Raw genomic sequence first — 72,089 nt, 5'->3', positions numbered from 1 at the left:
TAGTAAATCTGGATATATTAAAAGATTACCAGTTAACCTAAATACTAAAGCTATGTTGTTTTTACACCTAAATCTTTCTGTTCCTCTACTAACTGAGTAACTTAACAAAGAGCTGAAACAAAAGACAGTGTTTTTCTACGAAAAGGCTAATAATGTGTACCTTTGGAGGTCTGCCCCTTGCTTTCTTTACTTTCTTAACTGGAGAGCCCCGTGGGACTCCTTTTGGCCACCCTTGGCGAGAGTGACGCTGTTTTGGGGTTGGAACTTTTTCTTCTTCCTCATCCTCTTCTGGAACAGACTCGAGATGATTATCTGATTGACCATTCATCTTTTCTCTTGGCAGGTGGCTTTTGTAGGAGAATTCCATAGCACTATCAGACAAGCTCACTGCATCTATACCTACAGAACAGTACAAAGGCAAGATTTGATGAAAATTGAATTTGAAATAAAGATGAGGAATATGAACCAACAGAGATCCCAGAGTGATCTCTGTGCCCATCATATTTCAGTCGAAGAAATGGAAGATGACTTTTCCACTTTTCTCTTTTTACCCTCTTCCTTTTAAATACATGCCTCAAGGGCAGAAAGTTTGCATCGCAGTAAAACACTTAATTTGTCAATATCAATATGGCCATAATCAGCGAAGCAGAGGTTGAATTCCCTCAAAAATAGATGTGCTAAAAACGAACAAAACAGATCCTACAAAGAAAATTTGAGAAAGACCTCTTGGGGACTTTCTGATAAATAGAGAAAACCAATAAGTTTCAAAAAATGCAATATGCATCACTAAGCACCATGGAAAATTTGATCACTATAGCACTTGTTGACAAATAGCGATTACAAATTTGTCAAAATCAAAATCAGATTAGACCCAAAATGCAATAAACACACAACTAGGGGACAAGGGAAACATGTACATATTTTCAGAAATAGCAATAAGAATTATTAACGGACATGTATTTCAATCTAAAACACCTGTCATTTGTAAGCATACTACATATCATCTAAAACTTACCATCTGTCTGTCTTTCACCACGACTGCTTTCTCTGCTCTCTCTCCGACATTTCTTACTGCTACTTGTGTTGCTGCTATCGGTGTCAAGTAGTTTACGCTTCTTACTCGGTGGTCTGCCAGGCTAAAAATAAATCAACAACACCACTATTGGTAAGCCTCTCAAGTAGTGTATAGCAGTATAGAAATATGTTTAAGAAATTTTTAGATGCCCTATCTTACAAATGAAATATAACCTAATCTCACTTCTGATCATGGATATTGCTTCTAAATGTTTCATGCTTTTTATTTCCTGTAACTATAATAACAGGGTTCATGGAATGAATAGTATGCATGAGTATCTTTAAAATAACATGGAGTGCGAGAATGGGGGAGGTTGTTTTTGTGAAATAGTCCATATCATTAGCAGATCAACAATGCAATGGATAATTGAAGTTGGAACAAAACATGACACTTACCAACCTGTAAGGGCAAGAACATCAGTATGCACTACATTTATTCTGCTATTGGTGACAGAAGTCCAATTACTTGTGCTGACCCTTACCCCTAGTGCTGACCCTAACCCCTAGTGCTGACCCTAACCCCTAGTGCTGATCCTAACCCCTAGTGCTGACCCTAACCCCTAGTGCTGACCCTCCCCTAGTGCTGACCCTAACCCCTAGTGCTGACCCTAACCCCTAGTGCTGATCCTAACCCCTAGTGCTGATCCTAACCCCTAGTGCTGATCCTAACCCCTAGTGCTGACCCTAACCCCTAGTGCTGACCCTAACCCCTAGTGCTGACCCTAACCCCTAGTGCTGACCAAACCCCTAGTGCTGACCCTAACCCCTAGTGCTGATCCTAACCCCTAGTGCTGATCCTAACCCCTAGTGCTAATCCTAACCCCTAGTGTTGAATCCTAACCCCTAGTGCTGACCCTTACCCCTAGTAACGATCCTAGTGCTGATCCTAACCCTAGTGCTAATCCTAACCCCTAGTGCTGATCCTAACCCCTAGTGCTGACCCTTACCCCTAGTGCTGATCCTAACCCCTAGTGCTGATCCTAACCCCTAGTGCTGACCCTAACCCCTAGTGCTGACCCTTACCCCTAGTACTGACCTAACCCCTTGTGCTGATCCTAACCCCTAGTGCTATCCTAACCCCTAGTGCTGATCCTAACCCCTAGTGCTGATCCTAACCCCTAGTGCTGACCTAACCCCTAGTGCTGACCCTAACCCTAGTGCTACCTAACCCCTAGTGCTGACATGCCTAACCCCTAGTGCTGAACCTAACCCCTAGTGCTGATCCTAACCCCTAGTGCTGATCCTAACCCCTAGTGCTGACCCTAACCCCTAGTGCTGACCCTAACCCCTAGTGCTGACCCTAACCCCTAGTGCTGACCCTAACCCCTAGTGCTGATCCTAACCCCTAGTGCTGATCCTAACCCCTAGTGCTGATCCTAACCCTAGCACTACCCTATGCTATCCTAACCCCTAGTGCTGACCCTAACCCTATGCTGATCCTAACCCCTAGTGCTGATCCTAACCCCTAGTGCTAACCCTAGTGCTAACCCCCTAGTGCTGACCCTAACCCCTAGTGCTGACCCTAACCCCTAGTGCTGATCCTAACCCCTAGTGCTAATCCTAACCCTAGTGCTAGTCCCTAACCCCTAGTGCTGATCCTAACCCCTAGTGCTGAATCCTAACCCCTAGTGCTGATCCTAACCCCTAGTGCTGACCCTTAACCCCTAGTGCTGACCCTACCCTATGCTGACCTACCCCTAGTGCTGATCCTAACCCCTAGTGCTGATCCTAACCCTAGTGCTACCTAACCCTGTGCTGATCCTAACCCCTAGTGCTGATCCTAACCCTAGTGTGACCTAACCCCTAGGCTAACCTAACCCTAGTGCTGACCCTAACCCCTAGTGCTGACTCCCTAACCCCCTTACCTCTCTTGGGGCGTGACTTATCCTAACCCCTATGGTATCTGTGTCTTTCTTTTAAGTTTATTGTCTTTTTTATCTTGATCCTAACCCCTAGTGCTGACCCTAACCCCAAGTGCTGATCCTAACCCCTAGTGCTGATCCTAACCCCTAGTGCTAATCCTAACCGCTAGACACTTACCCCTAGTGCTGATCCTAACCCCTAGTGCTGACCCTAACCCCTAGTGCTGACCCTAACCCCTAGTGCTGATGCTAACCCCTAGTGCTGGCCCTTACCCCTAGTGCTGATCCTAACCCCTAGTGCTAATCCTAACCCCTAGTGCTGGCCCTTACCCCTAGTGCTGATCCTAACCCCTAGTGCTAATCCTAACCGCTAGACACTTACCCCTAGTGCTGATCCTAACCCCTAGTGCTGATCCTAACCCCTAGTGCTAATCCTAACCCCTAGTGCTGACCCTAACCCCTAGTGCTGATCCTAACCCCTAGTGCTGACCTAACCCCTGTAACCCCCTAGTGCTGACTAACCTCCCTAACCCCTAGTGACCTACCCTATCCCCTAGTGCTGATCCTAACCCCTAGTGCTGATCCTAACCCCTAGTGCTGATCCTAACCCCTAGTGCTGACCTTACCCCTAGTGCTGATCCTAACCCCTAGTGCTAATCCTAACCCCTTGTGCTGACCCTAACCCCTAGTGCTGATCCTAACCCCTAGTGCTGATCCTAACCCCTAGAGCTAATCCTAATCCCTAGTGCTGACCCTAACCCCTAGTGCTGACCCTAACCCCTAGTGCTAATCCTAACCGCTAGACACTTACCCTTCTCTTGGGGGCGGGACTATCATCACTTGGGCTGTCGTCTTTTCTTTTAAGTTTATTGTCTTTTTTATCTGCATATTGCTCAATTAAATGCTCTACGCTTTCATCCTGAGAGGTTTCATCTTCCTTTTTCGGAGAAGGCTGGGGTGTTGATTCACGACTTGAGAAAGGAGTTCCATCCTGTGGAATTTTCACCGGATTATCAATACTTTTCCTAGGAGAGAGCTCCATTCTACGGGGACTAATTTCTAATTTGTACGGAGAGTCTCTCTTTTTTGGTGACGATGATTCACATTTTCTGGGACTAACAGACTGCATCCATTCTCTATCTTCAGCTATAGTGTTGACCATTTTGGACATTTCTCTCAACTGGAATATAATTCAAGCCTCATATAAGTTTGTGTATGTTGATATCAAATCCATTTTCAATCCACCTAAATAACACTTTCATTTTGAATCTCTAATAACTGTAAATGATGTTGCAAGATTTTCATGGAACATTAAATTTACAGATATGTAGCTAATTAATACTGATAATTATATAAAACACCAATGGAGAAATATTTGGTGATTTTTCATTAGACTAGATTTCTGACATAAAGTCAATGGCTTGTTGACATAATACATGAAAATTTGTTACCCACACATTTGAAATATTAATGACAAACAGTGAGGTCTGTATACAGCTTACCTCGGTCTCTGCTCGACGCTCCTCCTCGTTAATACAATGACTAGATATGAGGGGTGTCCAACGCAGACTGTCCGGGTCAAGTTCTATTCGCTGGTGACGTTTTGCTTCCAGCCTTTCCATATGTTCTTTTACCAACTGTTTGTTGACCGCTATCACAATTCTGCAACGCAGACAACAGCTTCATTGTAAAAACGAGAGATGGTATGAAAAATAAAGCATCTAGGTTGTATAAAATTTTCATTGTGACCAAGTTCCATAAATGTAGTAATTTAATGCACAAACTGGGAATTATTAATATAAGAGGCCCAAGAGGCCTTGACGGTCACCTGAGTGCTGCTACAGAAAGAGCATTGCAAAGTTGGTTCAAATCTAAAAAAATTATTTACGAATTAAAATAAACAATAAAGTTGAACTTTAGCATTAGAATTTTTATTTTTTATTTTTCATTTTGATGGTTAGTGTATTATGTTACCAGACCTTATGCTTAAAATTCCAATTTGCTTTGCTAACGTTTAACAACAAAACCAAACTAGCAATTTGCTTTGCTAACGTTTAACAACAAAACCAAACTAGCAATTTGCTTTGCTAACGTTTAACAACAAAACCAAACTAGAAGTCAGTGTCAGTGATTTTATAAATTTCACTTTTTAATCTATGGAGATTATTTGGTTCCATCAAATCTTTGAATTCAGAAGAAGATTTTTGAAGTTTTAGCCTATTTGAACCTTTTTGGCCCCGCCCCAAAGGCCCCTGGGGGTCGGCCAGGACCAATATGGATATGACGATAAAATGCTATCTCAGACTAATAATTCTAACCCAGTTTAACTAATTTCCTATGAAAAATAAGCAAATAACATTCATAAATGTGTATTTCCTATATCAACTATAGTAAATTTGACCCCCTCCCCAGGGGAAAATCTGAGATCCCAGGGCCATGAAATTCACAATTTTTGTAAAGGGCCTTAAGACCTTCCAATCTATGAAGAGTATTTTGTTCCATCAAATCTGTGAATACAGAAGAAGATTTTTGAAGTTTTAGCCTATTTGACCCTTTTTGGCCCCACCCCTAAGCCCCTGGGGGTCGCCCCAATCTCGGGGCTATCTCAGACTAATAATTCTAACCATTTGACCCTATGAAAAATGAGCAAATAACATCATAAATGTGTTTTTCCTATATAAACTATATAAACTTGACCCCCTCCCAGGGGGAAACACGAGACCCAAGGTCATATATTCACAATTTTTGTAAAGGACTTTAAGACCTTTCCATCTATGAAGACCCCTAAGGCCCCTGGGGGTCGGCCAGGACCAATCTCGAAATGACGATAAAATGCTATCTCAGACTAATAATTCTAAACCAGTTTGACTAATTTCCTATGAAAAATGAGCAAATAACATTCATAAATGTGTTTTTCCTATATAAACTATAGTAAACTTGACCCCCTCCCCAGGGGGAAACACGAGACCCCAGGGTCATATAATTCACAATTTTTGTAAAGGACTTTAAGACCTTTCCATCTATGAAGAGTATTTGATTCTACCAGTTCCAGAATTTCAGAAGAAGATTTTTGAAGTTTAAGCTTATTTGACCCCTTTTGGCCCCATCCCTAAGGCCCCTGGGAATCAGTCATAGAAAATTTGTTAATTGGACTCAATGGCCATTTCATAGGGGTAATTCTAACAACATTTGACTCATTTCCTTTTAAAAATGACCAAATAATGCTCAAAAATGTGTTTTCACTATATTAACTATAGTAAACTTAACCCCCTCCCCAAGGGGAAACCTGAGACCCCAGGGTCATATAATTCACAATTTTTGTAAAGGACCTTTAGACCTTTCTATCTATGAAGAGTATTTGATTCCATCACATCTGTGAGTGGAGAAGACAATTTTTGAAGTTATAGTCAATTTTACCCCTTTTGGCCCCTCCCACAGCCCCAAGGGGGGTGGGGACCATATAATTCACAATTTTGATTGGCCTTATGCCTCAGAAGGTTTGTGCAAAATTTCATTGAAATTGCTTCAGCGGTTTTTGAGAAGAAGTCGAAAATATAAATTGTTTACGAACACATGACGGACGACGGACAAAAGGCGATTAGAATAGGTCACTCGAGACTTTATCTCAGGTGACCTAAAAACAAAACAAATATTCTTCAAATTGCATCAACATTCATTTGACTAGTATTTCTTTATTTTAGATATTTTAACAAATCTTCATATTTCTAGTAAAATTGCATATGAAACTCCTTATAGATCTAGGATGCTTATTACGTGCAGGCCGTGTGCAAAAAGTCAAAACAGTTTAACACACATTGGATTTATAAAATGAGTCCTACACTGTCCTATATTTAGGATTTTCAATAAGTGGTTTGTAATATTATTACAGCAAAACTGACAAGCTACAAGGTTAGTGGCATTTTTAACCATACTGTTATATATAATTAGCCATCAGCTTGGATCTGGTGCTTTACAGGTAGTGAGTTTACTCACAGTGTGATTATTGGAAGCCAACGTAACTGCTATCCTTTTGCTCTTTAAAGTTTGTTAATGATCTCAAACACACTTATAACTTATTGTGGCAATTCAAAGTAACTAGATTATAATATTTTCAAAAAAATTCTGATAACTATTCATGTGTAATATTTCCAGACATTGACATGTGTACGGAGTACGGCTGACTGCCAATGTGACATGTTCTGCAAGATATACTATATTAAAGTGTTTCAGTTACGGTGGCCAATAAAAGAAAACAAACACAGTGCAATTATATTATGTTATTTCTTCTAAATACAACACTTCTTTCTGCAAGTTGTCAACCATTTATTGTGAATGTTTTGCAATGGAACTAACACCTTTATAACATAGAATTTGTGGTTCCCCAGACATCGTTTTCCCCAAAAAGTTTGAATGCGAAAAATACACCAATAGTAGATTTTTTTCAGCATTTTCAGCCCTAAAAAAAAAATACATGTGCAAAGTACACTGGTGTGTAAGTTATACAAGTTTTTACGGTATTTGTAACAATAACGATTGTGTTTGGTACAGCTAATGTAGCCAGAGCGCCCACGATTTACCTTTGGATTGGCGACAGTACCCGAGTCTATAAATAACTAGCTACACTCATTCAATACATCGATACAAGTCAGCGGCAGAGCGGTAGGGGTTTATATACATGCGTTGCTCTCAATTGGGGTAGCACGGCTGTAAATGATAATAATGTTATAAATCACACTAATCAATATCTGACTTTACTTACTTGCTGTCTTTGTGAGCCACCATGTTAAGCTGATGTAATGTCTGACCAACATCGTGTGGACACACACCGGTTGTACGACTAATGGCTGAAAGGTAAACATCATAGTTAACAAATTGTTACCTACATATTCCAGAAATGTTATCTTATTAACAATGTTCATGAACTCTGACTGGAGATGCATACAGATATCAGGACTGATGACTTTTTTCACCCAATTTAAGAACAAAATCTGCCTTCTATATCATGTCATATAATGACCTTCGACTCTAAAACAAGTTCATGGTATGAAACATTTGACACATCCCGTGGCCTGAAATACTTACATTTAATAGAGACTTTTGCGTCCTCATTCTTGTGAAGGTATTCAAGGATAATGCTTTTCCAATAGGCCTGGTAACTGACTTTGCCAAGATCAGAGAGAGGTTTTTCTGGTGACCCTGGCTGTCCCTCAATCCGCGATAACAAATAACTGAAGTCTATGAGGAAACGGCCATAGCCTTTACGCTGATACTGGGGCATCGTCATTATACACGACACATTGTATTTCTGTTGACAGTGCTTCTCCTAAAATACACACATTGTTATCATTACAAATCACATACCACCAGCTTAAATTAATAGTTAACAAGTCCTAAATTTATATTTTCTATTTACAGATGCACAAATTTAAGGCTTTAGTTTTTGTGACAATTCATACACTATCAACTCTCGTGGTTAGTTAATACTGAATGGCTTCTGTATGAATATTGTTACATGCAATAACTGTAAACTAACATATTTTAGTTTATAATTAGCACTTATTTGTGCTTGGTATTAAAATCATTTTTTGTATAGGTCATTAAGTTGTGAAAGTCCATATTCATAATATGGCTCACTTGTTTTTCATAAAGATTTTATTGTACTAAAGTAACTATTCTTGGAAACTTTTGGCCACTAGAATCGACGCACACATCCTTCTGATCCACAAGAATTTGATTACAGTAAAAATTATACATCTCTTAACCAACAGCAGATTTTTTGGCAAGAAATTTAAATAACTTTACCTTACTTTCCTTTCAAGCAGAGCGATAGGAACAAAATACAGATTTGAATGCAAAGCTGTATTAAAACTATTGTTTAAAAATAATTTCAAATTATTTGGAAATTGGTCAAAATCTTGCTTACATCTGGTAATAATGCATGAGTCAGCCACTGAAACAGGTGCTTACCTTGGAGAAGTAGCCAATGACATGGCAGCCAAGTTCATCATTTGTGGTAACAACATAGAACAGAAAAGGCTCCACATCATAGTACAAGGTTTTATGGTCAAGGAAAAGCTTAGCGAGAAGGCACAGATTTTGACAGTAGATCTTGCTGGCATTACCATCCACCTCAAACACAGATATTCCATCTTTACGGTAGATCTCATTAGCTGGGGGATGGTGCAAGTCACATTTATTCTGTAAAGCAAAGCATAAAATCTCTTAATATAATATCAAAATTTATTTGTTTCACTTTCAGTGACTATTCATCACAAATCTAGTGTAACAACATAAGTAATTTGTGACTTTTAATATATGTATAAATATGTACAAAGACAGACTACGTTTATAAATATGAATTATAAATCTAATAAACTTTTAGTTTTTGATAAAAAAAAATAGATTTCACTTGGAAATAATTCAACTAACATTAAAAAAAATACAAAATCAAGCTACTTCAGACAGCATTAAGCCTTATGGTATTTGAAATATTGATATACTGAGTACCATCAACAATTATAACAGAGATGATAAGATTCTGCTGAATAGTTTACCATATGACGTTGAAGAATGTTTCTGCTCTTCATGTACTTCAGGCAGTACTCACAGATATACAGTCTTGGCAGTCTGAAATAACACAATACATCTAGTGTGATAACATTACATCACCTGCAGCACACATGACCCATACAAGTGTTGACGATTGGTAAAGATCAATTGAGACAACAGACTTGATTATTTTCAGTACTCTATGTTTCTAACCAAAATCATTTACTTCTGTCAGAAAATTAACCTTTAAAGTGTATTACAGAGATATCTTAAGCATTGATGTGTTACATGAATTATCTGTACCTACTAATTTCATTTTTGAAGTTAGTCCTTTTTAAGTATTTAAGAATTTCATGAGTAGAAATATCTGTGGCTGGCCTATGAAACAGTGTTTCCAATTATGTATGAATAAAACATATTTCGTGATTCTTATTCCCAAAGCTCCCACAAAAACAATGAAACTATCTACACAACCAATACATGTATTTTATTACACAATATGACCACATTTTGTGAAGAACGTTTAAGAATGGAGAAAACTAGCAAAACCATCATACCGTTGTTGTGATGCTTTACTCATGCTTTGTAAGATTATAATCATCTAATTACTGGTAAAGGTAGCATTTTTAACACTTTTCAAACTTTGGAGTCCTTCCTGCTTTGATAATATAGAATCATTTTTGATACTATATTAAAATAACATAATTAACTGCATTTAGTTTCAGTCAATGTTCAAGCTGGTCTGCTATTATAAGCAGAATTGTGCACAATTAAAAAGAATTTTGTCAATGCTAGTATTCTGTATTTGCATATTACAGAGTTATCTGCCCCTGCAGGTAGGTATTGATTGTGATGTCCTGTGTTTGCGAGCTTAACATCAATACCCACCCGCAAGGGAGGTTACTCTGTAATATGCAAAGACGTAATTCGACCCGTTATATCTAATAACATCAAACATCTGTACAAATTAATCTGAAACAAACTGCAAACAAAAAGAGTCATTGATTTCTTCCTCAAGATATCTGCCAATCGGTGGTGCCATCCAAATATACTCTGAAACCTTTCTAAACTTCAAATGGCAGTCAACTTGAATTTAATGTTTATTATTAGTTTAACATCCAACAGCCAAGGTCATGTAAGGACGTGCCAGGTTTGTTGGTGGAGGAAAGCCGGAGTACATGGGGAAAAACCATCGACCAGCGATCAGTCCCTGGCAACTGCCCCACATGGGATTCCAACCCGCATCCCAGAGGTGGAGGGCTTGTGGTAATATGTCGGGACATCTAAACTCGGCCACTGCGGCCCCTAAATTTAATGTAGTTAGAGCATATGTTAAGGCTACCAATTTCTACTGAATTTAGACTATAAACCTTAGACTACCAATTTCTACTGAATTTAGACTATAAACCTTAGACTACCAATTTCTACTGAATTTAGACTATAAACCTTAGACTACCAATTTCTACTGAATTTAGACTATAAACCTTAGACTACCAATTTCTACTGAATTTAGACTATAAACCTTAGACTACCAATTTCTACTGAATTTAGACTATAAACCTTAGACTACCAATTTCTACTGAATTTAGACTATAAACCTTAGACTACCAATTTCTACTGAATTTAGACTATAAACCTTAGACTACCAATTTCTACTGAATTTAGACTATAAACCTTAGACTACCAATTTCTACTGAATTTAGACTATAAACCTTAGACTACCAATTTCTACTGAATTTAAACTATAAACCTTAGACTACCAATTTCTACTGAATTTAGACTATAAACCTTAGACTACCAATTTCTACTGAATTTAAACTATAAACCTTAGACTACCAATTTCTACTGAATTTAACTATAAACCTTAGACTACCAATTTCTACTGAATTTAGACTATAAACCTTAGACTACCAATTTCTACTGAATTTAAACTATAAACCTTAGACAACCAATTTCTACACTGAATTTAGACTACTTAGAATTTTCTACTGAATTTAGACTTTAATTCTTAGACTACCAATTTCTACTGAATTTAAACTATAAACCTTACATATATTAAATCATATAGACATTCCCTATGGACAAAATTTTGAAACTTGATCAGCTTTGAAATGATGCGATGAAGTTTTGCAATGTATTTAAATACAGTGCTCAAATCAGTAACAGCATGCAGTGAGAAAACAGTGAAGACAAATGCAATGCAAAAAACATAATCCCATAACAAATGCAACTTGTTGGGAAAAAGTAAATGGTGTTTGTACCTAATTAATTCAAACACAGGACCCTATTTAATTTGTATTTCAATGGTCCTGATCAAACTTTCTAATAATAGACATTTAAATACACTTGAATAGTTACATAACTGAAGTGTTATCATAGTATCATCAGAATTAACAAGGTCTGACCATATCTTGGATCTCAAAATTCACATGTGCATTTTGGATAGCCATCAAATTATGATTTACCTCTAACACACCCTATCCATCTAGTGACCATTGTTTCTTTTCCTTAGTGAACAACCACAAAGCACAGTGTTAAACAGAGTCGAGTGCAAACTTACCTAGCATACTCCTGGGGATAGGGTGATGAATACCACGTCTGTATTTCATACTTCCCAAATTCAATGCAGGGTGGGAAGCGTCCCTGAACCGGTGTAGGGGCTGGAGCTTCCGAGATCTCACTGCTGCAGTTGCTGGCTGCATCCTGCAAATCAATATCATACTGTAACCCAAAAAAATTGGGATTAATGGGATGTTCAAATTGGCAAAAATGGCACGAAATTGTAATGTGATGTGACGACAGCAGCAGAAAAGTATCAAATCATAAAGTGCAAAGAAGTAATGAATCAAATAGTGAACTTAATGCATTGCAGTAAATAAAATGGACAAGAACCACGCTAATAACATAGCAATCCAATGACATTACACATGGCTAGTTATGATCACACATGCATGTTCTATGGAGAAATGGTTATCAAACAGTAGTCTTGGTGCCCAATGTCACAATAATTCTCACTAATGGAGTTAACATAATCTTAATCCTTTTTCCAAAATATCATCAAAAATCAGCGAATAAATTTCAGGTATGTAATATGATAGCACTGATGAAATATGCTACTTTTTTTCCCCATTTTTTTTCTTCTTCTTTTTACCAGTAGTCCAAAAATGTAAAAAGCAAATTGAGCAACAAAAGAAATTATTGAAAAATGCAACAGCTAAATGATCTCAATACTATTTCACTGTACATTAATATACTAATTTTAGGTATATTTCGTTTTAAAATAACTCCATTGTTTAGACTTTTTGGAAGGACAAAGATTAATGAGATTTGGAGACCACTATCTGATACTATCTTCAATAATACTGACAGTGAACTCTGGAGTAATGAGGTTAAATGTAATGATAGATTAACAGAAAAGCATTATCATAACAAAGCTAACCTTTCTTTATATATTTACTTTTTTTGCCACAAACATTTCTAGCTTCTTGCATTTTTTAAGAAATCAATTCAAAAATTATGATAATGCTTTCAGTATATGACTAATGGCATAGACATGCAAAGTGTGAGGACAAAATGCTTAATCCATATTTAACTACTTTCAACATATCCATAAACTTTAATCACAGAACATTCAGATGATGAATAGAAATATAAAACCTTGCAACAATCAGCAATATGAATTCCAGTATTTCGTTTCAAAAAATCTCAAAAATATTGAGGGGATTCAGTATTAAATGTGCCTTAAGCTTTCATTAGAACTAACGAATAAATAGGCAATGTGATTTATCCAAACAGTATATACTGTGTAATGCATATATGTGTATATATTCCCATTCTCATGATCCAACACCTTTGTTATATAAAAGCACAGGCAGGTTATCTCCCTTAAAATGTCAGCCAAGTCAAAACAGCAGCCAGTTTATCACTTTGTTCAGTTTTAATCTATATCTTTTCAACGCAAAAACCAAAACATTCCAGCTAAATGGAAGGAAACAGCAGATTTAGCTATGTAAAGCACTTGTCAAGCATTAGAAATATTAAAGTGAAACCACAAAAGTATTTATGATATCTGTGAAATAAAATTTACAAACTTCAATTTCAATATGTGTATTTCAAATGGTTTCTTTCTTATCATATCTATATACATGATCCATCATATACTACAAATTTTAACCAGACATCAACTTTTACCAACATCTTGTGAGGGTTACTGTGGACCATTTTGTCAGTTAGTTTTAATAATGTAAAATAAATTTTAGTAAAGGCTTAAATCTTGTATAGATGTATAGATAATATGAATGGGCGATAAACAGTCAAAAGCATCTATGTTGAAACTGAACTTGTTTAAAAGAAAAATTTAATGAGGTGACATCAACTATAACAAAAAATATGTAAAAATAAACAAAATAAGAAGAATATGCTGCTATCAACTACACAAAAATTGAAAAGCTACAATCAACCACAACTTATAGGCCATGATCAGCTACAAAAACCAAAAGAAAAATAAAGAAAAATAGGACACAAGTAAAAACACAAAAAGACTGTTGCAAACGCCCACATAAAATCAAAGGCCACAATCAGCCACACAAGGCACAAACAACCACGTGAACAAAAAGAGTATGCCAACACAAACCAAATACGCTGCAAAAGCAAGACCAGCAGTTTGTGGAACATCGTCACATCACTTTAGAAGTTGGAGCCCCAGTTTGTCACCTTGGTTTGGTATAGAAGATGTATTTTGGGTGTAAACCTACCTGGTTCAGTGCTTCCTGTGCCCTTTCCTGCGCCAGTTTGAAGAGATCCACATCATCATCAGTGACGTGTGGTGGAAGTCCATTGTTGTCAAGTTCAACTTTCTCGTCATCTGTATCAAAAATGCGAAATACAAACATAAATACACTTGCGAAATACTAACATAAATACATTATCTTTCAAAGACAATTTTTTTTTTACACTTTAAAAGTTGAAATGAATTAAATTTACTAACATGAAAAAATATCTTTATTTGCTCATCAAAAACTTTGACACATTGTATGTACTCCAGGTGAAATATGAAAATTACAATGATATATTTACAAATATAAATCATATTGAATTAACTATTAATTCTATATTTGAACATATTGATTGAAGTCAATTTTTAATTCTGAATTTATTCAAGTAAAACTTAACATAAACTGTAATTTGGTGGCACATGTATTCTTAAGATACCTCCTAATCAAAAGATATATATCAAAACTTGAAGTCATGTAACTTGGCTTATGATAATTTACAAGTTTCATTTTATTGGAATTTAAAGACCAGATTTTTGATCAATTGCTTTATTACCACCTTCCATTTCCAGGCTAATAAATCAACAAAAATAACCAGTGTCCTTGATTTTATCTTAAAGTATTTCTCCTCCTCGACAGCAAATATGACAGGGAAAAATAAAGACTTGCATGTATATACCAAGTTAGGAAAATGGTATGTAAGGTTAAGGAAAATACAATATTGTATATTTGCTGGGAAGAAACTTTGAACATATCTTTATTGCTTCTGCATAGTATGCAACTAGTCTCTTACATGTTTGAGATTTAGACACCTCAAAATGACCATGCTTATTCAAACAAATAATTTAAAAAAAAATATTTAATATCATAATCAGAAATATAATCATTAAGGATTCCAAGAAATAAGGACCAGTGTGATAAGCAGAAAGACTTTGGTCACCATCAGTTCAGGCAAGTCTCAACATCTCTATTGGCAATCGCTAAATCTAACAGAATTAGAAAATATCTAAGTTTCAGAATGTGTTTATCTAAGTGTAAGTCTATACTAGTAATAAACCCTGAATTTAATACAATAGAAGACAATGGTCTAACTGACCATGAGAACAAAGTGTTTTAGATACCACCATCACCATTCTTTAGTCCAACAACACTACCACCATTATTCTAGAAGCCCATAACCATTTGGTATAGTTATTGTACAGTCAAACCCACTGACCTTGTTTAATCACAAATTACTACCAAAATTAACTTAAGATTGAACTTCATAACATAAATTTCTCTTTTTGCAGAGATTTTCAACAATCACAATACAGGAACAGATTTTGGGAATGTAATTTAGTAAAGGTACATGTAACAGAATTCATGATGAATTCTGTGTACATTATAACTGATAAAGTTCAAAAGTAGTTTGACTGTACAGTACTGTGTATATAATAATATTAATGAACATTAAACAATGAGAACAGAACACATGCAATTAAATAAAGGCAAACTTCGCAGGAAGATTTGTTTTCCTTTTCAAAAACAACAATCTTTATTTGTGAACAGAATGCAGATTTGAAAGGAAACAATAGAACACATAAGCAGAAAACTGTAGGAACAACCCATGCACAGTCTGTTGTTGTGAAAGCATTAAGTAGTGCTACATTTTACTAACACAAAGCAAGTAACAATACAATTGACAGATTCAAACTACAAAGAGTAAATCTTCACAAAACACACTGCCAAGTAAACAATATAGGGCAGCCAACAAAATCTTATATACTTCTTCCCGACAAATCTGCAATCTGTTCAGAGAAGCATGAGTGACACCTTTGAACCATTTTTGCGTAAAGTGTAATTTTTGAATTTTCATTTTCATTTTGATCGGAAGACACCAAATCCTTTCAATTTCTTTTTACAGATTTATATTTTTACTGACGCAGACAAAAAAAAAATTGATGGATGCAAAAGTAGGCAGGGCAGCATGTCATGCCTCTCATGCTGAAGAGGTCAAGGTCATAGTCAACCAGGAAACAAGGCCAAGGCTACCAACCACATCATGCACTACTGCCCTAGCTAGCGAAGGTACAGGTGTGGGAGCGGACCCTCCGGGTGTGGGACACAGCAACTCAAGCAATGGTGAGGAGCAAGGGATCGGGTGCTACACGGGGTCACTACCTTTTGACAGGAGTTATAGAGCTGTGTAAACGTGACTTGAGTCTTACCCCTGTGTCTGGAAAGAATGACAGAGTCCTCCTCCTCATCATCATCATCATCATCATCGTCAGCATCATCATCATCACTGTCGTCACTATCATCCTCATCCTCACTGCTTGATGACGGGGCCACAGGGGTGGGGGTTCCATGACTGCCACCTCTACCACGCCCCCGGCCCCTCGGTGTATGCACCACTGGAGAGTGGATTATGGGCGTAGATGTGAGTTTGGAATGTGCTCCTCTAGCAGGTCGTTCAAACACTGGTGATGAAACTAATGATAGGTCTTTGGGCACAAACAGATTGCTTACAAGTTCCTTGTTTGCACCTCGTCCTCGTCCACGACCTCGGCCTGTACCTCGACCAACTCCACGACTAACTCCTCTGCCAGCACTCATTCCTCGACCAGGGGAAAGATTTCTGCTGAATGGTCTTCCAAGTTTTACTCTCCCGCGGCTAAATGGCCTACCTCCACTGAAGGGTCTACCACGACCTGAGGACCTGCCTCTACCGAATGGTCTACCTACACTATACGGTCTGCCACTGCCAAATGACTCTTTACTTGGAGAATGTCCTCTCTTACTATAAGGCCTCCCAACACGGCCAAATCCCCTGCCCCTTGTACTAAATGGTCTCCCTCTGCCGAAGGGCCTTCCCTTTTTCACAAAAGGTTGACCTCTACTCTGCCCTCTCCCTCGAACAGAATTCATTGTACTGCTTGCTCGGGCCCTTCCCCGACCTCGACCCCTACCTCTACCTCGGCCTCGCCCCCGGGTCAAAGGTAATTCAGATGTAGCTAGAGGAAAGTCACTGGACGGTTCAACTAAAGTTGCTGACTGGTCATGCTCTTCCCCAATAGAAGAGGGTGAAAGGGGTTGTACAACTGGCTTTTCTAGAATGTCACTGATATTGTTATTAGTATAAATAGGGCTACATTTGCTAAAATAATCTGATATCTTCATTCGTCGCCGGCCGCGTACTACTGGATTATAGTCTGGGACCAGTTTCTTCCTCTCCCCTTGAGCAGTAAACAAATGGGACAGTCCATCAAACAGCCCCTTTAATTGCCCACTGCCCGGAGGCCCTGTGTACCTTTTGGCCGCCTGTAACAATCGAGAGCGTTTAAGTATCCTACTGGCAGCCTGCTGCGAGTTGCTTTGCTTTATACCATTGTTTACAGAACAGGCTTTATTGGACAGCGCTGTAAAATCACCAGAATTCAAAGACACCCTAGAAGTTCTTTTGTTTGATGGCGTGAAAAACCGTGATAAGCCATCTACTAAGCCCTTGGGTTTGGTCAAGGCAAAAAACGGCTCAAAGGTCCCCTCATCGCTCTCTGAGTGATCACCGCCGGGAGAAGTGGTGTCCTTTGTGTGTTTAGTAGATGCTACTTTACCAGATGACGACCCCTCCTCAGAGTCTGAACCAGACTGACTCCCATGAATGCCATTTTTGACCCCAAATTTTTTCTGTATGCGGAAGATTCTTCTTTGTTGTGGTGTCAATAGCGGACAAAATATTTGCCTGGAAACCAAATATTGATTATACTTTTTCATATTCAACATCTTCTATACATATTAGGTAGTGAAAATGCTCTAAGAACAAGATCTAATATACACAAGATGTGGACCTTTTATCAAATGCTGCAAATTTACAAGGTTAAGATAGGAATAGCCATCATTCAAACGAATGTATACATTTTAGAATCTTTAATTTCAAGACTTAAAGGCAACAGAGTTCTGCAAATACATGTAAATAGCTGTAACCAATACAGATGCATTTAGGTGATCTATATGTGAATATTATCCGCAGTTTGTAAGTGACTTGCATTGAATATGACAATCATAGATTTTTAGTTGCTGGCATTTTTTCCTGTAAAATGAAATGCTGACTAGGCCTTTGCCAATATTTAACTGTTAATCTCAAATATATCAAAGAATCTAATTACAAATTCAAATAAACCAAAAGTTAACAGTAAATTCTCTTCAACACAATTCCAAACTGGATTGAACAATTAAACCGAGTCAGTACTCTATTACTCACGTGCGATGAACTGCTGACTTGCCATTAACATTACCAGCTCCATCACAGCCTGGTGTAGCACATCTACAAAACAGGAAACTCTCCTCATGTTCTACACATAATCTGGGACCTCTATATAAATCTGTAGGTATCTAACTATTGAATATCATAAATGACACATACAATATCACTTCTCGAGTTTTCAAAACTCATGATTGCCAAAAAAGAAATACCTGAAACATGATCAAAATGTGTGTTTCTACAATATAGCAATAAATTTTGCATATATAGTATATATTTAATTAATCTCTACACACTTTTGACATGGTTCAAATTAAGGAAATGTTAATGTCTTAATATTAAGTTTTGGACTGACTATTTGTTAAAATTTCAACATTTTTTCAGTCTAATGATCTTACTTTGCGACTGGGGGTTTCTCCTTTGGTGTCCGTACACTCTTTGTTGCTGTACTGAACTTTTTCTTCATTTTAGCTGCCAATTCCAAATATCTTTTCCCCTTTTTGCTGCCTCTATTGGGATCACAAATATTACACTTCCATTTTCCTGTCAAATTAAAGGAAAAATATTATCATGAGTGCAAGTCATTCTCCCAGCTTTTGAAGGGTAGTATTTTTTCAGTGATTTCATACACCATTACATTAGAGTCATATAGATAGTTCATATTCAAATTAATTCAGCCAATCATTTATATTTTAACAGATTTTTTTTCTTTTCAATACAACCTGACTTTGTTTCACCAGTCTGTGAAAACATTAATGTACAACTACTAATCATAAATTGCCTTAACATACCGTCTGTATGTAAATACTGTCTGTATGTAGCACAAGTTGTTTATTATCATTCTACTGTACTGCAGTTCTGGTTATTTGTACAGAACCAGATCTGTGCAATTTAAGTTCAAAATATTTCCATAAGCACATTCTTACTGCTACTGTAATCAGTTACACATTCAGGTGACAGTACTACAAACCAAAACAGTTCATCGATTATCAAGATTGCAAGATTGTGTACCAAAGAATCATTTGTACACAATTGATTTTAATATACACATATTACAAGCATCTTTTTCTATTCCTTACTTCACACTGTGTGATACTAGCTATATGTAGATTCCATATCTAAAGATCAGCTAGCAATATACCATACCTTTTGGGGCTTTATTTAATGGTGGGTCACAACATCCCATATGGAAACCACGATCACAGCAATCACAGAAAAGCATGTTATCCTGCAAAAGATATAAGTCATTCAACTTATGCACCAATTTAGAATTCATATACTTTACTGAGATTTTATAAAATATGACAGCTCTATTTAATTTACAATTGCAAAGATACTTGTCTTCTCATTTTATAAGAGTATAGCTAAATATTGTCTTTTCATTTTATAAGAAATTATAAATTATCGACTGAAATTACCATACATGTATTTATATATTTACAAAACTTTTAACTTATAGTTTCCAAAAATTTCACCTCAGACTGGTCTTCCTAAATCAAAAGCTATATAGCGAGTCAGTGACTTCTAGTCATACATACCTCCCTTCCAGATTTTTGACAAAAAGAACATTTTTTACAGTCAATACACTGCCATCTTAATGCCTTCACCACCTCCGTTAACTCAGCAGAAAACTTCAGGCAAGATGGGTGACCTAAAACCAACGGTTTAAATAATTACAACAAAACCCATGGGTTAAGGCCTAAAACACAACCATAGAAAAAGAATTAATACACTGCACTGCATTAATATTTCTAATGATTTTTTTTTGTATATCAAATGTCAGTTAGGTGTCTCAATGTCTGCTTTTTAATTTGAAATACAAATTATTAATGTCTACCACAATGTAACTACACTTGTTTTCTGTGCTAGCTGTGCCACTACTCACCACTGTTGCCACAATCAGCACAGGATATCAGATCCTCATATTCACCATTACGGTTCTTGTTCTCATCCCCCAAGCAGAAACAGCAGATTGGAATAGGTTTGGCACATTTCTGTAAACAAAATAACAAATTTTCTGATGTTAACTGATATTTTCAAATTGGACCAGGCAAAACGCTGTTGTAATAATATCATAGCTGAAAAAGGCAAAAATTCATTTTTGGCAAGTTTAGTTAAATACCAAGGATAACCCGATAATTACGGTATATTTTTCCTATCTGACAACAGTTTATTTATCCTTAATACCAGGTATATAATAAGAAGACTATTTTTCTTCAATAACATATTTCTTGGCAAATCTACCGAGGGTCTTGAGAACAACCAAATATATACACGTAGTCATAAGTTGAAATGTGAGTATAAGCTCTTGGTTTTTGGACCCTAACTGCTAAACTAGTAGTCAGTATACAGTAATGCATATGATTTGGAGGATTTGTTCATACAATTACTATTGATAATCCAACATGGTAGATAATTGTCTGACGTTTTACATTAGCAGAATTAGCACTATGATGATCTGTCTGATGATGTGAAATGGAGTCAAAACAAGCAATTATTGGATGTAGGTCAAAGGTCAAACAGAATATATATATAGGTCGCATTGACCTTTAAGACCTACTTCCAGACTTAGTATATCATTATGATACATCACTTCATTATTAAGTCTTAGGTGAAGTAATTAGAACCAATACCAAAGTTTTAAAGAATACAATACAGTTTAATTACTTTTATATGTATTTGATTATTTAAATAAGAGAGATCTTGATAGCTGGACAGGTTACATTTATATATAGGTCACTGTAAACTTTAAGTTACACATAGCCCCAACCAGTCATGCCTATGATATGGTATTGGACAAGAATTGAAATATCATATAAGAGCCCTGATACTAATATAAGGAAGAATGGACAAATCTATATATTACATGTACATAAATTACAATTTAAAATCTCCCCCTCTCGATCCCCCATCCTTGTGACAACAATTACTAGTGTAGCTATATCTTTCCTCAAGTGTCTCAATCCTGTCATCGTTTTGATCTGAGCTGCTACCTTTAGCTATTGGCTACAGAAGAGCTAATCAATTAATCTGTAGGAATGCTGTTATACAACAGTATATTGATTTTGTTATGGTAGCAGCCAGACAGGCCAGTTGCTGCTATAACTGTTGGGTGCTGTGTGAGCCCTATTAGATGTCTCATTAGGCTGGATAAATACACACAAGGTGCTATTTCTCTATATGATCACTGGTTCACCTGTCTCCCTATAGCTGCTAGCAGATTGTTTAGCTAAAAAAAAGCTTGTCATTTATCATATATTTAGAGTATACTACTTTATTTACTAACCCTATATGGGAGTTTTGAGATACATTAACAACATGGGTAAGGTATGATTTACCACCAGTCAGACATGCCTTCTGGTGATTGTAATGTCACAAATTGAAAGTTGGCATCAAAATGTTACATCAAAATCATTGGAAGGTGGAACTTATCAACAATAAATCCTACTTTACTCATATCTTTTTTTATCTCAAAACGGACATATTTACTTACTTCAGTGATTATTAGTTTTTCACTCACGTAGCTCTATAACTATCAATCATATATGACAATAGTTACTGACTTAAGAGGAGAACTAGTGCAAACTTGATAAGCTTGTCTTTTTTTAATTTCTAAATAATTGAACATTCCCATACAGCATTAGTTATTGTTTTAGAATAACTATATTTTTAAAATTCAACCTAATTATTGCTTAAGACTTGATAAAACTTTCACTAAAGTTGCATGAGAAAGTACATAAATAATTGGTTCTTAGCTTTTACGTGCAAAATGCAAGTCAGATTATAACAATATGTCAATTGTTTAATAATTTTTTTAATACCAATACCATAATAGGGTAAATATGGGTAATTTGATATTTGGGCGAATTTTTTCCAGATAATTACCAAATTCTGCTCAAAGGAAAATGATTGATCACTCCCGGAATCTTCATCAAAAGACCCAGAATGACTACTGCTTCCTGCCGAGTCTGATTCGTGACTTTTCTCTCCAAGTTTGACAATGCGTCCATCTTTAACCAGCAATCCTGAAGATTCTCCTTTCTTTAACGAATCCTTCAGCTGATACATCAAGTCGATCCCATCATGTAGTTCTACATTGTAACTGTTTTGAATGTGTTTTTCAATCTTTGACAAGGAGGAGCCTTCCATCTCCCCCAATGCCCTAATTGATCGGACAATGATCTTGCACAAATCTGTTGATTTATCCACATGTAAAACTTTTGGCTTAAGATGGGCATTTGCATCTGCATCTTTGTACGAAACCAAGCCTTTATTGTATACTTGCAATACAGTGCCATCCTTGATTGCAAGATTAAGTTGTTCTTCGATGGACTCTTTAGTAACTTTGTGATACTGTTGAATTGCATGGCAGATTCTATCAAAACTAGGTCGCTGTTTTTGACATTTTACTTTTCCTATTGCCTCTAAAATCCATTTCAAATATGTTGGATTAGCAAGACCTTCCCGTTCTCCCTCTTTCACCATTTCTATTCCAAAAATGGGTATTGATAAGGAGTTAAAATTGTTACAATCACATATTTTCTGTACAGTCTACAATCACATATTTTCTGTACAGTCTACATTTTAAAAGTATAACCAAAATTGGAAACAATTATCCTCCAAAAGCCATGAATGGTTATATTTTACTTGGCTCCAATATTAATCACAACCATTCGCTTCGGACGCATCTTAAATACCCTTAAAAACTTCATCATGCGTTCATTAATCTGAAATATAAAACAAATTATTTCATTTATCCTGTTAGCCAAATTAAAATAAAATTTAATACTAATATGATCATATTAACTTTAAATTCTAGTATTGGTCTTAATGATACTAAATAATCTGTCGCAAATTAAGTCTTGAAACCTTTGGAAAAACATCAAAATTACATTAGGCGTCACGGCTTTCTGATTTGTAAACAAAAAATGTTGCATTTTTCATGTACAAAATCACATTTCAAATTTATAACCCAATCATATTTTTTGTAGTGGGCTACTTATAACATAAAACGCACCATCTGTCAAGCTATAAATTCAAAATATATATAACATTGTTTCATTAAACTTATTTCAGATTTTTTTTCAAAATGAAAACAACAGCTGTTATTTTCTTTTAATTCTTTTTTTCCTCAATATTTAATTATTGGGAAAAAAAAACAAATCTATGGATAAATAATTATGAGACGTCAAAATATGATACTGGTAACAATAAATTTATTTATGATTTAAAATAGTACACGCAATATTTATTCTTAACTTTGTCGAAAGGGCAATTTATGAAAAAAATAATAAGGTGTGAAAATGAGAAAACATCGCAGTATAATTTTTATAGTTATTTATACATACACGATTAAAATAGTTTTTTTACCTAAAATATGTCGAATGAACATTTTGAATCCAATCTAAATCTGACTGAGAGTGTCAATACTGATTATGATGTTGGTATGACGACAATTTTCGTCATAAAATCTGTGATTCTTTACAAAAATCGAAATATTTCTTGTAAAACAAATCGACCGATCTTGGTATCCCGTGAAACCCGTTATCAACGTTAATAGACAAGTTATGAAGAAACCACATCTAAAACCAAAACGACATGTTTCTAAATTACAAGATTTACACAATCCGCTTTGCACGGCTTTCCCAAACTGAGAATAAAACGTAAAATGGCGACTAAAGGGTACATCGAAACAGCAGCCATGATAATAATGGCGGCAACTCCGTGTTGACGATCATTTACACTCGAATTTTAACATATTGAAGATGTTTTTACAACCAATAGTCTTGGTATAGCATCGCTAATGCCTTCAAGTTAAACATATCACAAAAAATTATCAAGATATTTATTTTAAATTTGACAAATCACAAGAAATGTTTTGCATCGTCATATTGGACTGTCAACAATGATTTCAAAATTTTAACCGTGCAAACGAACATCAAATATCGGCAAACTCACCGTCTGATTTCCTTTAAAATATTTCAATCCGACAGTTAAAAGTATCTCTTTAAGTACGACATGCACAATTTGTTTTGTCTTGGGCGCTAAACGCCAAGAAAAATGTAAAATCACAAGCCTCTAGGTCTCCTCGGTTCGACTAGCCGTCCGCCATTGAAAATATGGCTACCGATGAACTACGGACGCCCGTGGATGGTTGGGAGAATTTAGACAATGAGGTCAATCTTACTTCTCCTCTCGCATTTTTTACAACAAAATCTTGTCATTTTTATGCTTGAATTATAAATCAATACAATAAGAATATATTTTCCTACCTTATGAAAATATTTTAGGGCAAAGAATTATTCGTTTCGTGTCATTAAAGTATTTTTGTAAGGCCCAACCTAGTCTAATTCTCCCTCCATTTTGGTTTGTTGAAACAATTTGTCCCGTTCTTTACAATAACGAATTCTGATTGGTCAATAGTGATAAGTGATATGCTTTGATTCTTATGAGCACATATCTATACTGAATGAATACCTAAATAGATATTATCCAATTAGTTACACTGTTTAAACCATACAAATAAATAAAATAAACATCCTGCAACAGTAATGGCTTATGAAATTCGTTAATTATAAATGTTGAACACAAGGTTTCTGATCAATATACATTCTAGAAAACCAAGTCTGAAGTATAATTAGAAAACAATATCCATATTGGACACAAGTTTATTTATAAATATGCAGAGAATCAGTTCTAAATATAGAACAATAATTGACAATCAATTAAGAAACTAAAAAAGATGTAGTCGACGAATTTTGTCTGTAATCTCATTGCTTTCCACGGATATTTCTTTCATTTTGTTCAGGGACACACATGTATAGAAATAGCTTATGCAGCTTGAATACACATTTGTCAATAAAAGGAAGAGGAAGCACGTGTAACCGATGTTTGTAAACAAATGATATGAGATTTCCGTGTTGAGAACGTGACAGAAATAAATATCAGGTCAGGTGAGTATCGCATAGGAATATTGTAGGTTTTGTTGTCATAATTTAAAGATGCTCCACCGCCGACAGAGTATAATGGTATTCATCATTTGAACAATAATTGGTGTTTATTAATCGTGTATATATATGTCTAGTTAACACAAAAAATTAATATAAAATAATTTGTTTTGCATTTGGTGCATGCGTAATCAGTACTTCATTCCATTTAGGATATAGTGCCACGGATTTTTTTCGGGATGCAATTAATTATTTTTCATATTTTTAACTCATAGTAAATCTCTATTTGCAATAATTGTAGAATGCAAAGCACACCATCACGACAACCTAAAGAGATCACATTTATCATTTATAATTTACTCTCCTTAAATCAGAAACATATATGATTACAAGGTTGAAACTAAATAATTAACCACTCGAAAGTAGTACGAGCAATACTCATTACTTAATTAGTTGATTTGGGAGTAATAGTGATGTAGAGAAGACAAATTGGCATCACATCTCTGTAAACAATATAGACAAAAAGGTCAAGTATATGTATCTAACGTTCCTCGTCACAGTCAGGGGAACTGACAACCCCGAAAAAGAAGATGATTTCTTTGAGACATACAAAAGAACCAGAGGACACAGACTCAATATTAAGAAACCCCAAAGCAGATTTAACAACATTGGAGTGATTAATAATTGGGACAACATATCTGAGGAAGTGATAGACACGTAGTGAGACTATAGGCCTAGACCAAAAACACACTAAGTCTAAATAAATTCCAACCAACATATAACTAAAATGAAAAGCGAGGGCTGTGAAATAATTTTGTACAAAGACAATCTAAAGAAATGCATACAATATGTAACATATACATTAGTGGATAGTATAAATAGATAGAATCCATAGAACCAAAATAAAGAAATCAAGAATAGCTTAATTAAGGCAAAGACGCAACTAAATACAAAGGTGTTCAGAGACGGGAACATCCAGGCTCCGATATCTCGAAACAAAACGTTAACTTTAGACTTTAAGTCAGTTTTGGACTTCAGTTTGTTTCGAGAAATCGGCACCTGAATAGGATGTAAAATTGAAATGCATGTAAAGAATTATGTTAACATTTACATTAATGAACATTTTTAATACATGTTACTGATAGTTTCTGTAATGTTTTTAATGGGATTTTTAAGTTAATGAATTCCTAAGATCTTTAAGATATGTTGATGCGCCAATTATTGGCTGGATCAAAGAATCTTGACAATTCCATACTAGCAAATACACCTAGATAGGAACTTCAATGACATCCAGCAATAATGGTATTAAACTTGCTCTTGGACGCTCTGTATGTAAAAATCTTAAGTTACAGAAACTCGATTTATTGAATAAAAAATACCTGCACATAATATCTAAATAAAATTGGAACACTAATAAAGTTATATTTATGGATGTTACTGCGTATTACCATGATGTTGGTGCACATATAACTTATTTTAACTTTCCTAACATTTACATATCCAAGGATTTATAAGTGAGACGTCCTTGACATATGCAATGTAATTATATTGTTACACAACCGGTGAGAATTTGATAAGTGACGTTCCTATGACTAGAGATGTAAAAGTGTACGGACTTTCTTGAAATTATGAAAATTGAAGTTCTGCTGAATATTTATATATACTTTTACATTATTATGCTACATCATCCTAATGGGCCGAAATGACACCATATCGCTACTCTTGCGAGAATCTGTGTGGCCCATCCTCGATACACCAGGGGTTCAGTAGGGCTATCTAAAGGCAGTAAAATTAACCCCTGGAGTATCGAGGATAGTTTGCCCCTCGTCAAGATGGCTTCCTTATCTATTATTTGAAGAGATTCCCTTCCCTCTTTAGGCGGCTATAACTATCTCTTCCCAGTAAGGGTCTGGTGAAACTATGTCGTGACGGCAACAATAACGGGTGTAAGGGAGAGAGTCTGGTGTTACTGTCGTGATAGCTACGATAACAGATGTAAAGGATTGTCTGGTGTAACTGTGTCGTGACGGCTACAATAGCGGGTGTCAGGGAGGGTCTGGTGTTACTATGTCGTGACAGTCTGGTGTTACTATGTCGTGAGAGTCTGGTGTTACTATGTCGTGACAGCTACAATAACAGATGTAAGGGATGGTCTGGTGTAACTGTGTCATGACGGCTACAATAGCGGGTGTCAGGGGAGGGTCTGGTGTAACTTTTGTGACGGCTACAATAACGGTTGTCAGGGAGGGTGTGGTGTAACTATGTCGTGACGGCTACAATAAAGGGTGTCAGGGAGGGTCTGGTGTAACTGTGTCATGACGGCTACAATAACGGGTGTCAGGGAGGGTCTGGTGTAACTGTGTCATGACGGCTACAATAGCGGGTGTCAGGGAGGGTCTGGTGTAACTTTTGTGACGGCTACAATAACGGGTGTCAGGGAGGGTCTGGTGTAACTGTCGTGACGGCTACAATAACGGGTGTCAGGGAGGGTCTGGTGTAACTGTCGTAACGGCTACAATAACGGGTGTCACAGGGAGGGTCTGGTGTAACTGTCGTGACGGCTACAATAACGGGTGTCAGGGAGGGTCTGGTGTAACTTTTGTGACGGCTACAATAACGGGTGTCAGGGAGGGTCTGGTGTAACTGTCGTGACGGCTACAATAACGAGTGTCAGGGAGGGTCTGGTGTAACTATGTCTTGACGGCTACAATAGCGGGTGTCAGGGAGGGTCTGGTGTGTAACTTTTGTGACGGCTACAATAACGGGTGTCAGGGAGGGTCTGGTGTAACTATATCCTGACGGCTACAATAACGGGTGTCAGGGAGGGTCTGGTGTAACTGTCGTGACGGCTACAATAACGGGTGTCAGGGAGGGTCTGGTGTAACTGTCGTGACGGCTACAATAACGGGTGTCAGGGAGGGTCTGGTGTAACTTTTGTGACGGCTACAATAACGGGTGTCAGGGAGGGTCTGGTGTAACTGTCGTAACGGCTACAATAACGGGTGTCAGGGAGGGTCTGGTGTAACTGTCGTGACGGCTACAATAACGGGTGTCAGGGAGGGTCTGGTGTAACTTTTGTGACGGCTACAATAACGGGTGTCAGGGAGGGTCTGGTGTAACTGTCGTGACGGCTACAATAACGGGTGTCAGGGAGGGTCTGGTGTAACTGTCGTAACGGCTACAATAACGAGTGACAGGGAGGGTCTGGTGTAACTTTTGTGATGGCTACAATAAAGGGTGTCAGGGAGGATCTGATGTAACTGTCGTGACGGCTACAATAACGGGTGTCAGGGAGGGTCTGATGTAACTGTCGTGACGGCTACAATAACGGGTGTCAGGGAGGGTTGGTGAAACTGTCGTGACGGCTACAATAACGGTGTCAGGGAGGTTCTGGTGTAACTGTCGCGACGGCTACAATTACGAGTGACAGGGAGGGTCTGATGTAACTGTGTCTTGACGGCTACAATAACAGGTGTCAGGGAGGGTCTGATATAACTGTCTTGACAGCTATAATAGCGGGTGTCAGGGAGGGTCTGGTGTAACTGTCGTGACGGCTACAATAACGGGTGTCAGGGAGGGTCTGGTGTAACTGTCGTGACGGCTACAATAGCGAGTGTCAGGGAGGGTCTGGTGCAACTGTGTCTTGACGGCTACAATATCGGGTGTCAGGGAGGGTCTGATGTAACTGTCTTGACGGCTACAATAGCGAGTGTCAGGGAGGGTCTGGTGTAACTGTGTCGTGACGACTACAATATCGGGTGTCAGGGAGGGTCTGGTGTAACTATGTCGTGACGACTACAATAGCGGGTGTCAGGGAGGGTCTGATATAACTGTCTTGACAGCTACAATAGCGGGTGTCAGACAGGGTCTGATGTAACTGTCATGACGGTTACAATAGCGGGTGTCAGGGAGGGTCTGGTGCAACTGTGTCTTGACGGCTACAATAGCGAGTGTCAGGGAGGGTCTGGTGCAACTGTGTCTTGACGACTACAATATCGGGTGTCAGGGAGGGTCTGGTGCAACTATGTCTTGACGACTACAATATCGGGTGTCAGGGAGGGTCTGATATAACTGTCTTGACAGCTACAATAGCGAGTGTCAGGGAGGGTCTGGTGTAACTGTCGTGACGGCTACAATAACGGGTGTCAGGGAGGGTCTGGTGTAACTGTGTCTTGACGGCTACAATAGCGGGTGTCAGGGAGGGTCTGATATAACTGTCTTGACAGCTACAATAGCGGGTGTCAGGGAGGGTCTGATGTAACTGTCGTGACGGCTACAATAACGGGTGTCAGGGAGGGTCTGGTGCAACTGTGTCTTGACGGCTACAATAGCGAGTGTCAGGGAGGGTCTGGTGCAACTGTGTCTTGACGACTACAATATCGGGTGTCAGGGAGGGTCTGATATAACTGTCTTGACAGCTACAATAGCGAGTGTCAGGCAGGGTCTGGTGTAACTATGTCGTGACGACTACAATATCGGGTGTCAGGGAGGGTCTGGTGTAACTATGTCGTGACGACTACAATAGCGGGTGTCAGGGAGGGTCTGATATAACTGTCTTGACAGCTACAATAGCGGGTGTCAGACAGGGTCTGATGTAACTGTCATGACGGTTACAATAGCGGGTGTCAGGGAGGGTCTGGTGCAACTGTGTCTTGACGGCTACAATAACAGGTGTCAGGGAGGGCCTGGTGTAACTGTCGTGACAGCTACAATAACGAGTGTCCGGGAGGGTCTGGTATAACTGTCGTGAAGGCTACAATAACGGGAGTCAGGGAGGGTCTGGTGCAACTGTGTCTTGGCGGCTACAATAACTGGTGTCAGGGAGGGCCTGGTGTAACTATGTCGTGACGGCTACAATAACGGGTGTCAGGGAGGGTCTGGTATAACTGTCGTGACGGCTACAATAACGGGTGTCAGGGAGGGTCTGGTATAACTGTCGTGACAGCTACAATTACGGGTGTCAGGCAGGGTCTTGTGTAACTGTCGTAAAAGCTACAATAACGGGTGTCAGGGAGGGTCTGATGTAACTGTCGTGACGACTACAATAACTGGTGTCAGGGAGGGTCTGATGTAACTATGTCGTTACGGCTACAATAGCGGGTGTCAGGGAGGGTCTTGTGCAACTGTGTTACGGCTACAATAGCGGGTGTCAGGGAGGGTCTTGTGCAACTGTGACGACTACAATAATGGGTGACAGGGAGTGTCCGGTGCAATGTCGTTATGGCTACAATAAAAGCTGTCAGGGAGTGTCTGATGTAACTTTTGTGACGGCTACAATAACGGGTGTCAGGGAGGGTCTGGTGTAACTATATCCTGACGGCTACAGTAACGGGTGTCAGGGATGGTCAGGTGTAACTGTCGTCACGGCTACAATAACGAGTGTCAGGAAGGGTCTGGTGTAACTATGTCGTGACGGCTACAATAACAGATGTTAGGAATGGTCTGTTGTAACTATGTTGTAAAGGCTACAGAAACGGGTGTCAGGGAGGGTCTGGTGTAACTATTGTGACGGCTACAATAACGGGTGTCAGGGAGGGTCTGGTGTAACTGTCGTGACGGCTACAATAACGGGTGTCAGGGAGGGTCTGGTGTAACTGTCGTGACGGCTACAATAACGGGTGTCAGGGAGGGTCTGGTGTAACTGTCGCGACGGCTACAATAACGAGTGACAGGGAGGGTCTGGTGTAACTGTCGTGACGGCTACAATAACGGGTGTCAGGGAGGGTCTGGTGTAACTGTCGTGACGGCTACAATAACGAGTGACAGGGAGGGTCTGGTGTTACTGTCGTGATGGCTACAATAACGAGTGTCAGGGAGGGTCTGGTATAATTATGTCGTGAAAAATCTACAATAACAGATGTAAGGGATGGTCTGGTGTAACTGTGTCGTTACGGCTACAATAGCGGATGTCAGGGAGGGTCTGCGGTAACTGTGTCGTGACGGCTACAATAGCGGGTGTCAGGGAGGGTCTGGTGTTACTATGTCGTGACAGCTACAATAACAGATGTAAGGGATGGTCTGGTGTAACTATGTCGTGACGGCTTAAATAGCGGTTGTCAGGAATGGTCTGGTGTAACTGTCGTGACGGCTACAATAACAGGTGTCAGGGAGGGTCTGGTGTAACTATGTCGTGACAGCTTCAATCATGGATGTCAGGGAGGGTCTGGTGTAACTATGTCGTGACGGCAACAATAACTGGTGTTAGGGAGGGTCTGGTGTAACTATGTCGTGATGGCTAAATTAGCGGGTGTCAGGGAAAGTCAGGTGTAACTGTCCTGACGGCTAAAATAGCGGGTGTCAGGGAGGGTATTGTGTAACTGTCATGGCTACAATAATGGGTGTCAGGGAGTGTCTCAGGTGTAACTGTCGTCACGGCTACAATAACGAGTGTCAGGAAGGGTCTGGTGTAACTATGTCGTGACGGCTACAATAACAGATGTTAGGAATGGTCTGTTGTAACTATGTTGTAAAGGCTACAAAAACGGGTGTCAGGGAGGGTCTGGTGTAATTATGTCGTGACGGCTACAATAACGGGTGTCAGGGAGGGTCTGATGTAACTGTCGTGACGGCTACAATAACGGGTGTCAGGGAGGGTCTGGTGTAACTGTCGTGACGGCTACAATAACGGGTGTCAGGGAGGGTCTGGTGTAACTGTCGCGACGGCTACAATAACGAGTGACAGGGAGGGTCTGGTGTAACTTTTGTGACGGCTACAATAACGGGTGTCCTGGAGTTTCTGGTGTAACTGTCGTGACGGCTACAATAACGAGTAATAGGGAGGGTCTGGTGTTACTGTCGTGATGGCTACAATAACGAGTGTCAGGGAGGGTCTGGTATAATTATGTCGTGAAAGCTACAATAACAGATGTAAGGGATGGTCTGGTGTAACTGTGTCGTTACGGCTACAATAGCGGGTGTCAGGGAGGGTCTGGTGTAACTGTGTCGTGACGGCTACAATAGCGGGTAACAGGGAGGGTCTGGTGTAACTATGTCGTGACGGCTACAATAACTGGTGTCAGGAAGGGTCTGGTGTAACTATGTCGTGACGGCTTAAATAGCGGTTGTCAGGGATGGTCTGGTGTAACTGTCGTGACGGCTACAATAACGGGTGTCAGGGAGGGTCTGGTGTAACTATGTCGTGACAGCTTCATTCATGGATGTCAGGGAGGGTCTGGTGTAACTATGTCGTGACGGCAACAATAGCTGGTGTTAGGGAGGGTCTGGTGTAACTATGTCGTGATGGCTAAATTAGCGGGTGTCAGGGAAAGTCAGATGTAACTGTCCTGACGGCTACAATAAAGGGTGTCAGGGAGGATCTGATGTAACTGTCGTGACGGCTACAATACCGGGTGTCAGGGAGGGTCTGGTGTAATTTTTGTGACGGCTACAATATCAGGTGTCAGGGAGGGTCTATTGTAACAATGTCTTGACGGCAACAATATCAGGTGTCAGGGAGGGTCTAATGTAACTATCGTGACGGCTAAAATAGCGGGTGTCAGGGAGGGTCTGGTGTAACTGTGACGGCTACAATAACGGGTGTCAAGGAGGGTCTGGTGTAACCATGTCGTGATGGCTACAATAGCGGGTGTCAGGGAGGGTCTGGTGTAATTATGTCGTGACGGCTACAATAACGGGTGTCAGGGAGGGTCTGGTGTAACTGTCGTGACGGCTACAATAACGAGAGTCAGGGAGGGTCTGGTGTAACTGTGACGGCTACAATAACGGGTGACAGGGATTGTCTGGTGTAACTATGTCATGACGGCTACAATAGCGGGTGTCAGGGAGGGCCTGGTGTACCTGCCATGACGGCTACAATAATGGGTACCAAGGAGGGTCTGGTGCAACTATGTTGTCACGGCTACAATAACGGGTATAAGGAATCGAGGGTCCATCCTCGATACCCCAGGGGTTCCTATCACTGTGGTAATAGCCATCTCTGGCTTAAAAGAGATGCACGCTGATAATACGTGTAAAACGAAGGTTGATCGGTAAAATACGCTTTGGATGGATAAAGTGCTTGGTGACCGTTTGTAAAATGATGTGCGGTGGGATAATGTGCGTTTCGGATGGACACATACTCTGCGGATGACTGTTAAAGAGAATGTGGACGTCATTAACATTATACCTATTTCATTGCTTTATAAACTTTTAATGCATTGATCTTTTGAAAGTAACACTTTTAAATTATACCCATTATTGTAGCCGTAAAGAGTTTAACCAGAACCTCCTTGACACCCGCCATAGAACAGGGGCGCAATGTAAGGTCGATGTCAGTTTGTCACCCATAGTATATGAGGTCTAGGAATAATATTAATTCATCCATTAATTCATCGTCAGTTACCCACGTAACCAGTCCATATTAAATTGCGGTCAGAGCGTAGCGGATTTTAGACACTGGTTTCCGAGGGTGCCATTATTAGCTGATGAGTGTCAACCAAAACCGAGACACATTATTCTGTCTCTGGGTGTAAGTCAGGGTTACATTAGTCTATCGCTGGTACCCTACATCAGCTCCTGTCCTCATCGAGCCCCCCGTCAGAGTATCCGCGACAGCTAGGGTTGTGCCCAGTTGAGCCATCCGTCATGAGCGTACTACACTTGACCCTTCCTGGCATGAGCGTACTACACTTGACCCTTCCTGGCACCCCTCAAAGTATCCGTCACGACGTCTGATGTAGGTCCATGTATGGCCTTATACTCTGTCGACATGGGTATTAATCAGTGCTATTTAGGTCGAACACATATCACCAGTGCTCAGCTATACTAGATAGATCAGCAAGGTGTCTAATAATCATAATACACCGAGAGGTGACCTCGTGCAGTCCGTATACAAAGAAGAGCAGACGACTATTAAAAGCGCGGGAGAAAGCAGACGACGTGGATTGGCCACATGTGACATCGGACCTGCAGCTGTCGGCCTTCCAAACCACCCCAATGACAGATGGAAATCTGAGAAATGACATTTAATTTAACACATATTGAAAGAGGTTTATCTTTCTCCAAACAATTATTGATCTTTTCACTCAACCCGACCAGCGTAGGTTTACCGATTGACGGGCCTGTAAGACAAACATTTACTTGTGTACGGTTGTACTGCCCTAGGACCAACTCGATGATACATATTATAGCACATTATTCTATTGTATATTGCCATATTAAACAATAAACATGAAGTCTGGAGATTACTGGCAGGGCATAGATCACACGTCAAAGCGGTGGCCTACACAGGATAAATCGATACAGCGTCGAAGACAACAAGTGTTAGCCTGACTCCAGCCACTGGATGTCAAAATACCGACAACTGTTTAATTTCAGGATGTGCCAGGTGTGGCGAGATGACAAAACCCGGAGTAGTCAGAGCAAAAAACTAAGACCTAAGGAAATATTTATGATGATATATAGATTCTATTATAATTTTTTACTCGCAACTAAGATGTGGATGAAGGTCTAAGTTGGTAGTGTTTTGGTTGCGAGTTCCAATTGTGGGTTAGTTGCCAGGTACCTCTGTTGAACCGTGGTTTTCCTCCGGGTACTCCGAACGCTGGCTCTTAAAAGGACGTCAATTAAACTAGACTAAAAAAACAAATCTTGCATCCCCGTTCCCTCTAGATCTCGACCCGGTATTATTTAAAGTCTTGTTATCTGTCATCCTCGATATTCCAGGGGTTCCAATCACTTTCGATCTCTAGATCTAAAGATCGATCGATATTCAAGGGGTTCCGATCTAGAGATCGAAAGTGATCGGAACCCCTGGAATATCGAGGATGATCATCTGTATATAATTCTTCAAGCAATTTTTCTTCACTATTGGACTGGGTAACCGTCTTAAGCGTCCTAGATAATCACCATAGGCCTAGTATGCAAGTTCATCGGGTCCAGAATACGCTAATACGCCATAGATCTAGCGCATGGGAAACACAAGGATCTGAGACCAACCAGAGAGCACATACACCATATTTAGACATTTTATGTGTCTAGATAAAAAAAAATCAATGTGATGTATAGTGCTATGTAAAAATGGTCTATGGGCAATGGTGAATTCTCAGATCCCTGTGTTAGTTTACTATTATTTATCAAACCTGTCCACAATGACGCAAATATTTTAGATAGACACCGCGAGGATTTTTGTATGGATTAGTGAAAGTATAAACTGATTTACAGTTAATTCAATAAATACACTAGCTTTGAAGTTATGCACTGATATATAGTTTTATATCATTCATTAGTGTCCAAAGACTACCGATTCATCGGATGGTATAGAAGTTTTCTCTCAACAATATTCTGATAGCTGGTATATAGATATCTGTGTTTATCTCGAATATTTTCCTATCAGTTTATTTTACTTATTTTGATTTATTTTCTACCGTTAACGCTACACTTATCTTATTATTCGTTATCTCAATTAAATATATATTTTTATATTCCGGATGCTTAGGTAGAACTCTCCGGTTTGGATTTTATAGTTCCATCAGTCACTTCCTTATTGATTTCAAACAAAATGCGGAAAGAGGGAAGTAAAATAAGTCTGGTGAAGCATCAGCGGCGCGGGACACCTGTTTGAATTGGATGCTCTCGGTAAGACCCAGCTTTACACGCTTGCTTTTTAAGATAAACTTTTAAATAGTTAAATACAACAGAATAACTTTGATATGTTATAAAAGTTCAGTAATTTTCATATGGTTTGATACTCCAACAATGAGGTAAGATTATAGCTCATAGTATTTGTACAATATTCCGATATTTTGTTTTCAAAATATGTATTTTTTTTGTGCACTACTTACACTTGACTTATGAAGTCATTTCCTTCTTTGTTTTTACCAAAATGGCAACGAAAAAGTATTGCGTGGTAATGAAATACGGTTTTCTCAAAAAGTGCATAAAGGAAAATTATTTAAATATTGTTAGCTGAAAGTGTAGATAATTCTCTACAAGTATGCCAAAATTGGGTAAAATAAAAATTACGAAGACTTTTGGCACACGACTATAGATGTAAAAGGAGCGGGTCATTGTGGTTTGTACATAGTGTTAAATACGGTCTCTTTCACTCAGCTGACGGAGCATGCTTCTTTGGCTCAGTTGGTAGAGCCGTAGATTTCCATGCCGGAGACCCTGGTTCGATTCCTGGTCGGGGTACTCGACAGGAACGTGTATTATGCCTGTTCTTCTACTTAAACAAAATGCACTCCCGGTTTTGTATGTCTGATTTTCGAAAAAAAATAAAAAAGTTGAAATTGCATGTTTTCATGCTTTCAAAAATTATAAAAATAACATCGGGAAAACTGATCACATCAAACCATGATATAATCAATTTTTGTGTTAATGCAAAAATATTAGTCAAGGGAAAATGCCTGAAAACCGAAGGTCCCTCTTGCCTGTCAACAAAGACAATGAAGGAATAAGCTTATGTATATAATATGTTTCTTCTGCTCCTATATGACTGGTTACAGACACATTTAATTGTGTAAGAATTTCATTCTCCTACATGACTGGGTACAGACATAATGTGATTGGGTTAGGATTGTCTCCCCCTTCATAACTTTGTACTGACATATTGTAATGGAGTAATGGTTGTCTCCCCTTACACATTACTCATTGACTGGATACAGACATATCGTGCTAAGTGGATGATTTACCCCCCCCCCCCCCCTTAAATATCTATTTTGATAGGGAAAGAGTTGTTTCCCCCTAGTGCATGACTGGGTACTGACATCATAGATTATTGTTATATTGAGTAAGAATTATCTCCCCCTATATAACTGGCCCACGGGTACTGAGATATTGTGGTTGGATTAGGGTTGTCTCCCCCTACATGGCTGGGTACAGACATCTTGAGGTAGAGGAAGGTATTATACCTTGATGAAAAATTCACCCTAACCTTCTCACATTTGCTGGTTTTTAATTGAAATATAGAGTTAATGCAATTTCTCTTGCCCCAAAGGAAAATTGCCTCAAAGGAAAAAAAATCATGTTGGCCTTGACATGAATAAATTTCAGTTTGTATCAAAATTATATTCAAAGTGTGTGTGTGATGTGGTCATGTTAAATATAACCTGATGATATTAGTTGATTCAGAATATAGTAAGGTATCTTGTTGATTTATCTGACAGATAGAAATCCTACAAGTATGATGGAGATGTAGACCATCCTCAATCAATACCAGGCTTGGTGTTGTCTGACCACACGGTGGTAAGTAGTCTATCACAGACACACACATTACAGTATAATGTGGCACAGGAATATTGTGCTGTATTTGGTGACCATTTAACACAGATATCACTGGTATTATAACAGGAATATCTGATTTTATTTGGTGAGCATTTTAACACAAATCTTACAGTACACTTGTTACAGCAATAATGTGTTATATTGAGCATTGTAAGAGGACGATTGTGTTGTGTATCTTCAAGTGGTAAACTTCTTCAAAGAGAAATGACATACATGCTTTTTGTTTAAGAAATAATGTAGGAATTAACAGGATTGGTCTGTAGTTGAACAGGAAGTGATAAGATGTTCATAAGTACAGTTTAGTTTGTTTCCAGTTAGATATCATACAGGGAAAGGAGGATTAGTTTCTGACTTGATTTTACAGCAGGGTTATTTGAAGGAGAGGGTGTAAAAGCTGAGAGTATCATTACCAGTATTACATTTTAACTGAATTATTTATGTATTTTTATATCTTATGAGGTTTTATTTCTCACAGTGACACACACACAGCCATGGCACAGCCTAACAACCTGAGACACAGGGGAAGGACCAAGGTGAGATACTCAGAGAGCAAAAATGTCCCTGAACAGTCAGACAAGCAAGAAACTCTCAAACAGTCAGCCGTCCCAGGCCAATCTGGTGAGAATGAAGGAATGTTTGCAGCAGTGTTTGGATTTAACTTATATGAACTGTCATCCTTTTTCTCCATAGTGAAACTCTTGTGTCGACCAACAGATTCTGCAAGTTTAGGAGTTACGAGATTTATGTTTGGTAAGTAAGTTCAAATATATCAACATAGTTTTCATCGTCAGAGACCCAGGGATGATCACACTATGCTATGCTACACTTATAACTGTAGTACGATCACCCATGTAAGTGTAGTGCGAACACCCATGTAAGTGTTGTGCTATCATCCATGTAAGTGTAGTACGATCACCCATGTAAGTGTTGTGCGATCACCCATGTAAGTGTTTTGCAATCACCCATGTAAGTGTTGTGCGATCACCCATGTAAGTGTTGTGAGATCACCCATGTAAGTGTAGTACGATCACCCATATAAGTGTTGTGCGAACACCCATGTAAGTGTTGTGCGATCACCCATGTAAGTGCAGTACGATCACCCATGTAAGTGTTGTGCGATCACCCATGTAAGTGTTGTGCGATCACCCATGTAAGTGTTGTGCGATCACCCATGTAAGTGTTGTGCGATCACCCATGTAAGTGTTGTGCAATCACCCATGTAAGTGTTGTGCGATCACCCATGTAAGTGTTGTGAGATCACCCATGTAAGTGTAGTACGATCACCCATATAAGTGTTGTGCGAACACCCATGTAAGTGTTGTGCGATCACCCATGTAAGTGCAGTACGATCACCCATGTAAGTGTTGTGCGATCACCCATGTAAGTGTTGTGCGATCACCCATGTAAGTGTTGTGCGATCACCCATGTAAGTGTTGTGCGATCACCCATGTAATTGTAGTATGATCACCAATGTAAGTGTTGTGCGATCACCAATGTAAGTGTAGTACTATCACCCATGTAAGTGTAGTACGATCACCCATGTAAGTGTTGTGCGATCACCCATGTAAGTGTAGTACGATCACCCATGTAAGTGTTGTGCGATCACCCATGTAAGTGTTGTGCGATCACCCATGTAAGTTTGTGTGATCATTTATGTAAGTGTTGTGCGATCACCCATGTAAGTGTAGTGCGATCACCCATGTAAGTGTTGTGCGATCACCCATGTAAGTGTGTGTGATCATTTATGTAAGTGTTGTGCGATCACCCATGTAAGTGTAGTGCGATCACCAATGGGTCTCTGACGATGCATAACTATTAACTCTAAAAATTCTACATATTTGGAGCCACACTGACTAGTGCCATTTGTAAATGTTTCCAAAATGTCTATCAGCTTCTGATGTAAATAAATCTTATTTAAGGAATCAAATTCAGTCTATACCTTAGTGTCCTATTTATTGACCAACTGCATGTTTTGTCTTGTGTTTTTGATAGGTCTATTGATGATGATCGACATCCCACAGGAGAGAGGTATGGCCGTGGTGGATAATCGATGGGGAGACAACTCTACCTGTTATTTCCCTTTGTTTGACTGGCTTCACCCTCTCCCCATTGAATGGATGTACTTCATCTACTTCATCATGTTGTTGGGTGTGTAGGCATTGTTTTAAATGTCATCATATTTTTATGCCTCAACCACAAAAGGGAGAGGAGAGGATATAAAGTGTTACTGATATCCGTAAATGTAAAAGCAAAGGCAGCCATTTCATAAATTTGTATGGATGACAGGAGCATACCATATTCGACCCAATAAGTGCCCACGTCCCTATAAGCGTCCCTCTCCCCTTTTTGAGGCCTTGATTTCAGTTGCCCAGGCACAGATAATAACCAATAGTACACAAAAAGGTATGGATTTGTAATAATTTCGTCTTATTAGAACCTTTTCATTTCAGCAGATGTTGTGGGGATCATGCCTCAGTTTCCTAAGGAATTAACTTTATGTTTATAATGTTCCTGGTGACATTTCAGGTGCCGTGGGGATCATGCTCGGATTTCTGTACAGAATCAGCTGTGTGATGTTCCTCATGACTTACTGGTACATATTCCTGTTGGACAAGACGAGCTGGAATAATCACTCCTATCTCTACGGTCTCATGGCATTCATACTGCTGCTTTGTGACGGCAACAGATACAGGTGTTATACTAGTGTCACTCATTTCTCTGTTAGTTCATTTTGCCCCTATCACGTTGACTTTATGTTCTACTGCAGTATTATACAAATCTATGAGGACTCAGAAATTTTAATGATTATTATTTATTATACATGTATAAATACACTATTTTGTGGCCACAACATTATTTACATCAATTTAGCCAAGACATTTTAGGGGTGTGCGCCATTACTAGAATCTTACATGGGTCTGTTAGTGGACAGGGATACCTCAACCTGAGTGTAAGATTTTGATTGACAAACATAAGGCTTACTGAAATCCATCACAAGGACTGAGATAACACTGTCCACCTGACAGACCTATGTATTCTTTTCTCCCATACGCAAACAAATAAAAATGATGAAATTTCAGTTGTTTAGAAAAAAATATCATAGTGTCACCACAGCTACGTTATAAGGCATTAAACTAAATGACTCCATCAACAATGGGCACTGCATGTCTAGTGCGTGTGAACGGTCTTTTTCCTACCTTAGTTAAAGCATCTTTTCCTTTACAAGCACAGAATAACCCTGTCAAGTATGGAAGAAAAAGTCAGTCACTCTGCGCTATTTTGAACCATTGTACATACCGGTAGCATGTCAATGAAACTTCATATTTGTGTTACGGGCATTAATGCTATCTGGTTACAGATTCTATGGCAGAACATTAACGGTTTTATTATAATTCTAACAAGGCTATACTTTAGTGTCAGTTCTCTGAATTGTAAGTTGTTGTTTTGTGGGCTCAGATCACTGGACGGACTTCTGAGGCCTAAGATAAGGAACAGTCATGTGCCTCTGTGGAACTATACCCTACTCAGGTGTCAGGTACGTACTAATATAACAGTAGTGATGAAAAGTAATCAATAGGGTTGGATACTGTTAAACTGTACGATACCATACCTATGAAACAATACTGTTATTTTTTAACGATGCTGACACTGATACTTTTGAAGAAATATACTGTAATACTGGTTGTCTAAAATACTACATATCAATTTCATTTGATTTAACATTGCTAATGCACAAGATGTTGTGCAGACTTTACATTTTAGAACAGAATTCCAAGACTTGAATAACATGTTCTTACACACAGTGCCTGTCTCCTTTATTTAGTCATTTTTACATGTTGTATTATTTCCAAATACCGATACTTTTTAAAGCTGGAAGGTACCAGTATCAGTATCGGGTACCGATATCCAACCCTTGTAATCAAATGTTGATAAGTTGACAAGATGGTTTCAGAATTGCATGTGTCAATATTCTGTTGCAAAAATTGACTCATGCATTTTCGTATTCAATTCATGTAATGTTGAAATTAACTGCCAGATATTTTAATTTTCAATTTTAAATATTGTAAATCTTACTTGTGTATCAAACTGCCCTAATTGAGAATCTGTTTGTTTTATACAGGTATTCCTGGTGTATTTTATTGCTGGCCTAACTGAAAATCTGTTTATTTTATACAGGTATTTCTGGTGTATTTTATTGCGGGCCTAAAGAAACTGGACATGGATTGGATGATGGGATACTCAATGCAGAACCTGTCCAATCAATGGGTCTTTGATCCTTTCAGGTAAGAACTATGTTCTTGATACAACCTTTCAAAACAATGATCATACATGTTCATTATGACAGTATTCCCACATAGCATTTTTATTTTGCCAATGCTTAAAAGTATTGTTGTAGGTCATCTTTTAATAGTTACTAACAAGCTCAAAGCCCTGATGAGATTCTACTGTAAGACTATAGAGAGTAAGTGCCCCTGATAAGATATTTTGTTGTAGATTGTGTACTCAGAGTTACTGATGAGGTATTCTGATGTGGGCTGTTTACTCAGAGTTACTGCCCCTGATGAGGTATTCTGATGTGGGCTGTTTACTCAGAGTTACTGCCCCTGATGAGGTATTCTGATGTGGGCTGATTACTCAGAGTTACTGCCCCTGATGAGGTATTCTGATGTGGGCTGTTTACTCAGAGTTACTGCCCTAAATGATCTATTTTTGGGTTAGCTGCATTCAAGCAGATGCTTGATATTACACTACCAAGAGTCAAGTCAAATGTTATGTATTCGAATAAATACAGCTAGACAACATTCTTCTGATAAGGTTTCAGATCAAATGAAAGGTTGAAGCTTAGCAAAAAGCTGAAAGGGTGCAGCCGTATTTAACAGTTTCTGTGTACCGTTAACCAAGTATAAGCTTAACCAGAATCTAAGTAAGCATCAATCTACATTCACAAAACAATATGAAGAGTTGGACCAGATTTTGTTAGAAGTGGCACAAGAAGTCAAGAAGAGTCTGCTTTAATAGGCCTATTTTGTGCTTGGTGTCCACTCTTACTGCCCCTGTCCAGCTATATTTTGTTGGAGGCTATACTAACAGAGTTACTGCCCTTGATCAGCTATATTTTATTTTAAGTTGTCCAACAGAGTTACTTCCCCTGACCAGCTTTATTATCCCCCGCCCAACGAAGTTGGCGGGGGATATACAAATGGGTTCCGTCTGTCCGTCCGTCTGTCCGTCCATCTGTCAGTCCATCTGTCCGTCCGTACGAATGGTTTCCAGAGCGTAACTCTAAAACCAGTAGAGATATTTCCACGAAACTTCATACACACATTGGTCTTATGGTCTAGTAGTGCCTTTTGCTATTTTTAGGTTTTCATTTTATGCATTTTTTCCGTAACCATGGAAACATTGCTGAAAATATCATATTTTTGTACCAGGTTCATTCCGGAGCATAACTCTAAAACCAGAGGAGATATTTCCACGAAACTTCATAGACACATTGGTCTTATGGTCTTGTAATGCCTTTTGCTATTTTAAGGTTTTCACTTTTTGTACTTTTTTCTGTAACCATGGAAACATTGCTGAAAATGGCAGATTTTTGTGTAAGAATCGTTTCCGGACCACAACTCTAAAACCAGCAGAGATATTTCCATGAAACTTCATAGACACATTTTATGTAGGACTTCTTATTTTGTATTATGCTTTACTTTTTATTTAATATGCATGCAGTAAAACTCAGATATATCAAACTCAATTACTATGAACATTCACTTAATTCCTATGTAACTCGTCGCTGTTTAAAACAAATCAAAAATCGCACTGTTAGCTGCTGAACTTTGTTAAAGCTAAGATCAATTCTGGTATTTTTCAAAGAAGCAAATGTTTTCAAAGTTGGTTTCACTTTGTTAAAAAAAGCATAAATATGTTTTATATATATTCGTCAATTGCAGTTGGGTTTTAAAATACTTTCCCTATACTCTTACTAGCATATAAAATTAATGCATTAATTGATTTAGCTCTCTATTGGCGGGGGATCTGAATGACTATGTCCTTGTTTTGTTGTAGGTTGTCCTAACAGAGTTACTGCCCCTTACCAGCTTGATTTTGTTGTAGGTTGTCCTAACAGAGTTACTGCCCTTGATCAGCTATATTTTGTTGTAGGTTGCTGTTGACAAATGAACAGATAGACCTGTATATAGTGCACATTGGTGGTCTGACACTGGATATGTTTGTTGGCTTCCTACTTTTCCTCGACAAAACAAGACCAGCAGCTTTATTCTTCGCTGGCTCTTTTCATTTGATGAACTCCCAGATGTTTCATATAGGTTGGTACATTGTTTAGATACACTTGGTTTACAATATCCATGAATTTAGTTAAATTAGTTAACTTGTTGAATTTTTTTACCCCAGGTGGGAGGGGGGGCCAGGAGAGGGCAGATGGCGGGCCCAATAAGGGAAATAGAAGGTAAAATCCTTTAAAATCGCTACTTTGTCATAGAGTTCTTACCATGGATTGATAACCAAATTTGGCCACCAAACAACCCTAGTGGAGGAAGGGAACCGGAACATGTATAAAATTTTGTGCACTGACACCACCCCGGGCAGTAGAGGGCGGGGGCTGGGCCAATTGGGGAACTATAGGTTAAAGTCCTTAAAATCAGTCTACTTGTCCATAGAGTTCTGAATGGAAATGTAACAAAATTAGTCCACAAACATCCTATGGAGGAAGGGGAACAGAACTTGTATAAAAATTTGGCTCTGACACTCCGGGGGCAGGAGAATGCGGGGCCCAATAAGGGAAATATAGGTACAATTCCTTTAAATCCGGCGTACAAGATCATAGAGTTTCTGAAATGGAATTTAACAAAATTTGGTCCACAAACCATCCATGGGGTACAGGTGGGACCAGAACTTGTATAAATATAGCTGCTCTGAACCCCCCGGGTGGCAAGGAGGGGCGGGGCCCAATAAGGGGAAAATAGAGGTAAATCCATTTTAAAATCGCTACTTGTCCATAGAGTATCTACATGATTTGTAACCAAAAATTGGGGGCACACAAACATCCTTAGGGGGAGATGGGGAACAGAACTTGTATAAATTTTTGGCACTGACACCCCGCGGGGGCCAGGAGGCGGCGGGGACCGCAAAAGGGGAACTAGAGGTAAATCCTGTATATTCTGCTACTTGGTCAACAGAGTTCTCTACAAGATTGTAAACCAAATTTGGCCACAAACATCCTTGGGGGAAGGGGAACAGAACTTTTATAAATATTTGCGTCTACACCGCCGGGGCGGGAGGGCGGGGCCCAAGTCGGGAATATAGGTAGTAATTCCTTAAATCGCTACTTGTCCATAGAGTTCTGAATGGAAATTGTAACAAAATTGGGCCACAAACAACCTTTGGGAAGGGGAAACAATAACGTAGTATAAATTTTGAGCTCTAGACACCCCCTGGGGGCAGTGAAAGAAGCGTGGCCCGAATAGGGGTAATAGAGAGGAACTCCGTTTAAAAAATCGCTAACGAGTCCCTATTAGAGGTTTCTACATGGATAGTAACAAAATATTGCCACAAACATCCCTTGTGCGAGGAAGGGGAATCAGACACTTTGTAAAAATTGTAGGTCTCTGACCCCCCCTGGTGCCAGGAGTGGTAGGAGGCCCAATAGAGGGGAAATAATAGGTAAATCCTTTAAAACGCAACTTGTCATCAAGAGGTCTACATGGAATTAAACCAAATTTAGGGCCAGAAACCGTCATATGGTGTAAGGGGAAACGAACTGTTTTGTAATAAAATTTAGTCCTCAAAGCCCCCCGTGGGCAGGAGGGTGTGGGGCCTCACTAGGGGAAGAAAAGGAAAAATCTTCTTAATTCGCTACGAATCATAGAGTTCTGCATGAAAGTAACCAAATAAGGGCCAGAAATAATCCGTGGGAAGATAAAAGACTGAGATTTTGATAATAAATTGTTAGGCTCTGGTCACCCACGGGGACAGGAGGGACGTGGGCTCCCAATAGGGAAATTATAGGTAATATAATCCCTATTAAATTGCTACTCTAGATTGTCTAGAGTTCTTGTATGGATTGTAACTAACTGTTGGCCACAAACATCCCTTGGTCCAAGGTGGGAAGCAGAACTGTGTATAAGATTTTGGCTTCTGGACTCTCAGGGTGCAGTAGGAAGCGGGGGCCCAATAGGGGAAAATAGAGTTAAATTCTATCATAATCGCCTACCTAGTCTTAGAGTATCAAACATGGATTTGTATCAAAAATTGGTCCACAAAACATCGCCTTGGGGGAAGAGGAATCATGAACTTGTATGAAATTTAGGCTCCTGACACCCCTGGGGTAGGATAGGTGGGGCCCAATAAGTGGGAAATCGAGGTTAACATCCTTTAAATCGTCTACGTCCCGATATAGTTTTCCGCATGGATTGTTAACCAAATTTGGCCAGATAACATCCTTGGGGGAAGGGAACAGAACTTGTAAAAAATATATGTGCTCCTGACACCTCCCGGGGCGGGAGGGGCGGGGCCCCATAAGTGGTAAATCAAAAGTGTAAAATCCATTCTTAAATCGCTCCTCATGTCCATGAGATTTCTGAATGAATGTAACAAAAATTGGCCACAAACATCCTTGGGGGAAGGGGAAGAGAACTTGTTATTAAATTTTGGCACTGACCCCATGGTCTCCGCCACGCCCCCCCGGGGGCAGGAGGTTCAGGGGCCCAATTGGGGAAATAGAGGTAAAACCTTTAAATCGCTACTAGTCCTAGAGTTTCTTACATGGAATGATTAACTAAATTTTGCCACAAAGCATCCTTTGGGAGAAAGGGAACAGAACTTTTATAAAAATTTGGCTCTGACCCCCCCGTGTTTGAGGCAGGAGGGGCGGGCCGCAATCGGGTAAATAAAGGTAAATCCCTTTTAAATCGCTAACGTTGTCATAGTGAGTTTCTGGAATGGAAATGTCAACCAAAATTTGGTCCATAAACATCCATGGGGCAATGGGAAACATAACTTGTATAAATTTGTGGCACCTAGCCCCCACGTGGGGCTGGAGGTGCCGGGGCCCAATAGGGGACATAGATGGTAAAATCCTATTAAAAACGCTACGAGTCATAGAGTTCAACATGAAATGTAACCAAATTCTTTGCTCAGAAATATCCTTGGGAGAATAAGGAACTGAAACTTGTATAAATTTTTGGCTCTGGACAACCCCGTGGGGCTAGTAGGGGTGGGGCCCAATAGGGGAATTCTAGGTAAAACCTTATAAATTTGCAACTTAAATTGTCCTAGAGTATTGTATGGAATGGTATCTAAATTTGGCCACAAACAACCGTGGGAAGGGAGAACAGAACTTTTTTAGTTGTATAAATTTTGGCTCTGACTCTCCAGGGGCAGGAGGGCGGGTGGCCCAGATAGGGGGAAATAGAGGTAAATTCTTATCAATCGAGCTAACATGTCTTAGAGTTTCTGCATGGATTGTAACCATAATTTTTGGCCACAAACATCCTTGGTGGAAGAGGAGACAGTAACATGTATAAATTTGGGCTCTGAACCCCCCTGGGGTGCAGGAGAGGTGGGGCCCAATATGGGAAAATAGAGGTAATTCCTTTGAAATCGCTAACTCTTCAAAGTATAGTTCTAACATGGATTGTAACCAAATTTGGCCAGAAACCTCCTAGGGGAAGGGGAACAGAACTTGTATAACATATTTGCTCTGGACACCACTCCCGGGGGCGGGAGTGGCGGGGCCCCAATCGGGGAAATATAGGTAAATCCTTTAAATCGCTACTTGTCAATAGAGTTTTCTGAAAGGTGAAATGTAACAAACTGGTGGCCACAAACAACCTGTGGGGAGAGGGGGAACAGAACTTGTGTAATATATTTTGGCTCTGACCCAAACCGGGGGCAGGAGCGGCAGTCGGGCCCAAATAGGGGAAATAAGAGGGAAATCCTTTAAATCGCTACTAAGTCATAGAGTTCTCCAATGGATTTGTAACCTAAATTTTGCCACAAACATTCCTTGGGGAAGGGAACAGAACAATGTATAAATTTTGGCACTGACCCCCCGGGGGCAGGAGGGGTGGTGGCCCAATAGGGGAAATAGAGTGAAAAATTTCCTATAAATCGCTACTTGTCTAGTAGAGATAGTACGACTCGAGCATGGATTGTAAACCAAATTTTGGCCAGAAACAATCCATGGGGGAAGGGCACAGAAACTTGGTATAAATTTTGTCTCTAGCCCCCCGGGGCTGGAAGGGGTGGGGCCCAATAGGGGAACTAGAGGTACAATCCTTTAATTCCTTCTTCGTCTAAGTACTGTCAAGGGAATGTAACCAAATATGCCAGAAATCTCCTTGGAGAAATAAGAAGCTGAGTTTGTAAAAATATTGGCTCTGGTCCACCGGGGCAGGAGGGGGCGGGGCCCAATAGGGGAATTATAAAGTAAATCACTATAAATTGGCTACTTAATTGTCCTAGAGTTTGATATGGCTATGTATACTAAATATTGGCCACAAACAACCTTGGGTGGTAGGAGTAACAGAACTTGTATAAATTTTGGCTCTGAACTCGTCAGGGGGCAGGAGGGACGGGGCCCAATAGGGGAAATAGAGGTAAAATTCTATCAATCGCTACTTGTCCCTTAGAGTTCTGCATGGATTGTAACCAAATTTGGGGCCACAAAAGCATCCTTGGGGGAAGAGGAACAGAACTTGTATAAATTTTGGCTCCTGATCCCCTGGGGGTAGGAGTTTTTATACACCCAAAGTGTTCTAAATTCCTCCCTATATCTTTCAATTCAAAAAGACTTTGTGATAAATTATTCAAGTAAGATGTGTTCCATTCAGGAATTGTTTTTAGAAATTGTTCACTTTTTATTACAGGTATGTTTTCCTATATGATGTTAGCAACCTTGCCTTTGTTTTGTTCCTTTGATTGGCCAAGAAGATTTCTTAAGAGAATTCCATTACCTTTTGGTCTCAATACATCACAGGAACTCCAGCAAAGCAGCCACTGTGTGTACACTGAAGAATCAACAAAATCTCACTCCACCAACCAGGTATCAGAATTGTTTGTTAACATACCTCAACATTTTATAAATCAAGCAAAAAAATCTTTGTTATCTCTGGTATCAGAAATGTTTGTTTTAAAACTTACCTCAATATTTCATAAATCAAGTAAAAAAAATAATGTTATCTCAGGAAATGTTTAACTCAACTTCACAGATAAGGTACCATAATCTGTTAGCTCACATGAATATTTTATGCTTCTCTGGTAAGAAAACCCTTATTGTTACCTGAAAATATGTATCCAATGAAATATAAGAAATATTTGTTTCCTCTATAACCTGAAGGGCTTAGGACTTATGAAGAATTTTGAAATAAAAATATGTACATATTTTAACTTAGGAAAATGTAATTAAATAAAGGTGAGCTGACACTACAGTAAGAAATATTAAATTTTAAAATAATGACATCAGAAGAAGGCAGGTGTTGGTTGGTGCTTCATATTATTGATAATTCTGTTCATCTATTTACAGCATTCCTCGACAGACTCTGGAATCACACTCCACCATCAAGTCTTCTCCTGTATCACCATACTCTACCTTAGTACACAGATTTTGTTACCCTACTCTCATGGAGTAACCAAGGTAACACAATCCCCTCCCCCTCACTACTCCCCCTCCCCCCTCCACCAGCCCCCAATTATGACTTCTCTGTTCAAGTCAAGATCTACTTACAACTTTCGTAAGAAACTTTTTCTAAAATAATTAAAAGTTGCCCCTACAAGGTAAAGTTGAAATGTTACTTTGTAAACTTACATTTGTTTAAATAATTGAAATTTGGATCATTGGATACACCTGGTAACCATATACATAACTTAGTATCTAAAGAGAAAGTCTGTTGTGTATGTACCCTTTAGGCCATGGGCTAAGAGGGTCCCACATGCACCCCCCCCCCAAACCTCCGAACCAATATTTTTCTGAACCCTTATGACCCACTGATCACAAATCCAAATGTTAACATTGCATAAGTTGGGATGAACTTCCGGTTATGACGTCATCAAGATGGCCGCCATCTCGAATTTCACTAAAAATTGAAAAATAGTCATAACATTAACATTTTTCAACCGAAGTAGACAAATGAGGTATAAAAATGACCACAATAGAACAACAAATACATATCAGGACCAAAACATCCAATATTATGTAGTGATTTGAACGCAGGAAATGAAAAAATTGGATTTTAAAAAGCTCAAAAAAATGGTATTTTTCAGCAAATTTTTTGTCATATTTTTGTTTGACGCAGCAAAAATGTTTCCCAACAGCAATCTATTATTTCTAATAAGTTTTTTGACCACTTGTCAATCAGTTTAAGCAACAAAAACCAATGTTAACATCGTAAAGTTCCGGTATATGACGTCATCAAGATGAGGCCACCATCTCGAATTTCACTGAAAAATGAAAAATATTCATAACACTGATAAATTTTTCAACTGAAGTAGACAAATGAGTATCAAAATGACCACAATAGAACAACAATACATGTCAGGGACCAAATAATCCAATATAATGTAGTGATTTGAACGCAGGAAATGAAAAACAAAAATATTTTAAGCTCAAAAATGGTGTAATTTTTTAGCAATTTTTTTCATATTTGGGCCTGCGAACAGCAGCAAAATTGTTTTCCCAACTACACAAATTATTATTCACTAATCCAGATTATTTGACGCTCGTATCTAATTCTGTTTTAATATCAACAAAAACAAAAAAAAACAAAAATATAAAAAAAACGATAAAATAATTTATTTTAGAAGATAGGCAAAAAATAAAACATAAAAAGATAAAAAAAAAAGATTATTGTGTAAATAACCATTTATTTTGGTATTTACCAATAATAACAATTCACCGGCGTTGCGGCCATCTTATTTTGTTTTGTTAATTTTTTTCCACAAACCGCTCCTCTTTAACTAACTTCATAGTTTTCCTGGTGCTTTTTTGTTCCTTGGAATATCGATGAATATACGAATGGCTATGCGTCGATTTATAACTTAACAAATTTGAATTTTAAAAGTTTGCTGTATTTTTTTATAAGTGCGCGACTTCAAAATAATTCAATTATAATGATTCGGAAAATTTTGTAGACAATTAAGCCTCAACTCAAACGAGAATTAATACTGCAAAACGCTAAACTATAGCTTATTGCAACTATAGGTTATCAAATTTAACGTTCGCGTTAAATTAAATAAACTGACAACATTTTCGAAAACGAATTGTGTTCTTTTAGAAAGACCAGCATGAGTACCACCATCCATTTGTTTATTTCCTGTGGTAAATAACGCCAAGTGAACATGATTAAGATGGTTTCTACAGTTCTTGTCACTTATTTCATTCACTAGTTCTTAATGCTAATCATTTTTGTGTGTTCTGTGTATGCCGTTGTGTGGCTTTCTCGCCATAGAGTCAGGTCCTTTCGAGCCTCGGTGTCCCCTGAATGTGAACTGATGTTGATGTTGTGCTTGTTCATTACCGGGTGGTGGTTAGTGTTACCGTCGGTGGTTCTAAACTTGTCAAGCTGGTCAGATGGTCAGAGGTTAATATCATGAAACATCGGTCTTTCACTTCAGGGATGTTTTGGGATATGGTGTGGGGAGAAGCTCCTATACTAGTAGTTTCACCTATGTATTCACGATATCGAAGATTTGATGTTCACTAGACTTCCCCGGGCATGAAAGGAACCAAAAAAGGACACGCTGATCAACATTCAGCGGATGGTTTGGCTGTTTATGATTGAGGTTGTTTGGTTTTCCTTTACTTACCTTGTATAGATTGTAGCATCAATTTCCTCATGCTTGTGGAACCTCAGCGTGACCATATAGGTGTGGCACAGGTTGGTGTGGGATTCATTTGACGGGTCATCTAATGAGGTCCTGCAAGATGAAATGAAACTGAAGTAAAGTATCACCTCTTTGCCAAAAGTGTTCTGGAAAGCACTTTGCTTTATTGATCTTTTTTACTAGGATATGTCTTTTCTTGGTCTCTTTGTAGCATACACCAGATACTGTGTTTGTGACACAACCAAGCACCTTTCAAGGGGAAAGGAGGACAGTGGGGAAAAGACTTAGGTGAGGAAAGGAAGGGGAGGGGAGAGAAAAAAAGGAAGAAAAATAAAAAAGAAAGAAAAAGAAATGTCAGACCAATGAAAGAATAAAAAAACATTTAACATTATTGCCCTCTTTATTGACCATCGATGATATCACCTGTGCCATTTTTGGTTGTCGAGGTGGGTCCCTAAAGACTTGATATGAATAGTACCTTCTTGACGAATCATGGGAGTGTTTATGTCGCTATAAGGTGTACCAAATATTGCCCCCATTGAAAGGAAATGTGCATCTGGTGTTGTTTTTGTAATTTCCATTATGACAGCAGAAAGAGAAGTCTTGAAAAAACCATAATAACGTACGATATGTTAGATTCTGGAAAGAGATTCCATCTTCCCTGAACCTGTTGGTGCCCGGTTATGAACACTGGACACAATGGGATGGGTCCATTAAAAGGCTAGTAACAACACTGGAATGCAGTGTCACATGAGCACATCGCATCGAAGACGTCGTTTCTGGCTTTCCCGACGAATGGATACCGAGTATCTCGAGTACTCTGATTCGGACTGCATGTGACCAGCTCCCAGATATGCCGAGTCTCTTCAGTGGATAGGTCAGTGAGGCGAGAAAACACGCACAATGATAATGGTTATCATTGAGAACCAGTGAAAGACATATTAGTGACATTGTAGTAACCATCTGACATTTTGCTTATGCTATGCATAGGAAATAAACAATGAATGTGCTCATTTTCAAAGACACAAACGCTTTGGGAACTGTTAATGATATTAAAGGAAACACAGGCTTAGCTTAGGTTACATTTGTTACGCTATCAGTAGGTGTTGTGTTATTTTTGAGACGCTGCTAATCTACAAAATTGAGGGTATAACAATAATTCTTTTTTTGCATTTCTATATATTTCTTTTGTTGTTTTTGTTTTTACTGATTGATAGGAATTTAAATAACTGATTACGAGTAATAATTTGTTATTGGAAAATATTTCTGCTGCGTCAAGCCAAGTATGTAAAATTTGCTGAAAAATCACCATTTTTGAGCTTAAAAGCTTATTTTTTTTATTTCTTCCGTACAAATCACTACACATATTGGATTATTTGGTCCTGATATGTATTTGTCGTTCTATTGTGGTCATTTTGATACCACATTTGTCCACTTTAGTTGAAAAATATCAGTGTTATGACTATTCTTCATTTTTTAGTGAAATTCGAGATGGTGGCCATCTTGATGACGTCATAACCGGAACCTATACAATGTTAACATTGGTTTTTGTTGTTGTTGTTGTTTAAACTGATTGATAAGTGGTCAAAAAACTTATTTGAAATAATAGATTGTTGTTGGGAAACATTTTTGCTGCGTCAAACAAAATATGAAAAATTTGCTGAAAAATCACCATTTTTGAGCTTAAAATCCAATTTTTTCATTTCCTGCGTAGAAATCACTTCATATATTGGATTTGTTGGTCCTGATATGTATTTGTTGTTCTATTGTTGTCATTTTGATACCTCATTTGTCTACTTCGGTTGAAAAATGTTAATGTTATGACTATTTTTCAATTTTTAGTGAAATTCGAGATGGCGGCCATCTTGATGACGTCATAACCCGGAAGTTCATCCCAACTTATGCAATGTTAAACATTTGGATTTGTGATCATGTGGGTCATAAGGGTTCAGAAAAAAATATTGGTTTGGAGGTTTGGGGGGGGGGGTGCATGTGGGACCCTCCAAGCTCCTAGCCATGGCCTATTTAGTCTATTCACAACCATGTGTTACATATTTTATCTAGGGGTAACGTGACGCTAAACCCAAAATGGTAAACTTTTATTATATGTGAAGCAGAATTTTTCAAATTACAATATAAACTGCCAATAATTGTCCCTGGACAACCAACGTCGTTGTGACGACCCTAAAAAGACCATGTATTTAAAGCCAAGGAAAACAATTGCTGAATGGGATAATTTTTGACAATTATGGGATTTAAATAAACTAAAAAATGTTTGAACTTTCGTTAAATGAATTCAAACAAATTTTTATCGTGCCTAGACATTTATAAAGCAAATGAAATTTACAAGGTATACCATTTGGGTACTCAAACCTACTGAAACACAGGGTTAGACCCCAGGATGCTTTCAAAGCTCTCTATTTAAATAATATATGCACTGCTGACAAGTAAACAAAATAATGAAATTAAAACTAAAGACATCTATTTATTGAATGTTAAAAAAAATCTGGATTCAAGCACACGTTAGAAAATTTTAACAGTTTTAAATTTCAAAAAGTGTATACTGTAAACCAACTTTTATTTGCGTGGGATTTACCTTTCGCGAATTTCAGGATTGACTAAAAATCGTGAAAATTAATCTCCGCAAATTAATAGCGTAACATTTGTATGGGCTGAATAGTGCATTAATGCTTTGTTAAGATGATCATATTTGTTCAGAAGTAAACATGTTTAGTGTTCAAACTAAATAAACAATTCCATAGTTCAGTAAAACTAAATTCCAGAATGCTACCATCCCCAGGGAGACGGTGTTTGTGTCGACCACCATGACACACCATTCGTTTCGTTTCGGTGAGGGAACAATAAGGGTCACTTCAGTTCCTGAGTTTTTCTATCACAAGTCTCAGAATTTTGTTTTGAGTTATTGGTATCCTTTTTTTAGCTACATTTTGTAATTGTTGTTTTGTTTTAAAACCTACACGAATACGGACATGTTTACCCAAAGACAACTGAAGGCATACTGATCCTCGCTAATACTGGCAGATTCCATTGTTTATTTGTGTGTGATCTTGAGTTCAATTCTTTATTATGTCTAAAAAAGTAATGAAATTAGAACGATGGTCTGATCCACCAAAGTTAATCTCCGCGAACTTGTTTTGAAGCAGAATTCACGAAATTTAGTAGCCACGAATAAAAAATTGGTTTGCAGTAAATGGGTAGCCTCACATTACAACATGCTGACTTACAGCCTGTTAAATGTTTTACCTAGGGTTATAACACCTGGACTAACGGCCTGTTAAATGTTTTACCTAGGGTTATAACACCTGGACTAACGGCCTGTTAAATGTTTTACCTAGGGTTATAACACCTGGACTAACGGCCTGTTGAATGTTTTACCTAGGGTTATAACACATGGACTAACGGCCTTTTAAATGTTTTACCTAGGGTTATAACACACATGGACTAACGGCCTGTTAAATGTTTTACCTAGGGTTATAAACACATGGACTAACAGCCTGTTAAATGTTTTACCTAGGGTTATAACACATGGACTAACAGCCTGTTAAATGTTTTACCTAGGGTTACTAACACATGGACTAACGGCCTGTTAAATTTTTTACCTAGGGTTATAACACATGGACTAACAGCCTGTTAAATGTTTTACCTAGGGTTTTAAACACATGGACTAACGGTCTGTTAAATGTTTTACCTAGGGTTTATAACACATGGACTAACGGTCTGTTAAATGTTTTACCTAGGGTTATAACACATGGACTAACAGCCTGTTAAATGTTTTACCTAGGGTTATATAACACATGGACTATAGGTCTGTTTAAATGTTTTACCTAGGGTTATAACACCTGACTAACGGCCTGTTAAATGTTTTACCTAGGGTTATAACACATGGACTAACGGTCTGTTAAATGTTTTACCTAGGGTTTATAACACATGGACTATAACGGTCTGTTAAATGTTTTACCTAGGGTTTATAACACATGGACTAACAGCCTGTTAAATGTTTTACCTAGGGTTATAACACATGGACTAACAGCCTGTTTAAATGTTTTACCTAGGGTTATAACACATGGACTAACAGCCGTTAAATGTTTTACCTAGGGTTATAACACTTGACTAACAGCCTGTTAAATGTTTTACCTAGGTTTATAACACATGGACTATAGGTCTGTTAAATGTTTTACCTAGGGTTATAACACCTGACTAACGGCCTGTTAAATGTTTTACCTAGGGTTATAACACATGGACTAACAGCCTGTTAAATGTTTTACCTAGGTTATAACACATGGACTCACAGTCTGTTAAATGTTTTACCTAGGGTTATAACACCTGGACTAACGGCCTGTTAAATGTTTTACCTAGGATTATAACACATGGACTAACAGCCTGTTAAATGTTTTATCTAGGGTTATAACACATGGACTAACAGCCTGTTAAATGTTTTACCTAGGGTTATAACACATGGACTAACAGCCTGTTAAATGTTTTACCTAGGGTTATAACGCATGGACTAACAGCCTGTTAAATGTTTTACCTGGGGTTTATAACACATGGACTAACGATCTGTTAAATGTTTTACCTGGGGTTATAACACATGGACTAACAGCCTGTTAAATGTTTTATCTATGGTTACAATACATGGACTAACAGCCTGTTAAATGTTTACCTAGGGTTTTAGTACATCACATAATAGAATAATATACACATGGACTAACGGCCTGTTAAATGTTTTACCTAGGGTTATAACACATGGACTATCGGCCTGTTAAATGTTTTACCTAGGGTTATAACACCTGGACTAACGGCCTGTTAAATGTTTTACCTAGGGTTATAACACATGGACTAACAGCCTGTTAAATGTTTTACCTAGGGTTATAACACATGGACTAACAGTCTGTTAAATGTTTTACCTAGGGTTATAACACCTGGACTAACGGCCTGTTAAATGTTTTACCTAGGATTATAACACATGGACTAACAGCCTGTTAAATGTTTTACCTAGGGTTATAACACATGGACTAACAGCCTGTTAAATGTTTTACCTAGGGTTATAACACATGGACTAACAGCCTGTTAAATGTTTTACCTAGGGTTATAACACCTGGACTAACGGCCTGTTGAATGTTTTACCTAGGGTTATAACACATGGACTAAACAGCCTGTTAAATGTTTTACCTAGGGTTTATAACACATGGACTAACAGCCTGTTAATTGTTTTACCTGGGGTTATAACACATGGACTAACAGCCTGTTAAATGTTTTACCTAGGGTTATAACACCTGACTAACGGCCTGTTAAATGTTTTACCTAGGGTTATAACACCTGGACTAACGGCCTGTTAAATGTTTTACCTAGGGTTATAACACATGGACTAACAGCCTGTTAAATGTTTTACCTAGGGTTATAACACATGGACTAACGGCCTGTTAAATGTTTTACCTAGGGTTATAACACATGGACTAACAGCCTGTTAAATGTTTTACCTAGGGTTATAACACATGGACTAACAGCCTGTTAAATGTTTTACCTAGGGTTATAACACATGGACTAACAGCCTGTTAAATGTTTTACCTAGGGTTATAACACATGGACTAACAGCCTGTTAAATGTTTTACCTAGGGTTATAACACATGGACTAACAGCCTGTTAAATGTTTTATCTAGGGTTACAATACATGGACTAACAGCCTGTTAAATGTTTACCTAGGGTTTTAGTACATCACATAATAGAATAATAACACATGGACTAACGGCCTGTTAAATGTTTTACCTAGGGTTATAACACATGGACTAACGGCCTGTTAAATGTTTTACCTAGGGTTATAACACATGGACTAACAGCCTGTTAAATGTTTTACCTAGGGTTATAACACATGGACTATCGGCCTGTTAAATGTTTTACCTAGGGTTATAACACATGGACTAACGGCCTGTTAAATGTTTTATCTAGGGTTATAACACATGAACTATCGGCCTGTTAAATGTTTTTACCTAGGGTTATAACACATAGACTAACAGCCTGTTAAATGTTTTACCTAGGGTTATAACACATGGACTAACAGCCTGTTAAATGTTTTACCTAGGGTTATAACACCTGACTAACAGCCTGTTAAATGTTTTACCTAGGGTTATAACACCTGACTAACGGCCTGTTAAATGTTTTACCTAGGATTATAACACATGGACTAACAGCCTGTTAAATGTTTTACCTAGGGTTATAACACATGGACTAACAGCCTGTTAAATGTTTTACCTAGGGTTATAACACATGGACTAACAGCCTGTTAAATGTTTTACCTAGGGTTATAGCACATGGACTAACAGCCTGTTAAATGTTTACCTAGGGTTTTAGTACATCACATAATTGAATAATAACACATGGACTAACAGTCTGTTAAATGTTTTTCCTAGGGTTATAACACCTGGACTAACGGCCTGTTAAATGTTTTACCTAGGGTTATAACACATGGACTAACAGCCTGTTAAATGTTTTACCTAGGGTTATAACACCTGGACTAATGGCCTGTATGGGTACTCATGGGATATGATGGTCCACTCCTGGTCTACACAACATGTAAGGATCACCTACAAGGACCTGGACACAGGAGACCAAGGATACTTAGATCCTTATGTAAGTCATTTACATAATGTCAGTGGGTCCACATCATTTTGTCAGTATTGTGCTAAAGAGTATTTTAAGCTGTAAAGTAACTTTGGTTTGACATTCTATTAACAGCCAGTGTCATTTAAAGGCTTGCCAGGTTTAGATGTTGGAGGAAATCCTGAATTGATGCTTTTGTAGGAGTTACTGCCCTTGACTTATTCAAACTACATAGGAACTTAACCGGGAATGACAGGCAGATAATAATTGTTGATGAATTTTCTACAATTCTGTTATCATTTCTGTCCTAGGCTTGGGTTAAAGGTAAAAGTAACCGCTGGTCAAGTCATGCTGATATGATTAAACAGTACACAACCTGTATAGCTGATCAGCTAAAGCAGTATGATATCAAAAATGTGGAACTGTATGTGGATGTGTGGAGATCTCTAAACGATCGTTTCCAGCAAAGGTAACGTATGGGATACCTAGGCACGTTCTTTTACTTACGTCCTTGCCCAGGTCTAAAATAGACTGTAAGTTTGGACTAAGCCAATCACAGTTTTTATTGGTTGAGCAAAGGGTTAAAAATTTAAAATATTCATGTTCCTGACGCCTGCATCTAATTTAGACAAAAAAAACAGAAAATACACTATGCTCAGATTCTTATATTTGGATTTTACCTCTACTTACTGGATTTTATATGAAATGTTTATTACGGATACATAGCATTAATTGACTAACTCATCATGGTGACTTGACTTTCCCCTACGACTTCAACTGTATATATATATTTGTGTCTATTGTGTATTATCATTGGATTATGTGTAATTTTACCTCTCACTTGCAAATAAACAATCGTATCATATACTATGTGTTAATTGTGCCCCGCTAATTCCCCCATCATGACAATCTACTACAACATCAAAACGTACGTGACCTGCCCAATCCGACCAGGGCTCCGGTCACAGACTTATTATAGACATTTCTTTATAGACTTATTATAGACATTTCGTTATAGACTTATTATAGACAATATAGACTTATTGTAGACATTTCGTTATAGACTTATTATAGCCATTTTGTTGTAGACTTATTATAGACATTTCGTTATAGACTTTTTATAGACATTTTGTTATAGACTTATTATAGACATTTTGTTGTAGACTTATTATAGACATTTCGTTATAGACTTATTATAGACATTTTGTTATAGACTTATTATAGACATTTTGTTGTAAACTTATTATAGACATTTCGTTATAGACTTTTTATAGACATTTTGTTATAGACTTATTATAGACATTTTGTTTTAGACTTATTATAGACATTTCGTTATAGACTTATTATAGACATTTCGTTATAGACTTATTATAGACATTTCGTTATAGACTTTTTATAGACATTTCGTTATAGACTTATTATAGACAATATAGACTTATTATAGACATTTCGTTATAGACTTATTATAGACATTTTGTTGTAGACTTATTATAGACATTTTGTTATAGACTTATTATAGACATTTCGTTATAGACTTATTATAGACATTTCGTTATAGACTTATTATAGACATTTTGTTATAGACTTATTATAGACATTTTGTTATAGACTTATTATAGACATTTTGTTATAGACTTATTATAGACATTTTGTTATAGACTTATTATAGACATTTCGTTATAGACTTATTATAGACATTTCGTTATAGACTTATTATAGACATTTCGTTATAGACATTTTGTTCATTATAGACTTATTATAGACATTTCGTTATAGACTTATTATAGACATTTCGTTATAGACTTATTATAGACATTTTGTTGTAGACTTATTATAGACATTTTGTTATAGACTTATTATAGACATTTCGTTATAGACTTATTATAGACATTTCGTTATAGACTTATTATAGACATTTCGTTATAGACATTTTGTTCATTATAGACTTATTATAGACATATTATAAGTACCTTGACCAGGAACAAAATACAACATTATGACTACAAATTTGTTGTAAACATATTTGTGTTAAAATTAATGTGTTTTAGTGTATCAGGTGTCAATGGATGTCTGTGTTGCGATCTTAACATCTGTTAGAGCCAAACTAGTAAATCACCATCTGAACAACGTACCCATGCTCCTGTCCATAGCTTACTGACTACAGATTGTTGTTGTTTCAGAGTATATGATCCCAATGTAGACTTGCTGGCAGCTCCTTGGGGACCATTCTCTGAGATTTCCTTCAGTCTGCCATTACTTGTCGACCTGTCGGACTGGAGAGGGAAGCTGTCTGAGATACAGACACAGCTGTATGATTTATCTAACTACAGCGATGTGGTATTTGTAGCAGACTTTCCAGGTACCCCTTCACAGTTAAAATGATATTAGTCATGATTTAAACACTATTATATTCTAATTCATGAACTATTTTGCCTATTTCTAAGTTCACCAATGTCAAGTTATATATCTTGCAGTTTTTACATAATTATTTTTTCCATCCCTTAAAGGCTAAAATGTAGTAGAGTTTCATGATATGATCTGATAACAAACTTCAGGGTTTGTGTAAGTTTAATAACCTTGACAAATCCTTTACTTGTAGGATTAACGCTGGAAAACTACATACAGTCTGACCTTGGAAACACCAGCATCACAGTACTCAAGGGGGAGGTTGTTGTGGAGATTCCAGACAAGGAACAAAACATATCCCTCAAAGAAGGACAAAAAATACAGGTACTTAGATGGATACGGTAGTTTGTTGGTGATGTTATTCACCTTTTACACTGGAGTTTGATGTCTTCTGATGAAGCTTTTTTTTCATCCAATCTAAAACAAAGACTAAAATGTTTTGACCAGGTACCATATAGCCAGATATTTTGATCAATAGCATATACAGTGGAACTCGGTTAATACAAACTCGAAGGGACCGAGATAAAACTTTGAGTTATCCGAGTGTTCAAATTAAGCGAGTTCTCAATTATTTTTACTGGCGATCTCTTTACATGGTAATAGATCTACTTGTTCCATGTCGTACAACGATGTGAACAAGAAAGTTATCAAAATCGTAGATGTTGGTTGCAAAATTATAACAATAAAACCGAAATAAATCCAAAATATCGATTCAATAACTGCAGTCACGACAATTTTTTCACGCACATAGAAATAACAGACATAACTTACGTAACTGAGACACATGTGTTCATAGGAAGTTATGCAGAAAGTGATTTTGCACATGTCAACTCATGATCAAACGATGGTGGCTGGTGGTGTAAAGTCTTTTTTTCAGAGTAAAAAATTTAAAGCACTAACATTGCTCACACCTAAATAATTGTAGCATCGCTCTGTAAAGACAGTGGTCGTGTACGGCTCCAAGTTGTGATTGCATTTGGAGTGCAGTGCTAGGTGGCTAGAGATAAGTTCCACTCGAGTGGTCACACATTACATGTGACAGTTGGCCGAGAGCACCTGGTTTTTTTATCATGTCGCCGTTTTAGTCGGAGTAATGTTTATGTAAGTAATGAACATGCACTGCAGCTTTATAATTGATTATCGCTTATTATAATTGATACAATATAACTTAGGTTCATTGCTTAACATTTAACAGTCTTTTCCATGTTTTTGTTGTTGTAAGCGGCTTTTGAAATGCCGTTTTACGGCATATTTATGAAAAAGAAATCAGCATTTTCGGCGAACTCAGTGTCCAAAAAATCTCAATTTGAATTATACAAACATTTTATGTATAATTTTTGTCGTTCGAACCAAAAATTTATTTTGTATTGTCCGAGTTTTCCGAGTTTTCCGAATTCGAATTTTCAGAGTTTGTTAAATAAAGATAAAGAAAGAATTCGGCCGGGACTGGCAAAGTACTTCATATTAAGCCGGGTTGTCGAATTATCCAAGTTCGTATTAAGCAAGTTCCACTGTAGCTGGTTATTTTTGCAAGGATGATATTTTTGTCAGAAACAGATGAATTATGTTATATACGTTGAAGTAAATAGTCGAGCAAATACGTTAAAGTAAATAGTCAAGCAAATGAAGGCTAAATTCGGTAAAAATGGTGTTTATATATCCAGTATAATTTCTTATGAAATAGAAAAATAAAATTTCCTGTCAAAATTTGATCTGCATGAAAAGAAGTTGATATACATTATAGGAATCCAAACATGACCTCCCGGCTGGCTATGTCAATATGTTGACATTTGCATGCCCTCTCGCTTTCAAAGAGTTGTTTTTAGAAATGTGCTCAATTTACATAGGTTTTTTTTTCCATAATTTCAATGGTCAAAACTAGACAACGTAAGCAGAACTGGACCGTCGTTTTGATATGTAAGGACTTTTGGAAGGCCAATGAACGCATTTAGACTGGTTTTATTTGCCCAATATTCTCTTTAAGCCAAAATATGAAATTTTTATTCTTATAAAAAAAATCTAGTTTTGGGTCCAAAAAATTTGGTCTGTAAACTAAACAGTTACCAGGTAAAGAGTATCTGTCACAATGGCCAAGTGTAGTGTCAGGGTGGTAGGTATCATCCAATGATAGGAAAAAAAGATTGACACCATGTTTTCTCATAAGGAGGCCTGGAATACTGGACTGGCTTCAAAATATATAATTGAAGGAATTCATTTTTGTTAAGTCACCTGAGACGAAGTCTTAAGTGACCTATTCTAATCGTCTTTTGTCCGTCGTCGTGCGTCGTCCGTCGTATGTCCGTAAACAATTTACATTTATGACTTCTTCTCCAAAACTGCTGAAGCAATTTCAATGAAATTTTGCACAAACCTTCTAAGGCATAAGGCCAATCAAAATTGTGAATTATATGGTCCCCACTCCCCAGGGAGCTATGGGAGGGGCCAAAAGGGGTAAAATTGACTAAAATTTCAAAAATCTTCTTCACTCACAGATGTGATGGAATTAAATACTCTTCATAGATAGAAAGGTTCTAAGGTCCTTTACAAAAATTGTGAATTATATGACCCTAGGGTCTCAGGTTTCCCCCTGGGGAGGGGGTTAAGTTTACTATAGTTTATATAGGGAAAACACATTTTTGAGTATTTTTTGATCATTTGTAATAGGAAATGAGTCAGATATTGTCAGAATTATCAGTATGAGATGGCCATTGAATCCTATTAACCAATTTTCCATAACTGACCCCCAGGGGCCTTAGGGCCGGGGTCAAAATTGGTCAAATAGGCTATAACTTCAAAAATCTTCTTCTGAAATTCTGGAAATGGTAGAATCACATACTCTTCATAGATGGAAAGGTCTTCAGGTCCTTTACAAAAATTGTGAATTATATGACCCTGGGGTCTCAAGTTTCCCCCTGGGGAGGGGGTCAAGTTTACTATAGTTTATAACTTGTTTGGAATTATTAGCCTGAGATAACATATTAATATCATAACTATATTGGTCCTGTCAACCCCCTCGGGGCAGAGGGGCGGGGCCAAAAGGGGCAAATAGGCTAAAACTTCAAAAATCTTCTTCTGAAATTCTGGAACTGGTAGAATCAAATACTCTACATAGATGGAAAGTCCTTTACAAAGATTGTGAATCATATGACCCTGGGGTCTCATGTTTCCCCCTGGGGAGGGGGTCAAGTTTACTTTAGTTCATATAGGAAAAACACATTTATGAACATTTTTGCCTATTTTTCATAGGAAATTAGTCAAACTGGGTTAGAATTATTAGCCTGAAATAGCATTTTAACATCATATCCATATTAGTCATGGCCGACCCCCAGGGGCCAGAGGGGCGGAGCCAAAAGGGGTCAAAATGGTAATTTCAAAAATCTTCTTTTTTAATTCATTGATTTTATGGAACCAGATACTCTTGATAGATTGGAAGGACTTAAGGCCCTTTACAAAAATTGTGAATTATATGGCCCTGGGATCTCCAATATTCCCCTGGGGAGAGGGTCAAATTTACTATAGTTTATTTAAGACAATTATTTGCTTAGTTTTCATAGGAAATAAGTCAATCTGGGTTAGAATTGATGGATCGCCAGCTGTCAATCAAACCGCACGTAACTTTGTATTTTGTATTGCTACGATATTTGCTCCGACATAGAAACACATGCGTTTGTGAGCATAAGGCATGGTTATATTGCACATGACGATTGGTCAATTATTAGCCTGAGATAGCATTTTAACATCATATCCATATTGGTCCTGGCCAACCCCCAGGGGCCAGAGGGGTGGGGCCAAAAGGGGTCAAAATGGATAACATTTCTTCTGAATTCACAGATTTGATGGAACCAAATAATCTTCATAGATTAAAAAGTCAAATTTATAAAACTACTGACTGACTTCAAGGGCCTGATGGGCAAATATATAGTGTTTATATGCATGTCTTTGTTTCATTCTGTATCTGAACTCGGGTGACTGTTAAGGCCCATGGGCCTCTTGTTATAAAGCAAATCCACTTTATAATCATCCGTGACTCATTCTGAATAAAAACTCTATATTCTCTGTATTTTATCTATAGCTACCAGCAGATGCCTTTCACAGTGTACATACTGTATCATCAGAACCGTCCTGTTACATGTACATCTTTATCAACACCACAAAGGAGGTCTTTGCACGCAAGTTAGAGGAGTACAGGCAAGCTGTCAACGCATCAACAAATGGCACAGGTATCTGTTAGTTATCACATAGTCTTGTTGTCTTATCAAAAACTATGAAGTAGAACGTTATATTTATAACATAATCTGCCTGATTTTCAGTGACTTCAATTTTTGCATATGACACTAGTGTAATATAACCTTCAGTGTTTTTCATTGACTGGAAATGCATTGTGATATTTTTTTTTGGAATAAAGGTACAGTATTCGACCTAATAAGAGCCCATGTCCCTATAAGAGCCCTTCCCTTTTTTGAGGGCTTGATTTTAATTGCCCAGGCATAAATAAAGACCAAAACTACACAAATCTGTATAGATTTGCAATAATTTTGTCTGATTAGCACCTTTTCATTTTTTCATTTTTTTAAATGCCCTGGGCGCTTGGGTCGAATACGGTAGTTGTAGTTATGTGATAAATGTGATATGAGATTTTATGAAATGAGTCTTTAAAAAGTTTTTATTTTTTGTGAGCCTTAAATCAATTGTGATATTAAACAGGGGCGTAGGAAGCGGGGGGGGCAGGGGGGGCAACTGCCACTACCCCCCCGTTCCCCAGGACGGGGGGGGCAAACATGTCTTTTTGCCCCCTCATTTTCGCCGACTGAAATTTTCTAAAAATGCTTATTTGAAAGAAAAAAGGGTCCTCCTGCATATTTTTCGTACTTCATTCTGGAAAATTTTCCGCTGCGCGGCGCATTTCTTAAAACGTTCAAGCACATAATGTCAAACCTTAAATAGTAAAAATTCAATACACACAAACTAGACTAAAAATGTCCATCGAGGGATTCTATGTACTATTTAAAAAAATGTCTCTTAAAAGATCAATTTGTTTATATGTCTTAGCGAGACAATTAATTCATTTTTTTTTTTTATGTTACACAACAATGTGCCGATGGTGTGAACCCGGTATATTCAGATCGAGTAGGGTTGCATAATGTTATGACGACACAATTATCATTTCTAAATGCAGGTAGCTTTAAATCGAAAAATTACCATGTTAAGAACGCTTTATAATCATTAAAATTTATCGTAAAACTCATCTCAGCCATTCTAAATCGTAATTTTTTTCCCGGGGAAGACCCCCGGACCCCACTAACACCAAATTCTCGCGCCTTTGGGCGCTCGGAAATACATCAAAATGCATCGTAAAACTCATCTAAGCCATTCTGAATCGTAATTTTTTCCCAGGGGAGACCCCCGGACCCCCAAAACACCAAAATCTTGCGCTTTTGGGCGATTGCAAAATTAATAAAATACATAAAACTCATCCTGGGGGTCACCCTCAGACCCCTAATAAAACACCAAAATCTCGCACCTTCGACGCTCACACGCTAATTTGGCCAATTTGCGTATTCGTTAATTTCCTTTTAGCGAGTCCATTGTCTATAAATGTGTACAAGGATTAAATTTAGTGATATATGAAAAATTTATATAAAGCATACATGGTTGGGAGTTGAATTAATCTCCTCCTGTAGGTGCGGCGGGGGGGGAGGGGGGGTTGTTACAAAATATTGAGGATCTTTGCCCCCCCCCCCCCATGACGTTTCATCTTCCTACGCCACTGTTAAAGCATTATAAATTTCAGGTTAATCAGTAAGTAGAGGTATGAAATGAGGGATACAGGTATTTTATATGAGCAAAAAAAAAATTTAGTCTCCATGGTAACCAGTGATATTTTTATGAATCCTTTAGATCCCTCTGGGACTTTGCTGAGGCAGTTTTCTGATGATCCCCATGTCCAAGAGTACAAGGACTACTTACTAAAGGAAGGAAAGAAGGAGGAGGAAAAGGCACGCTCAATCTGGCAGACAGCTAATATATTTATACATGAAAAATACCAAAGATTTTCTAGAAGGTAATTAAATTCATTACCAAAAAAACTCAATTTGAGTTCACATGTAACTTTTTGCAATCTTTCATCGATTGATGTTCTACATTTTCTTTTCATGAATCATATTTAAATGACCAAAGGTCAACCTTAATAGTAATTATACAGTCTCTGTATGCCATAATCCTTAGGGTGGGGGAAAAAGGCCAAGCGTAACTCATGGAAAGTCGTGTAACTTCAAACTTAAGTTAAATGTCAGAATGCAATGCACAGGAAGCTTATTACGGTTTTAATAGAGTGTCAGTGAATCAATATCAGAGCATACCCGAGTACATGTATTACATTAATCTGCTGATAGGTTCCTTCATAATTTGTTCATTTAAATACACTGAAAATTTGTCATTTCTCATGATGCACAACTGGAAGGTTTCTGAAAACATGGATTTTTAATGAATTGTTAAACTCGGTTATGATAAAGAAAGCCTAAATGGCAGCCATAGAAAAGTACAGTGTTATCTATTTATTCAGTAATATACAGAACAATTTTTTGTCAGCATGATTAAAATAAGATTCATGCTAGCAGGTACCTGTATATGTTTATCTTCTGCTACCAATAAACTTGAACTCAAATCTATAAATCTAACACAGGAAATAAATAGAACTTGGCCCATTATAAAGTAGATGTTTTAATGCATTGACATTTTCTGATTTCAGTTTTATCTTCCTCCATGCAGCCTTTAGAAGCATTCTGTTTGGTGATTCCTTTGATGTGATGCGGCAATCTATTTACCAAGAGGAAACTAATAGGAAGGTACAGGAGGAGATGCTCACCTGACATTAATGTGTTGTCTATAGACGTACCATTAAATAAAATTGTTTCGTTACCAGTAATCGATGATTCAGTTGAGACTTACCAATAACAGAAATCTAGTTTTGTAAGCTAATTGGAATGTTGAAGAGGAATTGCTAAATGATAAACCCACACTAAAATGTTGTCTGCAGGCTTAACATTATTTGAAATCCAGTTTTTCAGTAGATAAAGCATTAATTGACAAATCCTATAGGCTAACCTTTACATGAAACACACTTTAGTTAGAAGATTGTTCATTAATTGACATTTTAATGAAGATTTCCCATGAACATAAATCCAGTTTTGTCATCCAAAAATCCAGTTTTGTCATCCAAAAATCCAGCTAAGACTTTAATACAATTACATTATGTAATTAAAATCCAGTTGAATCATTAGACTGATCATTACAATGCCAGTGAAAAATGATATTTCCTGACAATGTAATTAAAGCTTTGCATTAATTTGTTATTATATTGTCCATTAGATGACAGTCAAATGAAAACTTACCATCAACTAAAATCCAGATTTGTCAGTAGTTGAACCATTAATTGACAATCTAGACTTACCATTTATTGACAAGCCAGTTTTGTCAGTAAACTGGTTCTTTATTAACAATTCAATCAGAGTTGTGTGTAGAATTACCATTAACTGTCAAAGCTAAAAGTTTGATATAAGCTATATTACCTGACAACACAATGGACATGTGCTGAGTTGTATTAAATAGACATATCGTTTACCTTAAATCATGTGTGAACATTAACTGGCAATTTTATGTAGCTTTATTTATCATGATTTGACAAACAAACATTGTCGTTAAATATGAATATGGTTGTTCATTTATCATACACATTCATTTGACTTTTAGCAATATAATTGTTTTACATGCCACTTAAATAAATATTTTGTCATGCAAATTGTTAGTATTGTTTTGTTTTATGAATGAACATAATAATATACATACTGTAATCAGAGATTTAATATATTTAAATCTCTGCCGTAAATCACTGTGACATTGAAACGCATTATATGTTATAATGATAAAAATGCTTCTGATGTATCAGCCTGAAGGACAATTAGACTGTAGAATGTCTTATTTGAACGTTCTCAGTTTGATAGGACTAGTTCTTGAATCCTGCTGGATGTCTTGCACAGTATGTTTCATTGAGGTAGTAGTGTAGAGTAGCCATTGGATTCGTGTTACTACAGGGAGACAAACATATTTACGCCTTCTCCACATACACTTATTTTATACAGAGATGGTCGGAACTGTAGCCCTTTTGAGACCACGTCACGTCAGCCAAATTGTATCTATCGTCTCTCAAAACTAGCAACATGTGCACCAACTAATATCGTTATCTTCATTAAGACTTCAGCCATCGTATTTGCCATTCTTCAAAGGTTTATTTAGTCAACTTTAGGTTATTCAGATAATCAAACAATAATTTGACCAATCAGATGCTTGCATTATATTTCCATGGTAACGGTAATTGAAATACGGGACGTGACAAACTATAGACATTAATAGGCTTTACCACTTGACCTTTGAACAATTTTCACAATACATTGTGACCTGACTAAATACAATCCTTATGAAGTTCCTTTACTGATGGGATCGATTTATAGATCTGAGGATGATAAACATAATTATGGACAACAGGCAGTATACCTCCTCCCGAGGTTTAATAAAGTCCCAAATCTGAGCTTACACTTTGCTCTTCCCAGAATCAAGAACTGTCATGAATGCCGTCTACTGATGCACAAGAAAGATTTTCTAAAACCAATGTAATTAAGATGTTTTAGAATGAAATATGAAAACATAAAAAATCCATTCCATGACATATAGTTTTTAGTATGGTTTAATAGCAATAATGATGTTTTCTTGTATTTTTCCACAACGAGATTTTTCTATCGTTTGTTAGCGATTTCGTCAAATTAGTGTTAATGTAATGTTTTCCATGAATCATCGAATACTAACTTAATTAGCATAGTCAGTATTCACATTCCTGAAGAGTTATTTCATTGACATGTACGGAATTTGTTGATGAAACCGTACAGCATTCATGCTCGCAACTGCTGAAACCGTACAGCATTCATGTTCGCAACTGATGAAACCGTACAGCATACATGCTCGCAACTGATGAAACCGTACAGCATTCATGCTCGTAATTGAAGCTATTGGGGAAGATTTTCATGATTATAACACACCAAGAAGTCGTTATCGTCTTTATCGATCTGCTAGTCAAACTGGCGTGGAGAGAAACAATTGATAACGTCAAAGAGGCAGTGAGCGAGATGGAGTGAGGATTCAGCATAAGGTGAAGACTGTCAATCTGTTCAGCATGTTATTGTAAGCGAAGAAAGAAAGGCGCTACTGAAATCAAGGAGGGTTAGTTATGGATAAAGAGACTAAATGGTCTAGTCAATGGTTTCATTCACAGATAGTAGCTGTTAGTGAAAATGGTCGCTCATCTTGCACCAGGAGCCATTGTTAGTCAGGAAGGTAGCTCAACAGACTAGATTTTCTATGCGAAATTTGAATTCGATACAATCACAATTTATATAAAAATTCATATAATTAAAGTAATACCAGCTTTAGGTATGTTCAATAATGGTATTGATCTAAGGAGGCTATTTTTGCATTGTAAATCTCAATTTAATCTTATGTTGTATCGTTTCGTCCATGAATGTGTAGAGCAGTCTTAACATTTTAAATGAGCTTATCACTTGTGTCTTTTGGAAGATAAAATGTCAATTTAAAATTGAATATAACGGCTAGAAATGTCTGAAGCCAAAGTAAAATTGATTGAGACCGTTTGCGATTCTAAACCGCCATCACAAAGTGTTTAGCTTCGCTTTCTATGAGTTTTATTTCGTTTGGTTCCTAAATCATCGCAAAGGTTTTGTTAACTCACCTGGCCAGAAGGGCCAGTGAGCTACTGTCATGGCGCAGTGTCTGTCGTCCGTCCGTCCGTCAACATTTCTTTAAGTCGCTACTAGTCATAGAGTTCTGCATGGATTGTAACCAAATTTGGCCAGAAACATCGTTGGGGGAAGGGGAATAGAGTTTGTTTAAATTTTGGCTCTGACCCCCTTGAGGGCAGGAGGTATGGGGCCTGATAAGGGAAATAAAGGTAAATATCTAAATTCCTTTAGAAAAGAAACAATGAATCTGTATTCAGAACATAACTTGGCATTACAAATCAGGTGAGCGATACAGACCCTTTGGGCCTCTTGTTTTTCTTATATTTTGACATACGGTTCATATATAACTTTAGGTTATAGAATGCTAAGCTTATCAATATGGAATATCAATTGGGGCCGATTCTCCTTATGTGATAAAATGCTATTACATTTGTTACGCCACTTTCCCTTTACATTGTTCTTAGATCTAGGGAAGATCGGATATCTCTCCAGGTTATCAATTTTTTATCTTTGCAATTTTTGTTGATGTGTATTGGATACCGAAAATACATCATCATCTTAAAATTTGTGAAGATCTTTAATATGATATTGATTTTAAATTATTTCTACAATCTGATTTGAATTGTGGAATGCGCAAAACCTAGGTTTTTTAATACTCCACGTCCATCTCTTAAATGTTTTGTTCTGAAAACAACACAGGTGTCATATTTCTCTAGAATGTTAGAATGTTCATATTGAGGGATACTGTATACATAAGTAGCAAAAGTTCTAATTAGTTTCATGTGATAAATGATGTGTTTTTCTGAGGAAAGTGTAATACCTCCCATGTATTACGCAGTAAACACACAAATGGGGGTTTGGAACTGACAAGATCTCCCCCATTAAGCTCATTCGTGTCATTATCATACAGTAAGCCACAGAACTTAAAGACCTTGTCTACAAAATGTCGTTAGTTTTGAATGAATTGTGTGCTACAGTTATACATTTGTACTCTTGAAGTGTTTTTACATTTATTATCATATCTCCAACAGGCTGCTACATTATTCATTTGTCTTTATAAAAACAGGAATCTAAACTACTGAAATAATTTCCTAACTGACAAAATAGTTTATTGCAATTTCTTCCTACAGAGTAGAGACATATATCTCCTAAAACTTGGATGATGTCATATCCCTTTCTAAGCCATTACTATGACGTACTTCATGGTCGTCAACAGAAAAAAGAGGGGATGTATGTGGCTTGTAATTTTCTGTGTTACAAACCAAAGTATAAAGTATTACTTTATTTGAAAAACAAAATCTTAATAACCAGTTATTCATTTTGGACCGTATATATGTTTTGATGAAGGTCGAGCTAATTTGCTTACTCACTTTGACAAGTAAAGACATTATAGTAACTTTTAGTACCTGATAGAGATCATTTTTCTATCTTTCTAGAATCTATTCATTGTTTATTTTTATCGAGAAGTAAGAGTATAACGATGTTAATTTTCATGTCCTTCTGACAATACTGTTCCCATCCCTGGAGAAGAAAGGGACTCGACTAGCCCTTCCTGATATTATTTGGAAGCGCATCACTCTAATGATCATATTAGATGAGGGTGGCAATATACTATATAGCATGGTTTTACGGTCCATAAGTACAAACTACATCATGTCAAACATACAATTGATATAACAAAAGAGATGGAGAGTGGTTCATACCATAGATATTAAATTTTCAGCCAAATGTCTCAACTTGTTAACTTTTCTGACCTTTTC

The 72,089-nt window shown here is 37.8% G+C and overlaps 2 protein-coding genes across 6 annotated transcripts in view; one reads left to right on the top strand and one right to left on the bottom strand.

Moving 5' to 3' along the window:
• Positions 1–24,634, bottom strand: part of LOC138323229 (histone acetyltransferase KAT6B-like) — a 30,074-nt gene extending 5,440 nt beyond the window's left edge. Inside the window, exons 1-18 of one of the 4 annotated variants that reach the window (XM_069267655.1) lie at positions 24,456–24,634; positions 22,383–23,224; positions 20,383–20,491; positions 20,036–20,148; positions 19,644–19,725; positions 18,896–19,040; positions 18,498–18,560; positions 16,465–17,978; positions 14,240–14,349; positions 12,046–12,206; positions 9,491–9,563; positions 8,904–9,134; positions 8,019–8,259; positions 7,696–7,780; positions 4,439–4,598; positions 3,748–4,116; positions 1,016–1,136; positions 161–399 (exon numbers count right to left, since the gene is read on the bottom strand). In XM_069267655.1, the coding sequence (XP_069123756.1) occupies positions 161–399; positions 1,016–1,136; positions 3,748–4,116; positions 4,439–4,598; positions 7,696–7,780; positions 8,019–8,259; positions 8,904–9,134; positions 9,491–9,563; positions 12,046–12,206; positions 14,240–14,349; positions 16,465–17,978; positions 18,498–18,560; positions 18,896–19,040; positions 19,644–19,725; positions 20,036–20,148; positions 20,383–20,491; positions 22,383–22,982 (4,416 nt within the window). In that variant the 5' untranslated portion in view covers positions 22,983–23,224; positions 24,456–24,634. The remainder of the gene's footprint in view (positions 1–160; positions 400–1,015; positions 1,137–3,747; positions 4,117–4,438; positions 4,599–7,695; positions 7,781–8,018; positions 8,260–8,903; positions 9,135–9,490; positions 9,564–12,045; positions 12,207–14,239; positions 14,350–16,464; positions 17,979–18,497; positions 18,561–18,895; positions 19,041–19,643; positions 19,726–20,035; positions 20,149–20,382; positions 20,492–22,382; positions 23,225–24,455) is intronic. The other 3 variants (XM_069267656.1, XM_069267658.1, XM_069267659.1) reach the window with 3 other exon arrangements.
• An 11,249-nt stretch (positions 24,635–35,883) lies between these two features.
• LOC138323228 (vitamin K-dependent gamma-carboxylase-like) lies at positions 35,884–68,321 on the top strand. 2 transcript variants are annotated; one of them, XM_069267653.1, is made up of 17 exons: positions 35,884–36,019; positions 37,552–37,630; positions 38,145–38,419; positions 39,662–39,817; positions 40,196–40,361; positions 41,126–41,204; positions 41,846–41,952; positions 43,826–43,989; positions 48,550–48,725; positions 49,206–49,316; positions 58,016–58,147; positions 58,429–58,586; positions 60,298–60,476; positions 60,717–60,847; positions 64,596–64,743; positions 66,422–66,584; positions 67,272–68,321. In XM_069267653.1, exons 3-17 carry the CDS (start codon positions 38,161–38,163, stop codon positions 67,390–67,392), a joined length of 2,250 nt encoding a protein of 749 aa, XP_069123754.1. In that variant the 5' UTR covers positions 35,884–36,019; positions 37,552–37,630; positions 38,145–38,160; the 3' UTR covers positions 67,393–68,321. The 2 variants fall into 2 exon arrangements, with proteins under 2 accessions (XP_069123754.1, XP_069123755.1); XM_069267654.1 differs by having other exon boundaries at positions 35,944–36,019; positions 37,556–37,630.
• The last annotated feature ends 3,768 nt before the right edge of the window (positions 68,322–72,089 follow it).

This window comes from Argopecten irradians, chromosome 5 (assembly GCF_041381155.1).
Source record: "Argopecten irradians isolate NY chromosome 5, Ai_NY, whole genome shotgun sequence".
NCBI classification, from domain to species: domain Eukaryota; kingdom Metazoa; phylum Mollusca; class Bivalvia; order Pectinida; family Pectinidae; genus Argopecten; species Argopecten irradians.
Note: the sequence above shows the minus strand (reverse complement) of the source record. Positions and strands in the feature narration are given on the sequence as shown.

Bases quoted from the DNA above. Each gene is read 5' to 3' on its own strand.
- LOC138323228 (XM_069267653.1), top strand. From the start codon at position 38,161: ATGGCACAGCCTAACAACCTGAGACACAGGGGAAGGACCAAGGTGAGA. The intron at 41,205-41,845 runs GTACGTACTAAT...TATTTTATACAG, and splicing joins ATACCCTACTCAGGTGTCAG to GTATTTCTGGTGTATTTTAT. The intron at 48,726-49,205 runs GTATCAGAATTG...ATCTATTTACAG, and splicing joins AATCTCACTCCACCAACCAG to CATTCCTCGACAGACTCTGG.